This window comes from Lolium perenne, chromosome 3 (assembly GCF_019359855.2).
Source record: "Lolium perenne isolate Kyuss_39 chromosome 3, Kyuss_2.0, whole genome shotgun sequence".
Lineage (NCBI taxonomy): Eukaryota > Viridiplantae > Streptophyta > Magnoliopsida > Poales > Poaceae > Lolium > Lolium perenne.
In genome coordinates, this window is record NC_067246.2 from 68,638,963 (window position 1) to 68,701,152 (window position 62,190).

Here is a 62,190-nt window from a genome sequence, read left to right on the forward strand (position 1 = left end):
GATGGCAGCGGCTCTGGAAGGTTTTCTCTGGTTTCGTCCAACGTGGTAGGGTTTTCGCGACGGAGACCTTAAGTAGGCGGAAGGGCAAGGTCGGTGGAGTCACGAGGGACCCACACAACAGGGCGGCGCGGGCCCTAGCCTGGCCGCGCCGCCTTAGTGTGGCGCCACCTCGTGGCCCCACTTCGTATCTCCTCTAGTCTTCTGGAAGCTTCGTGCAAAAATAGGACCCTGGGCGTTGATTTCGTCCAATTCCGAGAATATTTCCTTTGTAGGATTTCTGAAACCAAAAACAGCAAAAACAGCAACTGGCTCTTCGGCATCTCGTTAATAGGTTAGTGCCGGAAAATGCATAAATACGACATATAAAGTGTATAAAACATGTAGATATCATCAATAATGTGGCATGGAACATAAGAAATTATCGATACGTCGGAGACGTATCAAGGCCAGACATGGCGTGGACATGGCCATGCCGGCCACGTCACCCTTCGACACGCCTCCCCTCTTTTCTCTCCACCATCTGCACGGCCACCGTGTCCAACGCGTCGCCCACGACCTGCTGAGATCGCCCGTGCACGCCGTTGATCGCGAGGACGACGACAGGACCCGGACGACGCGCGCCCAGGTACGCCCAGGTACGCCGCGAGCGGCATGGGTGACGTCACTGGCGCACGGACGCGCGCGACCCGGCCACGCGGCGCTCGCCAAATCTCGCCGTACCCCGACCATATCCGCGCGCCACGGTACTTTCCTCGCCACGCGGAGCTCGCCGGACACGCCGACGTCATGCCGTGGCGACCACGGACGCCGGAGAGGACGAACGCGCCCGCCACGGCCGCGACAGTACACGCACCCGCCCGACCACCGTACGCCACCACTTACCGCGCCGTTGACGCTCCGAGGACCGCGGTGACGTCGTGAACACCATCGTGAACACCACGGCGCCAACGCCTAGCTCGCTAGCCCACTAGAAACGCCGCGCCCTTGTCGCCATTGCCGCAGCACCTCAGCACCCACGCGCGCCTATAAAAGGAGGCATCCATTCGTCGATCCGAGCACACCACAACACTCCCCTCTCCTTCCTCGACCTCCTAAGCACCTCAACATGCTCGATTAGCCACTGCCGCCGCCCAATCGACGCATCACTGCCGCGGAAGCCCTGCAGCAATCGCCGGAGAAGGAGGCCGCCCCTGACGACGCCACTGCTACCAGGAGCCTCGCCGTCGTCTACAACCTCGTCAAGCACATTGCCAACCCTAGCTGGAGCCACCGTAAGCCCTCCGACCCCCTACCTGCACCGCTGGCGAGCTTCTCTCTCGCCGTCGACGACAACACGCGTGAGCCGTTCGATCTAGTTCTAATCCAACGCACCGCGATGCTCCATACCGTTTCGGGTTTAAAGAGCCGCTGACATGTGATACGTCTCCAACGTATCTATAATTTCTGATGTTCCATGCTTGTTTTATGACAATACCGACATGTTTTGTTCACACTTTATGTCATTATTATGCGTTTTCCGGAACTAACCTATTGACGAGATGCCGAAAGGCCAGTTGCTGTTTTTTACTGTTTTTGGTTCCAGAAAGGCTGCTCGGGCAATATTCTCGGAATTGGACGAAATCAACGCCAAACCTCCTATTTTTCCCGGAAGGCTCCAGAACACCGAAGAAGAGTCGGAGAGGGGCCAGGGGGCCACCACACCATAAGGCGGCGCGGGCCAGACCCTGGCCGCGCCCCCCTAGGGTGAGGCCACCCTGTCAGCCCTCCTGCGCCGCCTCTTCGCCTATATAACCCCTTTCGACCTAAAAACGCAGTACCAATTGACGAAACTCCAGAAAGACTCCAGGGGCGCCGCCACCGTCGCGAAACTCCAATTCGGGGGACAGAACTCTCTGTTCCGGCACCCTGCCGGGATGGGGAATTGCCCCCGGAGCCATCTCCACCGCCGTCTCCACCGCCATCTTCACCGCCATTGCTGCCTCCATGATGAGGAGGGAGTAATTCACCCCCGAGGCTGAGGGCTCCGCTGTAGCTATGTGGTTAATCTCTCTCCCATGTACCTCAATACAATAATCTCATGAGCTGCTTTACATGATTGAGATTCATATGAGTTTTGTATCACAATTCATCTATGTGCTACTCTAGTGATGTTATTAAAGTAGTCTATTCCTCCTCCATGATGTAATGTTGGCAGTGTGTGCATCATGAAGTACTTGGTTTATGCTATGATTGTGATCTCTTGTAGATTATGAAGTTAACTATTACTATGATGGTATTGATGCGATCTATTCCTCCTTTCATAGTGTGAAGGTTACGGTGTGCATGCTATGTTAGTACTTGGTTTGGTTGTGTTGATCTATCTTGCACTCTAAGGTTATTTAAATATGAACATTGAATATTGTGGAGCTTGTTAACTCCGGCATTGAGGGTTCGTGTAATCCTACGCAATGGTGTTCATCATCCAACAAGAGAGTGTAGAGTATGCATCTATCTAATCTGTTATGTGATCAATGTTGAGAGTGTCCACTAGTGAAAGTAGGATCCCTAGGCCTTGTTCCTAAATACTGCTATAGCTGCTTGTTTACTGTTTTACTGCGTTTCTACTGTCTGCCATATTACCACCATCAACTATACACCAATCCTGGACAGCAAAGCACTTTTCTGGTGTTGTTGCTACTGCTCATATATATTCATACCACCTGTATTTCACTGTCTCTTCGCCGAACTAGTGCACCTATTAGGTGTGTTGGGGACACAAGAGACTTCTTGCTTTGTGGTTGCAGGGTTGCTTGAGAGGGATATCTTTGACCTCTTCCTCCCTGAGATCGATAAACCTTGGGTGATCCACTTAAGGGAAATTTGCTGCTGTTCTACAAACCTCTGCTCTTGGAGGCCCAACACTGTCTACAAGAATAGAAGCTCCCGTAGACATCAACATGCGGGACCCACGCTGTCAGGCGGCCCACTCGCACTGGATGCGCTTTTGGGCTGAGCAGGCCGTTAGTTTAAAAACCTGGCCCGTTAGCATTTCCTGCTGGCCCTTTTATTTAAATCTTGTTTAAATAAATTTAAACCAATTTCAATACTGAACCCAACTTTGGAAATTCATAGAATCTGTTTGGCTTGGCCAAATTTAACAAACTTTATATATTTGGAAAGCTAGTAAAAAGATCTAAATTATGCCACTGGTCTTACCTCGAGATCTGTTGTGGAAATAAAATGATAAAAAGAAGAAGGCAGGGACTTTTCATATTCAAATAATTATTAAAAATCAACCAAAATAGATATTTAATTAATTCCAACTCCTATAGCTCACATTTGACTTACACTAATTGTTTCTGCAAGAAAATGGTGTGGTCACTTTGCATGATCATGCCCTAGATTAATTAATGGACAAAATGGTTAGTTTAGTTAAGTGATATTGTCCAAATATATTATGTAAGTCTTATGAAGTATTTTACTTCATTAAAATCTTGTCCCAAATGAATTCATGTGATGTTTGCACCTCTGGTCCAAACACTCCTATATGAATATTTGGAGATTTAAATCATTTGGGGAATTATAAAATAGTATGGGGTGATTTACCTCATTTAAATCATTTTCTCAAATAATGATGATGAATGTTTGACTTAGGTCAATATGAATTCATGTATGGTTATTTGAGAAGTTAAATCTTAAGAAGATTTCAATGAGAGGAAACTATTTTTCTCAAAGACTAAATGGAAATTATTAATTACATATATAATGAGAAGAAATTACTTTTCTTTAACAAAGAAAACCGATGCACCTAATTATTTTATGTGTGTGCTTAGCATAGTTTGTGTTAAGTAATGATGTGCTTAGTATGGTCTTTGAGCTTGTTTAGTGATTATCCCTCGTATTCAAATTTAGACGCTAGCACCGGAGATTACCAAGAGGAAGGAGAATTCTACCCAGAAGAGGAAGAAGAAAACCGATACGTCCAATTTGCATCACTATTTTATATCATAATTTGCTGTTATTCATTGATATATTTCATATTTGGATACAATACTTATGTTATTTCATCTATTTTGCATGTTTCATCATTATTGGAGGATCAAGCACCGGAGCCAGGATTCTGCTGGAAAAAGCACCGTCAGAACGCAATATTTCGGAAGATCAACTGTGGAAGGAAATTATACCAAAAATCCTATTTTTCAAGATGACGAAGGAAGCCAGAAGGAGGAGCCAACTGGACCCAGGGTGGGCCCAAACCATAGGGCGGCGCGGCCCATGGCCTGGCCGCGCCACCATGTGGTGTGGGGGCCCCACAGCCCCTTTTGCCTCCTTTTCTTCGCGAAACCCTTCGTCCCGGAAACCTAAGCCACAGAGGGTACCTCGCGAAGAGTTACAGCCGCCTCTGCGGGGCGGAGAACACCAGAGAGAAAAGAGCTCTCCGGCGGGCAGGAATCCGCCGGGGAAATTCCCTCCCGGAGGGGGAAATCGACGCCATCGTCACCGTCATCGAGCTGGACATCATCTCCATCACCATCATCATCATCTCCACCATCATCACCGCCGTCTTCACCGCTGGACACCGTCACCGCCGTAGCAATTTGGGTTTGATCTTGATTGTTTGATAGGGGAAACTCTCCCGGTATCGATCTCTACTTGTTGTTGATGCTATTGAGTGAAACCATTGAACCAAGTTTATGTTCAGATTGTTATTCATCATCATATCACCTCTGATCATGTTCCATATGATGTCTCGTGAGTAGTTCGTTTAGTTCTTGAGGACATGGGTGAAGTCTAAATGTTAGTAGTGAATTATGGTTGAGTAATATTCAATGGTATGATATTTAAGTTGTGGTGTTATTCTTCTAGTGGTGTCATGTGAACGTCGACTACATGACACTTCACCATTTATGGGCCTAGGGGAATGCATCTTGTACTCGTTTGCCAATTGCGGGGTTGCCGGAGTGACAGAAACCTAAACCCTCGTTGGTACATCGATGCTGGAGGGATCGCGAGGATCTCGAGTTTAAGCTTTGTGGTTAGATTTATCTTAATTACTTTCTTGTAGTTGCGGATGCTTGCAAGGGGTATAATCACAAGTATGTATTAGTCCTAGGAAGGGCGGTACATTAGCATAGGTTCACCCACACAACACTTATCATAACAATGAAGATTATTTAGCCGTATGTAGCGAAAGCACTAGACTAAAATCCCGTGTGTCCTCGAGAACGTTTGGTCATTATAAGTAAACAAACCGGCTTGTCCTTTGTGCTAAAAAGGATTGGGCCACTCGCTGCAATTGTTACTCTCGCACTTTACTTACTCGTACTTTATTCAACTGTTACATCAAAACCCCCTGAATACTTGTCTGTGAGCATTTACAGTGAATCCTTCATCGAAACTGCTTGTCAACACCTTCTGCTCCTCGTTGGGATCGACATTCTTACTTATCGAAAATACTACGATACACCCCTATACTTGTGGGTCATCAAGACTATTTTCTGGCGCCGTTGCCGGGGAGTGAAGCGCTATTGGTAAGTGGAATTGGTAAGGAAAATCTTTCTTGTTTGTGCTGATTTTATTTCTCGCCGCTGCTATAAGACATTATGGAGAGATCTTCTCTTCAATTTCTATTTGGGAAATCTACTACTACTGCAACGGTAGTGGATGAGGCGCCAGGTGAGGAAGTGATACCATATAAAATACCTATGAAAATTATTGAACGTGTTATGGATAACCGCTATGAAGGGGATGGAACTGTCCACCCTGGAGATCATTTATTGTTCTTGCATGAATTATGCGGTTTATTCAAGTGTGCAGGTATTGCTATGGATGAAGTGAGGAAGAAACTATTTTCTTTATCGTTGTCTGGTAAGGCGGCGCATTGGTATAAATTACTGGATAATGGGGATTCTCTTGAATGGAATGATATTGTGCCCCGGTTTTATTCTAAGTTCTATCCTCCAAGTGAAATTCACAAGGATCTAATCGCATATATAATTTTTGGCCTCATGATGGAGAGAGTATTGCCCAAGCTTGGGGGAGATTGAAGTCTTTAATGCTCAAATGCCCCATTCATGAGCTTCCTGGTAATGTTATTATTGATAATTTCTATGCAAGACTTTCTTTTCAAGACAAGACCTTGCTGGATACTTCTTGTTCTGGATCATTTACACGCAACAAAGAAGAGTTTAAGAGGGACCTTCTTGATCGGATCCAAGAAAATACTGAAGGTTGGGAGAACGACAAGGATAGAGAATCAGGTATAATTTATGATTATAAATGCATTGAAGCTTTTATGGATACTGATAAATTTCGTAATATGAGTGCTACATATGGTCTTGATTCTCAAGTTGCTGCAAATCTTTATAAAGCTTTTGCCTCTCATTATGAATTGCCTAAGAAGAATTTTGATAAGTATCATGAACCGTATAAAGATAAAATTGATTCATCTATTAATAAATGCGTTGTAGTTGAAACCGCTGATCATGTTATTTCTGAAGCTTATATTGAAAAAACTCCTTTCCCTGCTAAAATGAAGGAGTACTTTGTTATAAATAGTGCGGTTCATAAAAGTGAAAAGAAACCTGTAGAACCTGAAGAACAAATAAAAGTTGAACCTGCTGTTGCAATAGTTAAAGATCTTGTGACTGAAAATGTGGAGGATGGTCATATTATTTTTTGTGAAGATGCTTCTAATATTGTTTCACATCCTAATAAACCCAAACAAGTTAGTGTTCCTATGCTATCTGTTAGAATTGGTGATCATTGCTACTATGGATTATGTGATATTGGTGCAAGTGTTAGTGCTATTCCTTATGAGCTTTACACGGAGATTATGCACGAAATTGATTCTTGTGAACTTGAAGATATTGATATGGTTATTCAGCTGGCTAATAGAGAAACTATTTCTCCAATTGGTATTGTTCGAGATGTGGAAGTTTTATGCGGTAAGATTAAATATCCTGCTGACTTTTTGGTACTTGGTTCTGCTGCTAGTGATTATTGTCCTATTATTTTTGGTAGACCTTTTCTAAATACTTGTGGAGCTATTATAGATTGCAAGAAAGAGAAAATTTTTACTAAATTTGCTGGTGAATCTTATGAGTTTAACTTCTCTAAATTTACCAAAACTCCTTATAAAGCTGATTTGCCTAGTAATGATTTTAAAATGGAACAGTGTGCATCTATTGTTCTTGTTCCTAATAATCCTTTGCAGCAACATTTGGAGGATAGCGAGAGTGAAGTTTTTAGGAAAGAAAGAGATGAGCTTGAGGAAATTTTCCTCCGCCAACCTATTCTCAAGCATGATTTACCGGTGGAAGATTTGGGTATAACACCGCCACCAAAGGAAGATCCTGTTTTTGAATTAAAGCCTTTGCATGATAATCTTAAATATGCTCATATTGATGATAAGAAAATATATCCTGTTATTATTAGTTCTAAGCTTTCAGAGATTGAAGAAGAAAGGTTATTGGAAATATTGAAGAAACATTGAGGAGCTATTGGCTATACTCTTGATGATTTGAAAGGGATTTCTCCTTCTATTTGCCAACATGCTATTAATATGGAAGATGATGCAAAGCCTGTTGTTGAACATCAGCGTCGTCTAATTCCGAAGATGAAGGAAGTGGTAAGGAATGAGGTATTAAGACTTCTCGAAGCTGGTATTATATATCCTATTGCTGATAGTAGATGGGTTAGTCCTGTGCATTGCGTTCCCAAGAAAGGAGGAATGACTGTTGTGCCTAATGATAATGATGAGCTCATCCCTCAAAGAGTAGTTGTAGGGTATAGAATGTGCATTGATTTTCGAAAAGTTAATAAAGTTACTAAGAAAGATCATTACCCTTTACCATTTATTGATCAAATGCTAGAAAGATTGTCTAAAAATACTCATTTTTGCTTTTTTGATGGTTATTCTGGGTTTTCACAAATTGCTGTTAAAACTAAAGATCAAGAGAAAACCACTTTTACTTGTCCCTATGGAACTTATGCTTATAGACGCATGCCTTTTGGTTTATGTAATGCTCCTGCTACTTTTCAAAGATGCATGTCTGCTATTTTTCATGGTTTTTGTGAGAGTATTGTAGAGGTATTCATGGATGATTTTTCCGTCTATGGGAATTCTTTTGATAGTTGCTTGCGAAACCTTGATAAAGTTTTGCAGAGATGTGAAGAAACTAACCTTGTTCTTAATTGGGAGAAATGCCACTTTATGGTTAATGAAGGAATTGTATTGGGACATAAAATTTCTGAGAGAGGTATTGAAGTTGATAGAGCCAAAGTTGAAGCAATTGAGAAGATGCCCTACCCGAGGGATGTTAAAGGTATTCGTAGTGTTCTTGGTCATCTTTGGGTTTTATAGGAGATTTATTAAAGATTTCTCCAAGATTTCAAAGCCTCTTACTAATCTTCTTCAAAAAGATGTACCTTTTGTTTTTGATGATGATTGTAAGGAAGCTTTTGAAACTCTAAAGAAAGCCTTAACAACTGCTCCTATAGTTGAACCTCCTGATTGGAACTTACCATTTGAGATTATGTGTGATGCTAGTGATTTTGCTGTAGGCGCTGTTCTTGGACAGCGAGTAGATAAAAAACTGAATGTTATTCATTATGCTAGTAAAACTCTTGATGCTGCTCAAAGAAATTATGCTACTACTGAAAAGGAACTATTAGCTGTAGTCTTTGCTTGTGATAAGTTTAGATCTTATATTGTTGATTCAAAAGTTACGATTCATACTGATCATGCTGCAATTAGATACCTTATGACAAAGAAAGATGCTAAGCCGAGGCTTATTAGATGGGTACTTCTTTTGCAAGAATTTGATTTACATATTGTAGATAGGAAGGGTGCTGATAATCCTGTTGCCGATAATTTGTCTAGATTGGAAAATATTGCTTATGATCCTGTTCCTGTTAATGATAGTTTTCCAAATGAACAATTGGCTGTAATAAAGGTGAGCTCGCGAGACAGTCCTTGGTATGCTGATTATGCTAACTTTATTGTTTCCAAGTACTTGCCTCCAACCTTTTCAGCTCAGCAAAGGAGGAAATTCTTTTATGACTTGAGGCATTATTTCTGGGATGACCCACACTTATATAAAGAAGGAGTGGATGGTATTATGCGAAGATGTGTTCCCGAATATGAACAACAAGAGATATTGAGTAAATGTCATGGTAGTGCTTATGGAGGACATCACGCCGGAGAAAGAACCGCGCAAAAGGTTCTACAATCAGGTTTTTATTGGCCAACTCTCTTCAAAGATGCGAGAAAGTTTATTTTATCTTGTGATGAATGCCAAAGGGTTGGTAATATCTCCAGACGTAATGAAATGCCTATGAATTATACTCTTGTTATTGAACCATTTGATTGTTGGGGATTTGACTTCATGGGACCTTTTCCGTCTTCAGAAGGTAACACTCATATACTTGTTGCTGTTGATTATGTTACTAAATGGGTGGAAGCCATACCTACAAAAAGTGCTGATGGTGAGACCTCTTTAAGAATGCTTTTAGACATTATTTTTCCTAGATTTGGAGTGCCTAGATATATTATGACTGATGGAGGTTCTCATTTTATTCATGGAGGTTTTAGAAAAACTCTTGGTAAGTATGGTATTAATCATAGAATTGCTTCCGCTTATCATCCTCAAACTAGTGGTCAAGTAGAATTATCAAATAGAGAGATTAAATCTATTTTGGGAAAGACTATTAATAAAACAAGAAAGAATTGGGCTAGTAAATTGAAGGATGCACTATGGGCTTATAGAACTGCTTATAAAAATCCCATGGGAATGTCACCTTATAAAATGGTTTATGGGAAGGCTTGTCATTTACCTTTAGAACTAGAACACAAAGCTTATTGGGCAGTTAGAGAATTAAATAAAGATCCTAAACTTGCCGGTGATAAGAGGTTGTTGCAATTAAGTTCTCTAGATGAATGGAGAAGTGAAGCTTATGAAAATGCTAAACTCTTTAAAGAGCAAGTTAAAAAATGGCATGATAGAAGGATTATTAAAAGAGAATTTAATATTGGGGATAAAGTCCTATTGTATCGGTCTCGTCTCAGATTCTTTGCAGGGAAATTACTCTCGAAATGGGAAGGACCGTATGTTGTTGAGGAGGTGTATCGTTCAGGAGCAATTAAAATTAGCTCTCTCCAAGGCAATGCCACGCAAGTGGTGAATGGACAAAGACTCAAGCATTATATCTCGGGTGATTCTTATAATGTTGATGTTGATATTATTCAAGTGGAAACACCGGAGGCTTTCATCAAAGGGCAAATTGACAGTCCGCCAGAACTCGACTTTGAATAGGTAACAGTACTGGTAATGAAAAGTACGCAATTTACTTTCCGAACAATATTTTTGCTGTTTTTGGAAAATATGAAAAATTACGAGATCGAAACGGAGTGGAAAGGACGCACGAGGGCGTGCCACCATAGGGCGGCGCGGCCTGACCTGGGCCCGCGCCGACCTATGGTCTGGCCGCCTCGTCGCCCCTTTCCGACTCTAGTTCGATCTGGTACTTTCCTTGTGTCGTGAAATTTTTTGCTATATAATCCCCCGGACCCCTGGAGGTCCGTATATCGTTTTCTCGACGTGTTTTGTTTCGAGCTATTTCTGCCAGGATCTGTTTTCGGTCTAGAAGCCCCATGGTCTCCAAGAACAAGGGTAAGGAGCTTCCGGATGAAGATAATCAAGATCTTGAGTGGAAAGAGGAGGACAAGGACGTCAAGGAAGAGGATGAAGAAGAGATGGAGGAAGATTCGCGCGCACACCCGCGTGCTACCATCGCAAGCATCAAGGTGGTGGACAACCCTTTTAGTGCAAACAAGAGCGCAAGAATTCGCACTGGAGGAGCGGTTCCACGTCATTACCTAGCTCCGAAGACATCCTTATCAGGCACTCATCACCCCTTCCACAATCTAATTTTCAATAATCAAATTGAAGGGACTCCCAAGGCAGCATTGCCTAGCCAGTGGGATATAGATCGCTCTAACACTGCAGGAAGGAGGGAGCCTGAGGCTGAAGAGTGGGGAAATAACTCCAAGAGTTGGGACTCACCGTCGGACAGACTCCTTAACCGCGTCGAGCACAATTCGGAGATGATTCGCAATCTCACATACAGGATTGATGAGCTTCAGGAGCTTATTGAGAAGCTTGTCAGGAATTCATCACCACCATCGCCAAAGGAGTAATTCATCATCGGTATTGGCATCCCCTTGGTTTGTTCCAAGCTTGGGGGAGTGCCGCGGTATCACATCATCACTATCTTTTACTTTTTATTGTCAAGTAGTGTCATATCATGAGTAGGGAAATTATCATATAAGATTGGGTTGCAGTTTGGAAGTATCTCTCCTTTAATTGGTTATCTATGTATCCCTTGGTGTGAGTTATCGTTATGGAATATTAATGAGAAGTCTTATCATTTACATATTGCACATCTTATTTTAGTTTGCAATCTCTATTATATGATTTACCTTGTTGTTAGTATTGGTATCACTTTGGGAGCATTAAATAAATCTATTTGGTTTTGGCAAACTTAGCATTGGTCAATAGCAACAACACTTTGAGGTTTAAGTAGAAAAGAGAAATACATGTAGATGTTTCCTTGTTTTTTTTTCTTGTTAGCTCATAGCTTATTATTCTGAAGTTAAAATTGTTTGTGCTTACAAGGAAGATGCATGATTGTTTCTATCACATGTATATTTGTTTGTTTCCCTCGAATCTTATGCTTGCTAATTAACCTTGCTAGCCAAAGACCTGTACTGAGAGGGAATGCCTCTCGTGCATCCAAACCTTAACCCAAACCTATGCCATTTGTGTCCACCATACCTACCTACTACATGGTATTTTCTGCCATTCCAAGTAAATACTTCATGTGCTACCTTTAAACAATTCAAAACTTAGTATCTCTTATTTGTGTCAATGTTTTATAGCTCATGAGGAAATATGTGGTGTTTTATCTTTCAATCTTGTTGGGCAACTTTCACCAATGGACTAGTGGCTTCATCCGCTTATCCAATAATTTTGCAAAAAGAGCTGGCAATGGGATTCCCAGTCCCAAATTAATTAAACTAAATAGACACTCCTCCATGGTATGTGATTGATGGACGGCACCCGAAGGATTCGGTTAGCCATGGCTTGTGTAAGCAAAGGTTGGGGGGAGTGTCATCATCATAATAAAACTAAAATAAAAAGGCACTCCTTCATGGTATGAGATTGTTGGCAGGCACCCGAGGATTCGGTTAGCCATGGTTTGTGAAAGAAAGGTTGGAAGGAGTGCCACATAAAATGAAAATAATATGGGAGCCGCTCTTTAAAGGTTGTCTGGCAAGGGGGTTAGAGTACCCGCTACCAGTCGTTGACAACAACAAACACCTCTCAAAATGTTACTTTTATTCTCTTTATATGATTGCAAAAATGAAAAAGCTCTAGCACATGATTTAATCCCTGCTTCCCTCTGCGAAGGGCCTGTCTTTTACTTTATGTTGAGTCAGTAAACCTATTTCCCTCCATCTCAAGCAAGCATTTGAGTAGTTGTGATCAAACCATTATATTGTGATTTGCTTCATCATGTCTTTTATTCTTCTTTGTTTAGTACAAGTTTTATCTGAATGAATATAACTTTGCAAGTTATCAATGATTATGAGGAGACCATTATGATTGAGTATGCAAGTTGTGCCATATAAACTTTAACATGAGAGCGCTGCTCAATGAGATAAATATAATCTGTTAATTGTTCTCTGACCAAGAACGAAGTTTGCCATCACCAACTATGATTTCTTATGCACCTTTATTTGTGATTACCTTATACTTGTTTCAAGTTGAGTTATATGAGGAAGTTGTTTACTATAATGTCTTGTGTGAATGAATATGATACTTCTTGTCCGTATTTTATTTATCGACTCTTCACTCCATAAACATGTGGTCCTGTTTACCGAGCTCAGTTTCGCTTGGGGACAAGCGAAGTCTAAGCTTGGGGGGAGTTGATACTTCCAATTTGCATCACTATTTTATATCATAATTTGCTGTTATTCATTGATATATTTCATATTTGGATACAATACTTATGTTATTTCATCTATTTTGCATGTTTCATCATTATTGGAGGATCAAGCAGGAGCCGTGGATTCTCGCCGGAAAAAGCACCGTCGTAACGCAATATTTCGGAAGATCAACTGTGGAAGGAAATTATACCAAAAATCCTATTTTTCAAGATGACGAAGGAAGCCAGAAGGAGGAGCCAACTGGACCCAGGGTGGGCCCACACCATAGGGCGGCGCGGCCCATGGCCTGGCCGCGCCACCATGTGGTGTGGGGGCCCCACAACCCCTTTTGCCTCCTTTTCTTCGCGAAACCCTTCGTCCCGGAAACCTAAGCCACAGAGGGTACCTCGCGAAGAGTTACAGCCGCCTCTGCGGGGCGGAGAACACCAGAGAGAAAAGAGCTCTCCGGCGGGCAGGAATCCGCCGGGGAAATTCCCTCCCGGAGGGGGAAATCGACGCCATCGTCACCGTCATCGAGCTGGACATCATCTCCATCACCATCATCATCATCTCCACCATCATCACCGCCGTCTTCACCGCTGGACACCGTCACCGCCGTAGCAATTTGGGTTTGATCTTGATTGTTTGATAGGGGAAACTCTCCCGGTATCGATCTCTACTTGTTGTTGATGCTATTGAGTGAAACCATTGAACCAAGTTTATGTTCAGATTGTTATTCATCATCATATCACCTCTGATCATGTTCCATATGATGTCTCGTGAGTAGTTCGTTTAGTTCTTGAGGACATGGGTGAAGTCTAAATGTTAGTAGTGAATTATGGTTGAGTAATATTCAATGGTATGATATTTAAGTTGTGGTGTTATTCTTCTAGTGGTGTCATGTGAACGTCGACTACATGACACTTCACCATTTATGGGCCTAGGGGAATGCATCTTGTACTCGTTTGCCAATTGCGGGGTTGCCGGAGTGACAGAAACCTAAACCCCCGTTGGTACATCGATGCAGGAGGGATCGCAGGATCTCAGAGTTTAAGGCTGTGGTTAGATTTATCTTAATTACTTTCTTGTAGTTGCGGATGCTTGCAAGGGGTATAATCACAAGTATGTATTAGTCCTAGGAATGGCGGCACATTAGCATAGGTTCACCCACACAACACTTATCATAACAATGAAGATTATTTAGCCGTATGTAGCGAAAGCACTAGACTAAAATCCCGTGTGTCCTCGAGAACGTTTGGTCATTATAAGTAAACAAACCGGCTTGTCCTTTGTGCTAAAAAGGATTGGGCCACTCGCTGCAATTGTTACTCTCGCACTTTACTTACTCGTACTTTATTCAACTGTTACATCAAAACCCCCTGAATACTTGTCTGTGAGCATTTACAGTGAATCCTTCATCGAAACTGCTTGTCAACACCTTCTGCTCCTCGTTGGGATCAACATTCTTACTTATCGAAAATACTACGATACACCCCCTATACTTGTGGGTCATCAAAAACCTAGAGAACTACCAAGGCAAGCTAATACTCTTGCAAAGTGCAAAGCCCTCCTTGGGCAAGGCACCATGATTCTTATCTTTCTTCATACAATCCTATCCTACATTTATACCATACAAGTCTTACTTGTTGTGTTTTCAAAGATTGATTTCAAATGGTATAGGTGAATCAAACTACTAGAGTAGCAAAGTTAGTCTTATAGATAGCAAAGCAATGTAGCACCCCTCATGATTAGTGCTAGTGCTAAAATACTAAAACTTGACTACTCTAGATGGGAACATATGAATGGTTGAATTTGAAACCTTGGAATGATGAAACATTCCATTGCATGATTTGAGGTTGAATGTGAACAAGAGAAGATAGTGATTTTTGATGAAAACCTGATATTGGTTTGAATGCGATACCTTTCCAATTTTTGAGTACCCCCACAATACCTGATTATGGGTAGGGCTTAACTGGAAGTTTATAGATTTTAGTATGAGTTCCCTCTAAACACACGTCATAGGGGTTATACCGAGGCTGCCTCCGTTGCTGAGAAATAATGTGAATTGAGGTGAAAGTGTACGGCCAATCCCTGTGCAGTTCCCAGGTTAACAGTTGGTTTTCACTGGGAGGCCAAGCTCATGGGGAGAGGTGCTCATACTAGGATGTGTAAGTGAAAGGTTATGGTTGATGATCCGCGTACTGTGTTACGGTGACTCGGAGTTATTCCGACGGATGAAATCAAATGTTGTGGCACAAGTGTGCAACCTCTGCAGAGTGTAAATCTATTCGAATAGCCGTGTCCACGGTTACGGACGGTTGGAAGGGCCATACAGTTTCCAGTGTCAGATTTTTGAAAACTTTAGTAAATGTGAATGGTGACTTGGTGACTTGTTTGGAATTATACCAATGTTGTGGGAATGACACTAATGTTCCCACTTAAGTTAGTTAGCACATGATCCAAGCTTGTGAACTAAAATTTGGCTTATGCAAGTTAAACTAGAGCTTAGTACTTTTAGTTGGCATTTTACATTAGTATTAGTTTGCAAGTACTTAAAGTACTTACGGCTTTGTCCCTGGCTATTCAAATGGCCAGAGTACGATGATGAACAGAACTATCACGAGGATGACCAGCAGGACGCCTACGACAACTAGGGGTTTCTGACGTCAAATGTTGGTCTGTGGACTAGAGAGTCCATTTACTATTACGCTTCCGCTATGTATGAACTTGTGTATGTATGTTGATTGAAAGATCAACTATTTATGTAAGATGAATCATGTGATTCAAGATTGTAAGACATTATGGCTTGTAATAAATAATGACTGTGATATTCGACTATTATGCCTCGCAACAACATTATCCTGGGATTGCGATGAATGACATAATAGGCATCTGGACTTAAAAATCCGGGTGTTGACACATGCCGACCCAAAGCTTTGAATCCATATTCAGAGAGTCCATGATGAGAACTCTCGAGGAGTGAAATTAAATTATTAACAGAATCCAGTGGAACCTGCGGACACGTTACATGCACAGTCATGCATAACTCATCGATTAGACATACCATGCATGGAGTAAACAAAAGAGAATGTGCACAAGACAGAAACACTCACCCAAAATGGTAAGGAAATAAAATTTAACTTTTGAGTTGCTGCTCTTTAAGAAACTTGTACAAGTCTCTCTCCACGTCTTGGGGGTATTTTTCTAACACATATCCATTAACGATATGTGGATCAATGAACCCAACATTATGGATGTTCCTTTTTGCATTCCCCAAGCTTCATTCTACATAATAGTGTACACAACAATATAGTTAGGACAATATATATAGTGCAGGCAATGAACGAGATGAGGTAGAAATAAATCACTTACAGAACATAGCAACTCAGGATAGATTTATCGAGCTCGCGCAGATTGAACAGCTGGAACAATTCACTTATATGAACTTGTACAGATGCTCCTCTCTAAGTTCCGCATAAATATATTGTTTGCCGATCTTATTTTTTATGAAATCCTTGTACCAACGTAGCAGATTTCACATTTGTGTTGGTAGACTCGCTTCCTGCGCGGGCTCGACGAGAGGCCCATTCGGCACATATGTAAATGCTACCTCACTTAGTGGCGCATCCTCAAGGACTAACAATGCACAAAGAGTCATATCGAACTCGATCGCTCTTTCTATGGCACCCGTTACAGTCATTCCCTGTGCTGCAGCAGCTGCTATGATAGCGGGGTCCATTAGTTCAAAGTCCTTATCCATATCGGCTCTAAAGGACAACGTCATAGCATCCGACTTTCACTATGAGCGGTGGATCGATTGTTTATTTTGTTCCCCGAGCTGGGTAACTTGTTTCCCGCATTTTTTAATTTCTTCTTTCTTCTCCTCCAAGGCTTTCTTCTCCTTCTCCGCCAAGGCTTTCTTCTCCGCCTCCGCTTTTTCCAATATTGCTTCTTGCCTACGAAATTCACGTTCATAGTCGTCTGGCAGATTCCGCTCGACTTGGGACGGTGTCGTCAAAAAATCCTTAGCCCACTTCTTTTGATGCTCAGTAAATACCGGCTTGGGCTCAGGCACTTTTTCGCCTTGATATTCGCCTTCCACTTCTCATGGTAAGAAGCCGCGGCCACGTTGGTTTCCTCGTCAGTAAGTTCCCAAGGTCTCGGGAGGAGAGGCTTCAGTGATGGCATTGGTACCTTTGTGGTCTTAGGTACATAAGGCTTCGGGTTAATAGTCCAGGAGGGGTTGCCTTGTTGTCGGCCTTCTTCTACTTCTTCTCCGGAGGCGGACTAGGGGACGGCGGCTGCTTACCCACCGGAGGTGGATTGGGGGGCGGCGGCGGCTGACGTGAAGGAGGTGTAGGTGAACCACCACCACCACCGGAGGGTTGTGGACTTGTTGGCCTTGGCGCCTCGCCTGGAAACTTGATGTACTTCTTTTTTCATAGAACGAACTGGCGCTTGACATCTCGAAGTCTTTTCTCCCCACTGGGTGTAGCATAGTCAATCTCCAGGTCCTCACACCCTTGGACTATGGTGTTCCACCGTGACACGAGCATAGCCATCTGCAATGGGGTTGTTGTGGTGGAGCGCTCCAGGTGTACAAGGTAAAGCGGATCCAATCGCTACCTTCATGGAAATATTCCCCATTGCATAATGCAACTCACATTCTTTCATCTCCTTTACATCGTCCACGGGGTAGCGAGGCTCCGGTGCAGTAATATCGATCGTCGGTGCATTAGCACCAGCCGGGGCCAGCAAGGGTGCATTAGCACCAGCCGGGGCCTCCGTGGAAGCCATGCTGCTTCTCCGCTGCTGGCTTCCGACATCCACTGCATGATCTTCATGCGGCCCTGCCGATGATCTTTCTTTTACTAGTTCATTCACAATCTGCTTCACCTCATAGAGTTCCGATGCCAACTGCCCCACAAGATCTGCATCCCGATCCGTCTTTCTCTTATGGCTTCTGTAACTGTACGGGTCATTGTCCTGGGAAAACCCTACTTTCCACGGAATGGCGCCTTTGCCTCGTACATGTCCTGGGTGTTCACGATTCTCGAGGGCAAATGTCAGCGCGTCGTTCTCTCTGTTGAACTTGATCTTCCCCTCTTGAGCTTGGGTCAGTGCGTAAATAAGGGCTTGGGTGGGTTTAAATGCTTTCTTCCGGTGAACACACATCCCTGTCTCCGGGTCTAGCGATCCCCCATGCACGTACCACCAGCTTTTGGCCCGTGGGTCCCATCCCTCTGTACGTAGAGGGATTCCTCGCTCCCTTAGGTCGTTCTCTATCTTCTCCCACTTAGGCTCCGAAAGGCGGTATCCTCCTGGCCCCACAATATGATTGTACACTTTCTTAGCCGCATTTTCCTTTTTTTTCCGATATGGCCTTGAAATGCTCCGATTGATTTTGCCTCACAAATTCGGGCCAATCATTTTTCAGCTTCTCATATTGTCCATTGAAATCCGGAGTCTTGTTCTGGGAGACATAGTCACGGGATAAATTTTTCTTGAAGTTCCGGAATGCTTCAGCCATCTTCTGAAGAGCGAACTCTTTGACTAGCCTCCTCCTCTCACGTCCACCCGGAATCTCGTTCCCCTCTTCATCGTGTTTGTTGAATTCCCGAGGTACAATGAAATGCTCCATAAGCTTTCTCCAGCAATCTTTTTTCGTTCTCTTGTGGACAGAACTGAAACCAGCACGTGCCTTCTTTGGCTCATTCCATTCCTGGATGGTGATCGGGACGTTGTCTCTAACAACGACTCTGCATTGGTTGATAAACTTTGTATAATGCTTTTTGAGGAATACCAATCGGCTCAAGGTCAGGAACATAGTCAACACAAAACTCAATTACCTCCTCATTTCCGTAGCCCTTGGCGATGCTTCCTTCTGGCCTAGCACGGTTACGAACATATTTTTTTAATACTCCCATGAACCTCTCAAAGGGGAACATATTGTGTATAAATACAGGACCGAGAATGGAAATCTCTTCGACTAGGTGAACCAGGAGGTGCGTCATAATATTGAAGAAGGATGGTGGGAACACCAACTCGAAACTGACAAGACATTGGACCACATCGTTCTGTAACCGTGGTAGATCTTCTGGATTGATTACCTTCTTAGAGATTGCATTGAGGAATGCACATAGCTTCACAATGGCTACTCGAATATTTTCCGGTAGGAGCCCCCTCAAAGCAATCGAAAGCAATTGCGTCGTAATCACGTGGTAGTCGTGAGACTTCAGGTTTTGGAACTTTTTGTACGCCATATTTATTATTCCCTTTATATTCGACGAGAAGCCAGACGGGACCTTCATACTGCTCATGCATTCAAAAAAGATGACCTTCTCTTCTTTGGTAAGAGCGTAGCTGGCACGACCTTGAAACCATTCCGGATGCCGGTCATCTGGGTCTTTCAAACGTTGCTGGTCCTGCCGTGCTTCCTTTGTATCATTTGTCTTCCCATACACGCCCAAGAAGCTTAGTAGGTTCACGCAAATATTCTTCGTAACATGCATCACGTCGATTGCAGAGCGGACATCTAAGACTTTTCAATATTCTAGCTCCCAAAATATAGATTTCCTCTTCCACATGGGTGCGTGCCCGTCAACTCCCTGCAGAACCGATTGTCCGCCAGGACCCTTTCCAAAGATGACTTTCAAATCCTTGACCATGTCAAATACCTCAGCACCAGTACGTTCCGCAGGCTTCGGCCGGTGATCTGCCTTGCCGTTAAAATGCTTGTCTTTCTTTCTTACGTTATGATTTCAGGGAAGAAATCGACGATGCCTCAGGTACACGTTCTTCTTACAATTACCCGAATATATACTTTCAGTCTCATGTAAGCAGTGCGTACATGCATTGTATCCCTTATTTGTCTGTCCCGAAAGGTTACTAAGAGCAGGCCAATCGTTGATGGTTACGAAAAGCAACGCTCGTAGGTCAAATCCTCTTCTTTGTGCTCATCCCACACACGTACACCAGGTCTGCTCCACAACTGTAAAAGTTCATCAACTAATGGCCTTAGGTACACATCAATGTCGTTGCCGGGTTGCTTCGGACCTTGGATGAGCATTGACATCATAATGAACTTCCGCTTCATGCACAACCAAGAAGGAAGGTTGTAGATGCATAGAGTCACGGGCCAGGTGCTATGGCTGGAGCTCTGCTCGCCAAAAGGATTCATGCCATCTATACTTAGACCAAATCTTATGTTCCTTGCGTCAGCTGCAAAATCTTTGAACTCTCTGTCGATCTTTCTCCATTGCGTTCCATCAGCGGGGTGTCTCAACTCCCTGTCCGACTTACGGCCGGTCCTCTTTGTGCCATCGCAACAACTTGGCATGCTGTTTGTTCCTGAACAGACGTTCCAACCGTGGTATTATAGGAGCATACCACATCACCTTGGTGGGAACCCTCTTCCTGGGTTTCTCGCCCTCAACATCGTCACCAGGGTCATCGCCTTTGATCTTATAACGCAATGCAGTGCATACCGGACATTCATTCAAATTCTCGTATTCACCGCGGTAGATGATGCAGTCGTTAATGCATGCATGTATCTTCAGAACTTCTAAACCTAGAGGGCAGACAACCTTCTTTGCTTCGTACGTACTGGCGGGCAACTCGTTATTCTTTGGGAACATATTCTTCAACATTTTCAGCAAATTTTCAAATCCTGAGTCAGCTACACCTTTCTGTGCCTTCCTTTTCAGCAAATCCAGTGTGCAGCCCAGCTTTTTCAGACCATTATCGCATCCTGGGTACAGCGACATTTTGTGATCCTCTAACATGCGATCCAAATTCTCCCTCTCCTTTTTAGTTTCGCAGCGTCTCCGTGCATCAGCAATGGTTCGGCCAAGATCATCAGCGGGCTCATCACGTGCCTCTTCTTCACCTTCCCCACCTTCAGCATCCTCCATGAAAGTATCACCGAAATGATCAGGATAGTTGTCATCGATGATATCATCCCCTTCTTCATCTTCTTCCATTCTAACCCCTCTTTCTCGATGCTTGGTCCAACAATTATAGCTTGGCATGAAACCGTGCCGAAGCAGGTGCACGTGAACGTCTCTTGAGGAAGAGTAACCCTTCTGATTCTTACAACCAACACATGAACAGATAACGAAACCCCCCTGCTTGTTCGCATTAGCCACTACGAAGAAATCTTTCAAACCCGTAACAAACTCGCCGGAGAGTCGGTTACCGTACATCCATTGCCGATTCATCTGCATTATTATTATATAAAGTATATAATTAACCATCATGCATTTGTTAAACTAACTAGCTAGAAATAATAGAAATTAAACAATGAAATACACACATGCATATTTTATCAATGACACATGAAAGGTTCAAGTTGCTAACCGCGATCGAGAAGGAAAAATAAATGAGAAAGTCAAATGTGGCTCGGACACTTCATATCATTTTTGTTTCATGCTCTCGGGCATTTCATCGAACACTTTGTGTGCATAAGAGGATCCAAAAGCAAACCCACCACCCCCTTGTGAATAGAAGTGCCAAATGACTAAGTGAAGTGCGCTGAAGTGCATTTGTAGGGATGGGCCTTTAGTCTCGGTTCGCCTGGCCAACCGCGACTAAAGCCCCTCCCGTCCACCAGCTGTCGACCGAGCCCGCTGGGCCCAGATCTTCGATCGCGGGTCGCCTTCCGAACCGCGACTAAAGACCCCTTTAGCCGCGGTTCGAATATTTTGGGGACTAAAGGGACCGTATGGAAGTCTCTTTTTCTACTAGTGCATACTGAGATTAGATGGTCAAATCTACTTATGCTCTTAGTTACAGATAAGTGTTGAAATTGTTTAAACTTGTGTCCAAATAGAGTTTCTATAAAATTAACTTTTGCAATATAATATATTTGCAACTAGACATATTTGTTTATTCCCTTTTCCAATACAACAGATGTTCGTGTCATGTGCAAAATTTAATTGTGCATTTGAAGTTTAATGGGAGCCGAAATTGAACAAAAAACTCAGTTATTTCCGGTTAGTATTGTACACCGGTGCTCTTTCCGGCATAGTAGTGTATTTCAACACTGAACTTAATTGCGTACATCTTAAGTATATTGAAATTTCTCAAATTCAAATATCATCGGTTATCATTCCAAATCAGCAATAGGGGCGAAGTAACAATTTTATGGTCAACAGTTCCACAAAGAGGTGTCAAAAACACTACAGGTATTATTTTGGATAATATCCATGAACACAATTCCAACAAGAATCCACATTCCGATGAAATGCCTGAATATCCAAGGAGAAATTGTTTAGTTGGCCACATTGTTTTCTTCTTTTCATTGTGTTTTACATCTTGAATGGTTATGCCTCTGTTGTTGTGTCCCCATGTTTCAAGCGTGTGAAAAGACACTTGCAAATGTAGCAAGAACAATTAAAATTCAAAACAATATTACAAAATAAGGGAACGGAATAATGGCTCCATATGCCATTCCATCGGCATATAAGTCAAACCCTCTACTCCGGGGATAGCTCGTGGAGATCCTTCTTCGGCCAATGCCCGTCATCGTTTGCACTAGGATCGCTGCAGCGAGCGGCAAACAAGAAGTAGAACGCAAGGCCCATGGCAATGCCGGTGAGCACCCACAGTGGATTGACGCCACGCTCGCAACTTGCAGCGCAGCGTTGCTTTCCCATGCAAGCGACATTGCCCACGCTGCGAGCCTGATCGATGTCGTCATTGTCTCACCGCATGATCTCGAGCTTCTAGAGGAAGAAGCACAACACCTCGAGGGCGTATGTGGTGGGGAACGCGAACCCGAGGTCGAAGCCCGCGCGGTGCAGCCCCCATGCAAAAGCGTAGATGAGGAGGAAAATGTGTGTTTTCTTGAACGCCTGGCAGGCCCATGTGGATGGCGTTGAGCCCTCACCGAGGTGTGTCGTCTTCGTCGGTGGTGGCACGTCTCGCACGGTGAGAAAGGTGGTCGATGCGGTCTCCATGCACGCTGCTGGCCAGGGCAAGGTCTTCATAAGCCCGGGGCGCGTTTGGTATCCTACCCTTATTTTGGGTTTCCCAGGAACAACATGTTGTTTCGTTGCCCATTTGAAACGAGCCACGGGCCACTTTTGTCACTCTGTTTGGTAGCTCGTGATGTTTTTTGGCCCGGCAGATACGCCAAGACCCAGTTTTTGGTTACATAAGAGCCTAGATTTAGGCTCACCAATTGTGCATATGGTGACCATAATTCTCACCTCTCACCTGTGATAATGAGCCTTAAATTGTCGTTCAAGAAGCTGGACACCACGTCGGCGCGCAGAAACACGACCATAGCTAAGGCGGTTACTCTGCCTATGTACAAGACAAGGCTGAATAAGACACGTTGAAGCTTTCGGCGTGGCACAACAAGGTTGGCGATGACGTTGGCTAAACGTACACGGCGTGCCGCCATGAAGCCAGACACAACCACGACGGCGAGCAGAAATACCACAATGCCACCACCGACGAGGGTACCTACCACCATGGATTACCACCTCTCACCTACCATCACCTTCTCACCGTCCAGGAAGTGGGGCACAAGGCCTACCATGACTGCGTGTGAAAATACCACCATGACGCCGACGATGATGACTACAACCATGGATTTTTACCTCTCACCTACCATGGCCATGGTACCCTTCTGTGTAGCATTTGTGACCTTCTATCGTGATCTGGGCCACAAGGGAAGCCACTGGTCCCTTGTCGACTGCTACATGTGAATCAGCAATGGGTTATGAAGATGTCATTTGTGAGGGGATCTGCGAGTCCTCAAGGTAGACCATAGCATGGCTAAAATCATCACAAAAAGAGTCGTACACGATAAGCGCAAATGAATAAGCAAAGATCAAAACCTATAGCACTAGCGAGCCGCAAAAGTGTTACAGATTTTGAAGAACCACAATTGAGGTGAATCGACCTACGATCAAAGAGTAAAGCTCTTTGATTCGCAAAAAAAGAATCATGGGCAATCATAGCGATGAATAGGGTTTTGCCACATGCTTGGGCCTGTTGTAGCTTCACGAACTGCACCTTGTGGGCTGTAAGCGTGTAGGCCCATTAGATTACGCAGTGGGCCAACGTTTAGCGGTCAGTCCAGCGGGCCGTACCCGCCTAACCTTGGGCAGTCCCGCTCCACCACTATAAAGCCTCCTCCTCGCACCGCTAGGTTTCGGTCCCTTCTCCATCTCCACTTCCTCGGCGGCGGCGCAGCGGCGGCGACAAGACAAGGCAAAATGGTGAGCTAATCGCGCCGCCTCCCGTCGGAATCCCCGTATAGATCCGTGATCCTGACCCCTGCTGTTTCGTGCTGCAGACCAAGGGTACGGGCAGCTTCGGCAAGCGCCGGAACAAGACGCACACGCTCTGCATCCGCTGCGGCCGTCGCAGCTTCCACCTGCAGAAGAGCACCTGCTCCTCCTGCGGCTACCCCGCCGCTCGCATCCGCAAGTGTAAGAACCTGGATTACCTTGGCTCTTCCTCCTTTGAGTGACCTAGTTGTTCTAGATAAATGTGTTGGTTGATTGTGCATGTGCGAGGCCGTGTTTGCCTATGTTCTGCAATTGCTATGAGACGTCGGCTTTTGAATCTTCGGAACCCCGTAGCTATTGTCCTCGGGTTCCTGGTCTGTAGCTCGATGCGAGAAAGGCGTCTCTCTTATTCGTGACTTAGCTTCTGTAACTTGCCCGTGATGCGTTAGGTTTGGATCTTTAGGAGGCCCGCCCTGTAACTCGATGCGAGAAAGAATTAGTTTAAGGATGTCGTTATGGCCCCTGTTAGAGCTGCAAGCAACATGTGGATGATAGGGTGGATGAATTGGTTGAGCTATAGCACCTGCCTCCGTCATTGTATTGTTCATTATATGTTTGAGATGTCGAACCTGTTAATTCATTTGTTGTGGGGCCTTCTTGATTAAGTTTTAGTCATGATAGTCAGTTTTGTTCCCACAATTCTTAAAATGCTATGATGAATCATGAAATCTACAACGCATGTCAGACTTTAGAGATGCCACGGCATTGATGAGAAGATATTTCATATTCTGAGCAATATTGTCTTTGGTTCAATCTTCTGCTTCATGCCTGTTTTCGTTGGGCGCTAGTCTGATAACCATGCCTGCACAATTTGGTCTGTTAATTAAATTTCTTAGATGATGGTCTGCATGATTTGCTTACTTTACTGAAAATTAGAGTGCATTTGTTTCGTAAGAACTTCCTCCTTGTGATTTATCAGAACATTAGCTTAGCTTAAATCTGTACAAACCTTTTTAATCTTGTTCTTTATTTTTATATCCCCATATGTTGATGGAATACATCTTCTGTTATTCATGCTTGATTAAATCTGTGAGGATCTTGTGATGAGGAATAAACTGCAACAATATGATAGAGCTATGCTCCTCTGATTCTTAGTATTTAAGTCTCTGATGATACCTCACAAACTTTGTGGTTCCGTATTTCATGTTCATCTACTGAAGGAAGTCTTAACATTTTTGATTTAATATTCCATTTTTAGTGAAATGTCTTAACCCAAGGGTTTGGTATTCTATTTTCATGGCTTTTGTTTTGTATGGATGTGTGTTGAGGACAGGTCGAGTTGAGATTTATAGATTACATAAGATATACTCTAATTTTTACTATTTCAGTTGTGGCCCCTATGTGTCTTTTGTATTGCCTGATTCTGTTTATGTTTCATGTGATGATGGATAAACTGCAACAATATGACAGGAGTTAAACTCCCGTGATTCGTAGTTTAAGTCTGATGATTCTCTGTTCTTTATGTTTAATTTACCTTTAACTGTTAGAGTGCAATTTTGTTTCACTTGTCTTCATTAACTTTCCAAGTAGCTCTAAAGATTTGTTCCTTTTTAATATTGATATGTATGTTCTGCATTTCCTAATACCTTTTGTTTCAAGTGATGATGGATAAACTGCAACAATATGACAGAAGTTACACTTCCTTGATTCGTAGTTCTTTATCTGATGATTTCTCTTTTATCCGACATGATGTGTGGTTCTAACTTTGTATGGTCACTTCTTGATCACAATCTTGACTGTTCATCTTGCCACCATTAAATGGAACTCATGCACTCCAAGAATGAAAAAAGAAGTTGATTTAATAGTGTTTGTTTGTGTGTTCAATTATATATATGTTATCTGTTTGGATACCACCTTACTCTGCTGTGTGGGATTACTAGACCATGGCTCAACTTTATCAGACGTTTAGTTTCTGCATTTGCTATATCTTCTATGATTTCAAATAAGCTTGTGTTAACGAAGTGATCAATTATTTCAGACAACTGGAGTGTGAAGGCTATCAGGCGCAAGACCACGGGAACTGGAAGGATGAGGTACATGCGCCACGTGCCTCGCAGGTTCAAGAGCAACTTCAGAGAAGGTACCTGACACTCACATGAAATGTCACAAATTGAATCTGTTAAATCATGATTCCCAGATGGTAGAGCAGTCAAAAATATTCTGTTAAATCAGTCCTGTTCTGATGGTTGTTTTGCTTAATCTCAATTCAGGTACCGAAGCTGCCCCCAGGAAGACAGCTGCCGCCAACTAGGTCTGATTTTGCCATCAGGAATCCCGTGAAGTTTGAATTTGAAGACTTTTACTTTGATGATTGTACCGTCGAAGCTATTGTTGCTATAGCATTCAGTATGGATCTGATATGTTTTGTTGCATGATGTTGAAATTTGACCTCTAAATCTTGAGCAAGAGCAAATTTGTGCGAGTTTATGTGGTACCTGTTGCTTGCTCTTTAAATCTCAGGTGTTATTATATTACGCCAACCTAGAAAACATATGTTATAATCTCAGAACCAATAACTTTTGGCCCGTGTGAATTCCAGTTTGATCTTACTCTTAGAGTTCTGTAGATGTTGCAGGGTTCATTCTTGCAAATTAGTCTTGCATGAGAGTTTGTTCTTGTTGATATTTCTCTGCGATGAAAAATGAGTAATTTCCACCTTCCTGAGCAAAATTTTGATCCCACTCAAGTTGTTCCTTGGCCCCGTCGAGCAATCGCTAGCTCCAATAATAACCCTCGATAGATGCCCTCCTCCCACATCGTGATTTTGCCCCTCCATATCTGTTCTCATCCCGCAGACTTCTGCATAACTTCTTGGTCTAGGATGGCGATGGATGGATGGCATTCTTGCTTGTGCTGCCGAAGCAGAGTAGAAGGTCTCTGGTGTCAGTGTGTCACTCTCAACACTTAATCCACGCCCCCGATTTGACTCCTGCGGTTAGCAATATTTCCCCTTTCCTCTGCCGACTCGGGTGTTTGACTGGCTCTGATTTCTAGATTTGCTGCAATTCATGGTTGAGTGAACTCCTTGGTTGGCTGAAACCTAGCTCTGATTTCTGTACTTGAGGATACCGCTCGATCGTCCTTTTCAGGTGCACTTCCCGGGACTGTCTCCCCGGCCGTCCCTCCGCGTATCGCCGAGATCCTCCTCAGAGTTCCAGCATCCTCCATGGAGCCGGGGCTAGAGCTGCCGCATACGGTATACACTGACGAGACTGTCGGTCTAGCCTTCACATGGTCTGCTCCAGGATTAACAGGTGACGCTCTGCTGTTGAACAATGCCTCCTCCTCATTTGATGTTAGATGTGCATTTTTTGTACTGCGAGCGCATGGAGGATTTTGGTCCCCAAGCAAGAATAAGATTGAAACCATCACACGATGCATGTACAGGAGTCCTTTGGTTTAGTTAGGTCTTAGGTGTATATGAGCGGCATCACTGGCATAAGAAATTTATTGGTCCTTAAAGCACATCAGAGTTGCAGGGGTAACGAAACAAGTGATGTACTTTTCTTTTTAAAATGATTTGATCTTTAAGTCTGCCTTGTCCTTCTGCTTTTCCCTCTCATCCATCTATCTGTAAGAAAACCATATGTACTTACTACTTTATTGATTTCTTATATTGCACTTAAAACTGCATTGGTCTGCCAACAAGAAGTAGTAATTTTTATCTGTGTTGGTATTAGTAGCTTCCTTTTTTATATCTGCAAGTAGGTATTGCAAGGTTGATGGAAAAGGATTTTCAGGAGACAACTTAGAATTTTTAAATTAGCTCTTCCCATTATTCTTTCCATGCCTGTAATACTAACCTAGGAGATTCTCTAAAGAGGTGGCGCAAACAAAAAAGGCCTTCACAACAACTTGCTAGACGATATCCATGCTAAAATCGATACGCGATTCAAACCAAACCGACGAATATGTTGGACCACTCCAAGTAAGCAAGTATTCTTAAACAATTCGAGCAAATCCTTACAAACTCATTTTTTCATCGGCAGCGAGCAAGATTCTCATGTATGAGTTTGTCTCCAATGCGTAAAGCGCCTTCATCAAAAAGAGAAGTATCCACGATAATATCTTGTATGTGAGGAATTTGGCGAGACGGTTCCACAAATCGAAGGCTCCCACACTCCTCTTCAAGCTTGACATAAAAAAGGCCTTTGACTCTGTGTGATGGGACTACTCTTGGATATGTTGGAGCACCTCGGTTTCACTCCCATCTTTATAGATTGGGTGTCCGCCCTACTATCCTCGGCCTTCTCACGGATGCTCCTCAATGGCCTTGCCGGTGACCCTATTAAGCATGGGAGGTAATTGCGTCAAGGAGACCCCCTCTCCCCACTCCTCTTCATGCTCGCCATTGACCCTCTCCACTTCATCCTTCACAAAGCTACCCAACAAGGCCACCTCCATCAATTGAGAGGAAGAACCCCTACTATTCGCATATCTCTCTACGCCGACGATGCGGCCATTTTTATGGCCCCGTTCAAAGATGATATCACTTGCTTGGCCTCCATCTTGGATCAGTTTGGGGAGGTACCTGTCTTTTCACCAACTGCGCTAAGAGTCAAGTTGCTCCCATCAAATGTGATGATATTGATTTTGAAGATTTCCTACAACCTTTCCGCGCGAGACTTACCACCTTCCCAATGTGTTACCTTGGCTTGCCTCTCTCTCACGAGATTGAAAAGAGTCCAACCCCAATACCTTGAAGACAAAGTTGCCGGAAAGCTTGTCCCATGGTTCGGAAAGCATGCTTCCATGGCTGGGCGCACCGTGCTTGTCAACGTAGTTCTTACTAGCGTGGTCATCTACTTCATCACCGTTCTAGAAATTCCTTTGGACGTTCTCCGCAATATTGATAGTATTTAGAACCTTTGGGCGGCGAGTGCCAAGGTTAGAGGAGGGAATTCAAGGTGAATTGGGACCTTGTTTGCAAGCCTAAGAACAAGGGTGGACTTTTTTTTTTTTTTTTTTTGAGAAACACAGTACAAACGCAGACGCTCACATATACGCGCTTACACTCACCCCTATGAACGCACACACGCACACCCTACCCCTATGAGCACCTCCGAAAGACTGAGCCGGCGGATTGGATCTTGAAATTGACGAAGTCACCACAGGCGCCTCGCTGTCGACGGGAACGTCGCCTCCCACTGAATGAATATTCCGCCTTTATGAGACACACAGATGTCAAACCTGGGGTTTGAACTCTGGTGGGCTGGGGGTACAACCACCCACCTAACCACCCAACCTCAGGTTAAACCTCAATAATTGACCACGGCGCTTCGCTTGAGGTGGATATGGATGGAGTGGATTGATAATTCTAAGCCTTGGATAGGCCTCTTAACCCCTTGCAATGTTAATTATAGAGAGATTTTTTTCGATGGCCCCAAATTAAGGTTACTGTTGGCGATGGAAAGAAGGCCCTCTTTTGGGAATCTTCTTGGCTTGATGGAGGCTGACCTAGGGACATTGCCCTCCCCCACTCATTTACAAGATCTCCAAAAGAAAGAATTGCAATGTTCGCAAAGTTTTGGAAAACAATTTTTGGGTCTCCCAAATCAACATGCAAGATGGCCCTATCCTTGTAGCACATCACCCAATTTGCCAACCTTTGGGAGAGACTCTCAACCATCCACCTCCATGATGAGTCTTATGACACGATCAATTGGAAGATTACGACTCGATCACAACTCAGACTCCTCGTCCTTGGAGTACAAGATGCAATTTGAGGGACTCACCAACTCCATCATGCTTGCCACGATGTGGAAACCATGGGCCACTCCCAAATGCAAGATCATTACTTGGCTTGTGCTCCAAAATAGAGTGTGGACGACAGATAGGCTTGAGCGTCGTGGATGGCAAAATTGTGGAAATTGTAAGCTTTGCAACCAAACTCAAGAATCCTTCACGCGCCTCCTCTTCACTTGCCGCTTCACAAAAAGATTTCAGTCCAGCAATAAGGAGTGGTTTGGTGTCATTTATGTCAATCAGGAGGTGTGGCATGAAGCGGAAATGGTTGAAGATTGGTGGAGATCTTTCGTGCAAAAGAAAGGTCAATCCAAAAGAGTGATGTCCTCGCTTGCTATGTTTGTTTCTTGGGAAATTTAGAAAGAAAGAAACGCGCGTGTCTTCCGGAACCACTTCTCAGTCGATATGGTTATGAATAGAATCAAAGATAATGTGGCTATGTGGTCCTTGGCCAGAGCCAAAGCGTTGATTATTGTAATTCCATGAGCGTAGACTCGAGGTTTTCGATCTTGGCTTGTGCCTTGATCATGTCCGGTTTGTAACACTCTAAAATTTCTTCTATATCAATGAAAATATCTTTGTCTTGGTTTCAAAAGATATAAAAAGCATTGGCCTCAACATGTTAACTGGAATACTACTCCCCACAAAGTAGTCCTAAAAATAAGGAGTAAAACATAATATTTGTTCTTAAGGATTCTCTTCTTGTTGCTGTGTTGAAAGCTAAATATTTTCCACACACTTCCTTTTGGAGGAAAAATAAAACTTTCACCAAAATCTGCTTTTTGGTCATCTGTTTTGAAAATTCTTCCTCTTATGCAAAATTCTATTCATCTCCAACTACTAGTGCGCCTATACATCTGACAAGTGTATTCGGTGTATTGGGGACACAAGAGACTTCTTGTATCGTGATTGCAGGGTTGCTTGAGAGGGATATCTTTGACCTCTACCTTCCTGAGTTCGATAAACCTTGGGTGATTCACTTAAGGGAAACTTGCTGCTGTTCTACAAACCTCTGCTCTTGGAGGCCCAACACTGTCTACAGGAATAGAAGCGTGCGTAGACATCAAGCTATTTTCTGGCGCCGTTGCCGGGGAGGTAAGGTAAAAGGTATTCACATCCTCCGACTACTAAGCTATTTCCTAGCACTGTTGCCGGTGTGTGAGTGCTCGAAGCTATTTCCTTTAGATCCTGCAATTGCATCTTTTTGTTTCTTGTTTTTGTTTTTCACTAGTGAGGCATAATGGAAAATAACAGTGAGCTTTTTAATCTATTTCCTGAGTTAAGACATGGATTGTCTGATGCGAAAATTAAAAAACCTATGGAACCTTATTTGCATGATAGTAGCAATGTTATTAGCATGAACTCTTTGAACAATATTATTGCTAATGCTATGGAAGAATTTAAGCTTGGGGAAGCTAGTTTTGATGAGCATGATATTTTTAGTCCCCCAAGCATGGAGGAGAAAATTTTCTTTGATGATACTTTGCCTCCCATTTATGATGATTATAATGATAGTGGTATTTTGGTGCCACCTACTATGGAGGATAAAGTTTATTACGATTATACTATGCCTCCTATATTTGATGATGAGAATAATAATGATAGCTACTTTGTTGAATTTTCTCCCACTACAATTAATAAGAATGACTATGCTTATGTTGGGAGTAGTAATTATTTTATGCATGAGACTCATGATAAGAATGCTTTATGTGATAGTTATAGTGTTGAGTTTGTTCATGATGCTACTGGAAATTAATATGAGAGAGGAAAATATGGTTGTAGAAATTTTCATGTTACTAAAACACCTCTCTACATGCTGAAAATTTTGAAGTTACTTGTGTTTTATCTTCCTATGCTTGCCACTTTGTTCTTCATGAATTTGTTTATTTACAAGATTCCTATGCATAGGAAGTGGGTTAGACTTAAATGTGTTTTGAACTTACTTTTTGATGCTCTCTTTTGTTTCAACTCTTATTTCTTGCGAGAACGTCATTAAAATTGCTGAGCTCATCTTAATGGCTATAAAGAAAGCACTTCTTGGGAGATAACCCATGTTTTTTATTTTACTACTGTTTTGTTGTGTCTTGGAAGTTGTTACTACTGTAGCAACCTCTCCTTATCTTTATTTTATTGCATTGTTGTGCCAAGTAAAGTCTTTGATAGTAAGGTTGATACTAGATTTGGATTACTGCGCAGAAACAGATTTCTTGTTGTCACGAATTTGAGTAGCCCCTTCTGTAGGTAACTCAGAAAAATCTGCCAATTTACTTGAATGATCCTCAGATATGTACGCAACTTTCATTCAATTTGAGCGTTTTCATCTGAGCAAGTTAAGTGCCGCTAAAAAATTCGTCTTTACATACTGTTCTGTTTTGAAAGATTCTGTCTTTTATTTCGCATTGCCTGTTTTGCCATGTTGGATGGATTTTTTTGTTCCATTAACTTTCAGTAGCTTTGTGCAATGTCCAGAAGTGTTAAGAATGATTATGTCACCTATGAATATGTGAATTTTTGATTATGCACTAACCCTCTAATGAGTTTGTTTTGAGTTTGGTGTGGAGGAACTTTTCAAGGATCAAGAGAGGAGGATGATACAATATGATCAAGGAGAGTGAAAAGTCTAAGCTTGGGGATGCCCCCATGGTTCATCCCTGCATATTTCAAGAAGACTCAAGCATCTAAGCTTGGGGATGCCCAAGGCATCCCCTTCTTCATCGACAACTTATCAGGTCACCTCTAGTGAAACTATATTTTTATTCCGTCACATCTTATGTGCTTTACTTGGAGCGTCTGTGTGCTTTTATTTTGCTTTTATTTTCGTTTTGTTATTTTCATTCTCTGAATAAATTCATGCTTGTGTGGGAGAGAGACACGCTCCGCTGTTGCATATGAACACTGGTGTTCTTAGCTTTACTTTTAATGTTCATGGCGAAGGTTGAAAACTGCTCCGTTCATTGCTATTTGGTTGGAAACAGAAAATGCTTCATGTGGTAATTGGTATAATGTCTTGAATAATTTGATACTTGGCAATTGTTGTGCTAAAATAGATCATGTCTAAGCTCTTGCATCATGTACTTTGCACCTATTAATGAAGAAATATTGTAGAGCTTGTTGACATTTGGTTTGCATGATTGATCTCTCTAAAGTCTAGATATTTTCTGGTGAGGGTTTGAACAACAAGGAAGACAGTGTAGAGTCTTATAATGCTTGCAATATGTTCTTATGTAAGTTTTGCTGTAGCGGTTCATACTTCTGTTTGCTTCAAACAACCTTGCTAGCCTAAGCCTTGTATTGAGAGGGAATACTTCTCGTGCATCCAAATCCTTGAGCCAAAAACTATGCCATTCATGTCCACCATACCTACCTACTACATGGTATTTTCTGCCATTCCAAGTAAATACTTCGTGTGCTACCTTTAAACAATTCAAAACTTTATCACTCCTTATTTGTGTCAATGTTTTATAGCTCATGAGGAAGTATGTGGTGTTTTATCTTTCATTCTTGTTGGGCAGCTTTCACCAAAGGACTAGTGGCTTCATCCGCTTATCCAATAATTTTGCAAAAAGAGCTGGCAGCGGGGTTCCCAGCCCCCAATTAATTAACTTTCATTAATAATTCTCTTCACATGTTTTGCTCTGATTCATCAGTAAGCAACTTAATTTTGCAAAAAGACACTCCTTCATGGTATGTGAATGTTGGAAGGCACCCGAGGATTCAGTTAGCCATGGCTTGAGAAAGCAAAAGGTTGGGAGGAGTGTCACCCAAAAATAAAAATAAACTACACTAAAGTACATGTGTAAACAAAAGAGAAGAGGGATGATCTACCTTGGTGGTAGAGATAACGTCCTTCGTGGGAGGCGCTCTTTGAAAGTCTGCTTGGCAAGGGAGTTAGAGTGCCCACTACCATTCATTGAAAACAACAAACACCTCTCAAAACTTTACTTTTATGCTCTCTTTATGATTTCAAAACTTGAAAAGCTCTAGCACATGATTTTATCCCTGCTTCCCTCTGCGAAGGGCCATTCTTTTACTTTTATGTTGAGTCTGTTTACCTACTTCCTTCCATCTTAGAAGCAAACACTTGTGTTAACTGTGCATTGATTCTTACATACTTGCTTATTTGCACTCATCATATTACTTTGTGTTGACAATTATCCATGAGATATGCATGTTGAAAGTTGAAAGCAATTGCTGAAACTTAAATCTTCCTTTGTGTTGCTTCAATGCCTTTACTTTGAATTTATTGCTTTATGAGTTAACTCCTATGCAAGACTTTTTGATGCTTGTCTTGAAAGTACTATTCATGAAAAGTTTTGCTATATGTTATCTATTTGTTAGCAACTATAGACCGTTGCCTTGAGTCACTTCATTCATCTCATATGCTTTACAATAGTATGATCAAGATTATGTAAGTAGCATGTCACTACAGAAATTATCCTTGTTATCGTTTACCTACTCGAGGGCGAGTAGGAACTAAGCTTGGGGATGCTTGATACGTCTCCAACGTATCTATAATTTCTTATGTTCCATGCTAGTTTTATGACAATACCTACATGTTTTGTTCACACTTTATATCGTTTTGATGCATTTTCCAGAACTAACCTATTAACAAGATGCCGAAGTGCCAGTTCCTGTTTTCTGCTGTTTTTGGTTTCAGAAATCCTACAAAGGAAATATTCTTGGAATTGGACGAAATCAACGCCTAGTATCTTATTTTTCCCGGAAGCTTCCAGAGCACCGAAAAGGGGCTAGAGGGGAGCCAGGGAGGCCCCACACGACATGGTGGCGCGGCCAGAGGGGGGGCGCGCCCCCCTACTGTGTGGGCCCCCCAGGACCCTTCCGACTCCGCCTCTTCGCCTATTTAAGCCTTGGTGACCTAAAACTTCGATACAAATAAGCCACGATACGAGAAAAGTTACGCAGCCGCAGCCATCGCGAAGCCAAGATTCGGGGGACAGAAGTCTCTGTTCCGGCACGCCGCCGGGACGGGGAAGTGCCCCCGGAAGGCATCTCCATCGACACCACCGCCATCTTCATCGCCGCTGCTGTCTCCCATGATGAGGAGGGAGTAGTTCTCCCCCGAGGCTGAGGGCTCTACCGTAGCTATGTGGTTCATCTCTCTCTTTGTGATCTAGTTGAATATCATCTATGTGCTACTCTAGTGATGTTATTAAAGTAGTCTATTCCTCCTCCATGATGTAATGTTGACAGCGTGTGCATCATGTAGTACTTGGTATAAGCTATGATTGTGATCTCTTGTAGATTATGAAGTTAACTATTACTATGATAGTATTGATGTGATCTATTCCCCCTTTCATAGCCTGACGGTGACGGTGTGCATGCTATGTTAGTACTCGGTCTAAATTGCGTTGGTCTATTATGCACTCTAAGGTTACTTAAATATGAACTCCGGATGTTGTGGAGCTTGTTAACTCCGGCTTGAGGGAGCTCTTATAGCCCTACACAATGAATGGTGTTTGTTATCCAACAAGAGAGTGTAGAGTAGTTTTATTATGTGATCATTGTTGAGAGTGTCCACTAGTGAAAGTAGGATCCCTAGGCCTTGTTTCCGAATATCGAATCTCCGTTTGTTTACTGTTCTGCTACATGTTTGCTTGCTGCCATATTTTATTCAGATTGCTATTACCACTCATATTCATCCATATTACTCCCTCCGTCACAAAAAACTTGTCGTAGTGCCTCCCCCACCCGCGTTCATTTGCACTTTTACAGAAAACCCCCTACTAAATTTTTATTGTGTCAAATCTGGGCTTGAAATTGATTTTCAAATTTGCAATCTTCTCCGTCGATCGTCGTCTTCGTCGACGGCACGTTCCGTCGCGCGCGGACGCCGGCCGAGCGCGGACGCCGGCCGCACTCCATCTTCCTGGAAGCGCGCGAGTTCCCGCACTCCCTCTTCCAGGACACACACGATCTCGAGGACGTACGCTCTTCCATCGCGGATGCGCACGAGCTCGGCCAGACTCGACAGGGCGGGTCGACCTGGCGGCCGGCCATCCGGCTAGACGCGCACTCTCCTACGGCGCCGGTGCTGCTCTCGTATTCGTTCTCGTCCGCCTCCGCAGCTCCATCGCCTTCCGCCTCCGCAGCTCCGTTTGGGCCCTGCCTCGCCGCCGCGCCAGAGGCCTCGCCGCGCGACTCCGAGGAAGGCTGCGCTAGGCCGGCGGCGTCACCGTCCGGCTAGATTCCCGGCCTCGCCGTCGCCACCGCGCCCGGCCCCGACATTGAGCCCTCTTCCTCGTCGAGCATAGCACGTGTCCTCCTCGCTGGGTTCTTTGCAGGGGGCCGTGTACTCTCGACCTGCTCCTCTTGCCGGCGAAACCGCAACGCCAAGCATCACTTCTTGGTCATCGACCTTGTGCGGCGGTGTCCTACGTAACCAACCTCTTCTCGCCCGACGTCCTCCTCTAGGAGCTCAAGGTGAGCTCAACTTTGTGCATCTTGGTACCGTTTAACCGAAACTTGTGCACACCCTCGACCTCGCACTCGCCCTCAAGCACGACGATTCCCCCATCCCGGCATTCTCCTCGACCTTCGCACGGTATCCTACGTAACCAACCCCTTCGCCCGACGTCCTCCTCCAGGAGCTCAAGGTGAGTCGAATCACCGAAACTCGTGCATATTGGTACCGTTTATCCGAAGCGTAATGCGGTTTTGTACAAGATACTCACGAAATGAAATCGGTGAGTATTGTTAACTCGAAATGAAATGGTACTGTAAGGTGCGGAGGGGTAATAGACCAAACACTCATTAGCATATGAAGGTTGCTAATGAATTCGAACGATTACCAGATCGGAGTACAATCAGCCCCAACTTAAAAATAAATGGAACAACCGAAAAATGACTTCAACATTCATGTCCGTACTCAGATTCTTCCATATCGAAAAATGACAAGACCGGAATACATTCAAATGGAACAGAGGGATCTTTCATTTCTGCAGAGTTGCATAGAGCACCGGTTGCTATTATGAACACTTATGCGATTCAGGAATGTGCACCACCGAAGGCTGGTGCTTTCTTTACTAGAGCAAGATATCTTGTTGCCAAAATCTTGCATATTTTAGATGAACTCAAAATTGCATATCAGGTTCTTGCATATTTTAGATGAACTCAAATCGAGTCCGAGAAACTAAAAAAGAATGTGAATAGTAACCAAAATGATTTTGCGCCATGAACATCACTTGAACTTAACTTTAACAAGAACTTTAAGAATAGTTTTGCGCCATACCGGTGTGCTAGTTGAATCTGTGGAGTATTTCTCTTTCTCCATGAGTTATCCTCTTTGAATTTCTCGCAAATAGAAAAGAAATGCTTTGAGTTGTTTTCCTCTTCAAAGTTGTTTCATCATATCCAGGTGGCAAGAGTTGGACAGAAGTACAAATATAACAACAAGATGAGCCTCAAAATTGATAAGGAAATAGTTCTCTCCAACAGCTATGTATTAGGACAAATTGATGGTGTACTTAACCGTCTCCGGTAGGAAGAGACTACCTTGTAATGCAGTGGGTGTGTGGAAGTATAACTTGATACACCAAAAGGACATCTTCTCAAAACCTTTGGTACACGGTAAGCTAGTATGCTCGATTCCCCTAATTCGCACTGTCTTGTGTATTCTTGTTCTCAAAACAAAACGATGTCATTCCCCTAATCTTGCTCTGTTACAGGAATGTGCACTGACCTACTGAAGACTGGGTATCAAAATGAATGCCAAAAGAAATGATTGAACAGACTACTGAAGACTCAAAGAATGAATCTCACCGAGCTCTAACCGCCACCACTACTACTCGACCTCTCTTTCGATTATCACTCTCAGTCCCTGATCATTGTATGGTTCGAATGGCCACAGGCTTTCCCTTTTATACACACAAACCAGCTAGCAGACCATCATCTCCTTCATTCCTTCCTCTCCATCCATCCACCCAGATGACTACAGAGCACAGCTGAACTAAGATTCCCGTACTCCATTACAGTGAGCAGTAAGAGAAGCAGTGAGGAGTACTCCATTACACAGCTACATGGAGTAGGGGAAGGAGGAGATGAGGAGCAGGGGTAGCATACCTGTTCGAGCTGCTGCTCGTAGGTGACGGAGACGACGAACAGGAGCCGCTCTCCGGCGCCAGCAGCCTACTCCATCAGCCGTCAGCAGCCCACTCCATCAACCCACTCCATCCCGCTACCCGGCGCGAGCATGCGCTCCCCAGCGCAGCAGCAGATCCCCGTCGCCAGCATCCGATTCGATTCAAGCAGCGCTGCTGCAAATCCCTCCGCCACCGTGGGGGAAAAATCAAAGCTTGGCGGCGAGGAGAAGAGGGATGCAGCGAGGACGCGCGCGAGGGGGAGGGATGCGTCGCGGTAGAAGAAAGGCGGCGGCTTGGCGCGTTAGAGGAAGAGGGAGGGGGTGGAGCTAGGCGGCCGGCGGCCTGCGGCGTCGGCGGCGGCGGTCGGAATCGACGAGAGCGAGAGGGCGAGGACGAGAGCGGCGGTCGGAAGTGAGATAGGACCGAGGGTTTGGTCGCAGATTACTCAGGGGTGTTTTTGGGAAAATGCCCGTCCGACATGTTTTTCGGGACGGAGGGAGTACTTGTATTTCACTATCTCTTCGCCGAACTAGTACGCCTATACATCTGACAAGTGTATTAGGTGTGTTGGGGACACAAGAGACTTCTTGTATCGTGATTGCAGGGTTGCTTGAGAGGGATATCTTTGACCTCTACCTCCCTGAGTTCGATAAACCTTGGGTGATTCACTTAAGGGAAACTTGCTGCTGTTCTACAAACCTCTGCTCTTGGAGGCCCAACACTGTCTACAGGAATAGAAGCGTGCGTAGACATCAACCGGCCAGCCCGGCGCCGACCGGCCCCAGGACCGGTGCCAACCGGATGGAGTCCAGTAAGGTCGGGCGCTGGTCCGGTCAGGGTCCGGTCGCCAGCCCGGTTTGGACCGGCCGATCCGGTGGCAGAGCCGGTCGGACCGGATCGAGGATCGGGCGCCCCGGCGCCCAACCGGCCTCCACGCTTGTGCCAACCGGGCGTTGTCCAGTACGCCTCATAAGCCCACCCGGCCCGGACTCGGTCCCTGCACCCGATGAACTTGGCGGTCCGGTCTCGGCTCGATCGGCCCTGCGCGCCGGCTGTGCCTGTGCCCCGATTGACCGGGTTTCTCGAGGAATCTGCTAACGTTGCAAGTGAGCAACGGCTAGAATTCAAGTGACACTATATATATACCCCTTCTTCTACCTCTGAAGGGGTAGGCACTATACTACAAGTTGTTCTTGAGCTCTCTCTCTCATACTCCATTGTTAGTAACACCAAAAGCCTTATATTTCCCTCCTCCTCCACCCAAACTCAAATCCCTCCGGGGAAACGATAGAGAAGGACTCGATCTACTGTTCTACCAAGCCAAATCTCATTCCCCCTTGTATTCATTAAGAAGCTTGCTCTCTAGGGTTCCTTGGAAACCCTAGGTGGGCAAGAGTGGTCCGGAAGCATCCGGGCTGTGGATTTGCTCCTGATAAGATTGTGAAGGTTTGGAGGCTACCTCAAAGTCTACCACAAGTGAGAGAGCTATTCCTCCGTGGGATAGGCTCCGGAGAATAGGGTGAGCCTTCGTGGCGTGGGTAATCCTTCGTGGGACATCCACCCTCCAAACGTGACGTACATTCTTGCAAAGGAAGGGAACGCGGGAATAAACCCTCGTCTCCGCGTGCTATCGTTTATCTCTAACCGAACTCCTTACTTGTGATATAACTGCCCGTGAGAGCCTTCGTGTTCAAGTTACTTGTATCCTCATATAGGTTGTCTCACCTAGTTTGCATTAGGCTCACCTTTATATTCCGTAAAGCCTAATATTGCAAAGAAAGAATTAAAATCTGTAGAAACCTATTCACCCCCTCTAGGTTTACCATCTCTGAACTTTCACTTGCTCCCAGGGTTCAAACCTCTGCTTGAAGACTATTTAGAAGGGCACATGCAACGAGAGGCGGGGGCTAGAAATTTTTAATAACACACTGCAAAGGAATGTTCAAGGCGTGGTATGATGAAAACAGACTTTCATTTTTTTTCATTGCACCTCTTCCAAAGTTTTTTAGGTTTTGTACTTCAATTGGACATAGGACCGATGAATTTGATACTACAATCTATCCTTTAAATATTATCCAATTTATGTTACAAGCTGCTCAATCTGAAACATTTATAGATACTATGTTCACCATGCAAGTGTTTTTCTCTAAACTTGCAAGTTTTTTCTCACCCCCATGCCTGCTTTATTTCTTAAAGTAATAAATGGTAATGAGTTACTAATTTTAATTGTTGGAGATAAATCTCTCATCTCCTCTTTTCTTCTCTATAACTCTCACAATCTTTTGTGTCTCTCTGGTTCTCTCAAGAATAGACACACAACAAGGAGGAAGAACAATGGCTTCAACAGAAGAAATTTTCTCGTTGATGTTACCATTGATGCTACATTGTTTCTCCCTGCCCTCAACAAGAAATGGAATCTTTGGTTGGTTATTCTCCAAGAAAGCTAGTTTACTGGATGGATGGTCTCAATATATCATGTGTCCTTTGAGACAAGTAGATGTAATAGATCAAACCATCATCGTATGTCCAACTTCAATCATCTTGTAATAGAGCAAACCATCATCGTATGTGGGTTATCATGGGCCTCCTTATAATTTAATTGTGTAATTACTGAGAGATATTCTTCTGCTCCTACTTATGAGCGCCTTGACCGTTGAATGGTATCCTAATACATCAGTTTATGATATGTATTGTAAGCGATGATGCTCATATTATCAATTACTATCTCTCAACCAACTACTGTTAAAATAAATAAATATTTTAAATAAAAAAATTGGTGGTTAATGGAAAAGGATCAGGAGACAGCTTATAAAGCTTGAATTAGTTCTACCCATTATGTTTTCCACGCCCATACTAATAACCTGGAAGGTTCTCTGAAGATGTGGTGCAAACCCAACTGATGCATATGTAGTACCACTCCAAGTAAGCAAGTATTACTAAATAATTCGAGAAAACCCTTACCAAACTCACTTCTTTTTTTAGCAAAAAATCATTAGGCTAACCATGGTGACTGGAACACTATGTTTTTCCACAATGCAATCCTAAAAACAAGAAGGAAAAACATAATAGTTGTTGTTAAGGATTCTCTTCTACTTGTTATGTTGAAAGCTAAATATTTTCCATAAACTTCCATTTGGAGGAAAATAACAATTTACCAGAATCTTCTTTTGGTCCTCGGTTTCAAAAGTTCTTGCTCTTATGCAAAAATCTATTCATATTCAATTTGCCAAAGGAAATTCACGCATTTGGTCCTCACCTTGGTATCCAAATTGGAAGAATATTTATGACCATCTTTTATTCCAATTGGAATGCTACCGTTGAAGATCTTTGGCATCATGAACGAGTTAATGGGGTGAACCAAAGATTGCTTCCCAGTTTGATAATGATTTAAAAAAAGTCTTAATAATTTCCATTATAAAGGCCGACTTTGAGGATGAATATTGCTGGATACACACACCTCATACTCAATGTAAAACAAAGAGTGCATACAAGTGCGTTTTCAGGTTGGTGGAGCCAACTCGAGGGAATCGATTACTGCCTAGGAGAAGAAAATCTGCTGGTAGTGTGGAGTTTTTTTTTGCTCCGAGGGTCAAAACCTTTGCTTTAAGACTAACTAGAAGGGCACATGAAACGAGAGCTAGAGCTACAAAAATTGCATAACACATTCCAAAGGAATGTTCAAGTTGTGTTATGATGAAAATAGACTTTCACTAATTTCATTGCACCTTTTTAGACGGAAGGCTCAAACGAAGCTCAACTTAAACTTAATGAAGTCAACATTGGCGAACCAAAGTGATAGATCTCGTTACAATTTTGAATACACGTTAATTAAGGAGAGATGTTCCAAAATACCTAGAAGATCACCTAACAACAGTACAACAGAATGACCCAAAAAGAAACAAACTACCAGTCTCGCCATGAAGAATGAAGCGTCATGGTCCTTTCGATGATTAGCTCCAGCTTGTCCTATCTTTTAGCCACACTTTTCCAGGCTTGCAGATAAGTGATCATTTTGTACAAACAATCATTTGGTGGTTTGGGAGAGTGTCCCAAGAATTTATTCCTAACATTCCACTACGTCCAACAAAGAGCCGCATAATAAACCAAAAGGATCCGTCTAGTTTGCTCGACCGATTTGGTGTTCAAGCGGTACACGTCCGCAAAGCAAGAGAGATTCCAATCTTGATAGAGGAGCTCCCTAGATGCACTCCACAAGAATTTGGCAAGCGAACAATCAAAGAAGACGTTTTTGTGTCTTCGTGATCACCGCATAAAGCACATCTACCATTGGAAGGGTTACAATGTCTCTTAATGATTTGATTAAACGACATAAGAAGTTGTGACAATAAGAAGATGCTGATCTTCAAGGGAACTAAGATCCCCCAAATATTCTGGAAGTGTTTTTTTGGGCTTCCTTGGCAAAGATTTTGGTAAAGAGATTTAACCGCGAACCTCCCAGAAGGTTCAAGAGCCTAGTTCAAGGAGTCAGGTTAGGTCAAAAGCTGCAGCACACCAAGCTCGCGGTGCAAAGCGCCTCGTTTTGCCTAGAGCTCAACAAAAAGGAATGTGGTACTCGCCATCCTGAATTGCCCTAGCCACCGAATCTTTAGCCGCTCGGCAATGGCAAACAAGGAGGAGAATCTATCCCTTAGTGGCCTAGACCCTTGCCACCAATCAAGCCAAAGGTGGATGGAGGTCACATTCTCCACTTAGTCTTTGGCTCCAAGGCTAAACACTAGTTTTAATTTTTGTATGGTGTTTCAAAGATGGGAGCCAGGGCGGTGTGAGTCCATCAACAGATCTTTATTGCCAAGGTATTTTTTGCGGATGATATCGGCCCACAAACCTTTTTCCCCCGATCTAAAACCAAATCCATTTTAGTATAGGGCAAATGTACATAATTTTGGTATCAATGATGCACAAGCCTCCCAAATCCTTAGGCTTGCAGATCGCCACCCAAAGCACCCAGTGGTACTTGTGTTTTGGGCCATTGGCCTCCCAGAAGAATCTCAAGCGGTATTTATCGAAGCTACGATGGACCCCATCCCCTAACAGGCAAATACCCATAGCATGCATGGAGATGTGCGAGAGATATGCATTGCTGAGAGTGCGCCTGGCCGCTGAGGATATAAATTGGCCATCCATGGTCGATGTGCTTAGCAACCTTTGTGGTCACCAGCTCCCAATCCAAGGCATAGAGGGTTCGATCACTATTAGGGAACCGTAAGTGAAGGGGAAGTTCTCTGCTCACAGTTGAGCATATTGGCAATCCTTTGTTCCTCAAGTGCGTTGGGCTCCAAAACCATAACCGCACTTTTGTGGAAGTTGATAGGAAGTCCCGACATCTTCTCAAAACAGATAAGGAGTAACTTCAGGTTTGCAATGTGTATGTCCTCGGGATGTATCATATGATTGTGACATCCCCATATTGGAGGTGAGAAACTCCTCCCTGAATCAAGTGTGGGACCATACACTCAATTTGTCCTGCACGCTTAGCGTTACAAGGATAGCCGCTAGAGCCTCCACGGCATAGTCGAAGAGTAACGGGGAAAGAGGGTCCCCTTGTCGCACCCCTCGGCGATTGCGGAACAAGTTCCCTACTTCTTCGTTAATGTTGATTGCAGTTTGGGTCCCCGGGACCAAACAGAGGGCTTTATGGACCCATCCCGGTCAAAACCTTTTCGGAGTAGCACATCCCTAAGGAGCTGCTAGTTAACTCTATCATATGCTTTTTTGAAATCCATTTTCAAGAAAACTCCCCTAACTTTCTTGACACATCCAGTGGGTCTCATGCACAATCTCCTGAAGCAAAAGGACCCTCTCGAGATGTGTCTACCTTTAATAAAGGCAGCTTAGGTAATGTTGATTGTCTAATAAGTGACCGAGGAAAGTCTAAGGGAGACCGCTTTAGCGACAAATTTAAGGATGACTTTAATGGCCTGAATTGGCGGATGTCCTGAGCTCCGTAACCTTGGGAATACGAGTGACGATCCCGAAGTTAAGACGGATGATATCTATTCGACCAAGCATCAAACCATTGCGAATGGCTTGGATGTGAGGTTTATTGAAATCCCAGAATTCCTTGAGCAAGGAAAGGCCACCAGGCCCTGAAGTCGTGTCCACTTTCATCCTAGCCAGCACCCATCCAACTCTTAAGAAGTATAGGTGATCATGAGAGTGTAGTTCTCTGTCTCTAAGACACATCCAGTGGGTCCCTAATTGTGGGAGTCAAATTGACCATTGCCCTTCCCTAGAAGGGTACGGTAGAGGTCGTAGATATGTTCCTGAAAACCTCTATTTTCGGTGATGATCCCCTGATCTGCGACCAAGCGAGAGATAGAGCATTTACTCCGCCGACCATTTGCCATGGAGCGGAAATATGCCGAATTAGCATCACCATCCAGGAGCCAAGTCTGGCGGTTGCGCTTCCTCCAATAGTCTTCTTCCACTTTCGCGATGTGGATGAATTGGCTTTTATTGCACCTTTTCCAAAGCTGTTTGGTTTTCTACTTCAGTTGAACTTAGGAATGATGCTTTTGATACTACAATTTACCCTTTAAATATTATCCAATTTTTGTTACAAGATGCTCAATCTGAAACATCTATAGATAATATGTTCATCATCAGTTCATCACCATGCTTTGGTGCATTTGGAAAACACACAATGATTAATTGTTCAACCAAAAAACTTGGTTAGCATTACAGGTTCATCTGGCATGGAAGACCAGGCAATGCTCCAGCAAACATCCTACCTACCTACTCATACAATGCAGATATTCCTGCAGCTCTTGTTACTTATTTCCCTGCAGGTCCTAAAGCAGATTTGCAGGTACAACTTGTTCCTCGGCAGCAGATGGCGCCTCTTTCAGGAACTACAATCATGGACACGTGCAACATTCCACGACCGATTATATTCACATATGATCCATGGTCACATATGCTGCATGGTCTCCAAGGCACACGATGGCCAACCGGTATCTGTTGCCTACATGAAGTTTGGTGATGAGAGGCCCTGCTCCCAGATTTATATCTTGGATATCTCTCCACCAGTCGCTACACCAGACTCTAACGACCTAATGACTTAAGTAAACCACATCCAACTAATTAACCGAACGTGCATGCATGCTAACTACTTCTCTTGGACTTATTGGTGCATCCTCACAATGCGTGTTGCTCCTCTAATCAACTTGGTCGAACACATGCACTAATCATGCTAGTCGGCCATGCAAACATGCATTGATCGACTACTATTCAGTACTGCCACTGTGCACACATACATGTTTACAAGGTTCATGTTCCCAACATTTGTTGTAAACATTCAAGAAATTAAGTAAGGTTGTAGGTGTTGACAGATTGAATGCTAGTCGCCGCCATTTCCTCACCATTCGAACAAGCTATCTTAATTTATCTAAACCGTGTTTCCATCCTCCCTTGCTGATTGTTTAAAAATGTTCAAATAGCTGCAGAGTTGATGATTCTTTGGTGACCCCTGTTGTACTATGGCCACCAGAGTAAAAAAAAACTGAGTAGCAACAGAGCCTGACGATGATCTGGGGCATACAAGATAAAAGCAAGATTCAACCTATAGCTAGAAGATCATTGTGCTTTCGAATGAAACGAATTTCCGTGAAGGCAATAAACGGTAATAGGCTATGAGATATTAAAACTCGAATGAATTCTGTATGATGGTGTATGATGGTGTTGATTTGCTAGTTTCTCAGAAAAGATTGAGTGCTAACAATTTTGGTTGTACTTATGCTTCCAATGCATTGGTAAATATAGAGCTAGATCACCGTTGCCAGGTTTATACACTAAACTGATCAACATACTCCATCTTCTGACTTGTCATCAATCATATATCCAAACTTTTCAAATACACAAAGAAGATAAGATAATGGTCTGCAATTCTGCATCATCATAACAAGATTTTACAATAAACAAAGAACAAAGAAAATTGAGAACATAAGGAAACCACCGAATAATCAGATAACTGCTTGGTAAAACGAAATACTCCCTCAGTTCCTCTTGGTCCTGAATGAGATGTCACATATTTGTCTAGATTCACATGTATCTATGCACTTAAAGGCATCTACATACATGCATATCTAGACAAATCTGCGACATGTAATTCGAGACAGAGGGAGTATGAGATTAAACAAAATCAATGATGATATTACAAGCTGATTAAGCAAGTGGAAACCTCGGGAAAACATGAAACCACGATGACCCCAGACCTAAAAGGAACAATTTGTTCTGAAATTGTGGGAAATAAATGCATAAGGAAACCAGGAATAATCTGATAACCTGCATCATCATAACATGATAATTCTGGGAAGCAATTTGTTATGATGATGACCTGCGCCATCATAACATGATTTCGTAATAAACGAAGAACAACGAAAAAAATGGGAAAGGAAATCAGGGATAATCTGATAATGGGTTAGCCAAACGAAATACTTTCCCCGAATTAGATGTCACATACTCCATATGTTTCATACTACCCTGCATATAAGATTTGGTCAAAGTAAAACTCTGCCAAGATTAACCAATTATATGTAAAAATATTTTATTATTTAGAAAATAAAAATATTATTATTAGTATCGTAATGTAATGTACTATCATAACATTTACATTAGATTGTGTATATATTAATATTTTATCTTGGATAGTGAGTCAAAGATCACAAAATTTGACTCTGACTAAATCTTATATGCGGAGTAATATGGAAGGGATGGAGTATTTGTCTAGATTCATATGTATCTATAAACTAAAGCATATCCTTATCTAGATAAATCTGCCACAAGTAATTTGGGACACAGATGTAGTATGAGATTTAAACAAAATTGATGATGATATTACAAGCAGATTACGAGGTGAAACCTCAGGAAAACATGAAACCACCATGACCTACAATCCAAACCCCATATACCTAAAAGAAACAATTTGTTCTGAAATTCTGCGAAGCAAATGCATAACTCGCACGAAAAAATGCTCGCTATTCTCCCCAATCCGACAAAACAACAAGTATGATATTGCTGCTGCTCAACTCTTTGAAGCTTATTCCGCTGGTCAGGCCATGAAGCCGATCGATCGACACTACAGGAATCTGCCAAGATGCCGACGGCCTCCAGCCCTCGGCGTATCACCGCCTCGCCCTCGGCGTACACTACGCCGACGGGGCCCCTCGGCGTAGCTCCTCGGGGAAGGTGGGCCTCGGCGCATGCCACTTGGCCCTCGGCGTAGCTCCGCCCGTCGGCGTAGACGAAGTGGCCCGACGGCTGGCTCCACCCCTCGGCGTAGTGGCCGTCGGCGCAGGTCGCTAACCGGCACCGTCAAGGTGACGGCCGTTACGGCTACGCCGAGCGCCGCACCGTCGGCGTACGGTGACGCGTGGCGAGCCCTGGTCGACCTTGGCGGTCGATACGCCGAGGGCCTCCCCGTCGGCGTAGATGGACGCGTGGCGCCGCCTGGTCGCTCCTACCTCCCGATACGCCGAGGGCCTCCCCGTCGGCGTACTTCCACACGTGGCGCAGCCTGGGCGATCCTGGCGCCGGTACGCCGAGCGCCTCCCCGTCGGCGTACTTGGACGCGTGGCGCGGCCTGGGCGTCCCTGGGCGACGGCCGCTACCCCGAGGGCCTCCCCGTCGGCGTAGGCTCGACCATTTGGTCCATTACTGGACGCGTGGCGCGCCCTGGGTGATCCTGGGAGCTACCCCGAGGGCCTCCCCGTCGGCGTAGAGGGTACCATTTGGTACATTTTTTTCGTTTTTTGCTGTTTCGCGCGTTTTCCAGATTTGGCAGGATACACAAGCACATATAATTCACATGAAATTCATAGGCATGAAGTGCAAATACATATAACATCAAGTGCATACATAGTGTCATAGTGTCATAGTGACATAGGATGCATACATAGTGCCATAGTGTGCATACATGCATGGTGCCATAGTGTGCATAAGATACATGGGACTACTAGAGGAGCTCGTCGCCGCTAAACACCGGCCGATTCCTTCCGGTAGAAGCTGCGGAAGAACCACCGGGAGAAGGACCGGGAGAAGTACCGGGTGTAGCACCGGGAGAAGGACCACCATGATGAACCGGTGTGATCTCCCTCCCACCACCCTGGTTTCCGGAACATCCCGTTCCCTACACACATGTTCCCGATATGTTAGCAATTTGCGAGGCAAAGGAAAGCCGTAGTATTCGGTTTGGCGAAGAACTTACCGTTGTTCTCCCATAGTACTCCGCAGCGAAATTTTCCTTCGATGGCATGTTTGGCGCCGGCCCCGGAAAGGGAGGCATCGGCCCTAAATCCACTGTCTGTCCAGTTTGATTGGCCACCATCGACGCCTGCAAGATAGTTTACATGTCAGTCTTTGAAGAAATGAAGCATCAAACTAGGGGAAAGTGGGACTTGTCATCATTTGCGAAAACAAAGGTTGGAACTTACATGTATATATGCCATGTACTCCATGAAGTGCTGCTGGTGCTGGTTGAAGGCCACCTGATATTCTTGATGAGCGACCACGTAGGCCGCCTCGAAGTCAGGCTACAATTTCACAAATTCATGTCTCGTTAGCACTTAGCAATGTATGAACGAAAGTCGGAAAGAGGATGGAAATGAGGAAACTTACGTCGTATGCGGGTTGTTGCCGAGCCCGGCGACGAGGCGGGAGAGGGGGGCTGTCCTTGGTGAGTCCCGCCTTGAGACGCGTGAAGGTCGTGGTGAGGGTATGCTTGACGGCCTTGTTCAGCATGGCGAGACGGCCATGCGGCAACCCTCCGGACGACAGGACCAACGACTCCTCGTCGACCTCCGCGCTCATGGGGTCATCCACCTCCGGGTGACGATGCCTCACCATCTCGCAGTAGTTCTCGACGTCCTCGGCGTAGGTGCCGAAGTACTCGGGGAGCGAGGGCTGAGGCTGCGAGAGATCGGGCTTCTTAAGCCGCATCTTGTTGTATATCTCGAGGTCGACATCTCCTCCTCGGGTCCTAACGCGACCCTCTCGCATCGCGAAAGGAAATGTTGTGAGTACCAACTTTGAACCTGAAGGAAAATAAAATGTATACATACCGTCTTCCCCTTGTAGCGCTCGTAGCTGAGGTTTCCCCCACAGTGTGTGCCACCGTCGCCTCGGTTCTCCGCGTTCCGCCTCGCCACGGCTGCAAAGTCCTCGTCCATCTTGAGCCACCTCGTCCTAACCATCTCCTCCCATGCCTCGGCATGCGGCTCGGCCCAATCGGGGATAACCTGAAAATGCAATACTCAACTCAATCTAATGCAATCGCAACTTAGTAGCAATGTAGAATCTCATTGACATTTTACTCACCGACATGTAGTCCTCCACCGTCATCTCGTACTCGGCCTTAGCATTCTTACCGACAATGTCCGGCTTATGGACCCTCTCGCCTCTCTCTGCGCCGAAGTGACCCGCGGACGTGATCCTTTGGTTGTACCACACCTGCGGTGTCAACCTCTCACAAGTCGCCCGCAAAGTCCTGTTCGCGGCCGCCTCCTCAACCTCGGGCGCCACACGATAAAAACACTTCAATCATGCAAAAAACAATTGTGAGATTCATGAGTTAGAACATTGGGGTCATCAAATATGAACGAAGCTCGAGAAAATATGTCTTACCCAAAACTTTCTCATCACGGCCTCGGCAGCCGTCGGGAAGCCTACGCCGGGGGAACTGTCGTAGTCCGTCCTAGTTGTGGATTGCTTCATCTCGCCACTGGGACGGTGCCGAGGGGATAGTACTTGCCCGGCCGAACTTCCTAAGCAAAGCTCCAATCATGCTTTGCTAGGCGGGCGCCCCTTGACCCCGGAGGAAATATCCAATTGCTGCACATGAAAATCAAACATTAGCACATGAAAATCAAACATTAGTACTTGAAAATCGAAATTGCCAAATTAGTACACTTACTCGGTGCCGGCAGGAATAATACGGGTCTTCGCCTCATGGGTCTTAGGCTCCTTCCTCTCGTCGGGGACTCTCGCTTCCCCACGAATCTTCAGTGCCTTCGGCCGCCCATCCTCCTCCGGAGTCTCAAACCCGCGGCTAGAGTCCTCCTCGGCTCTAGACTCCGTCTCCGCCTCCTCTCTAGACGTCCCCTCCAAAAAGAACCGGAAGCAACGTCGCCCGAGCCGAGGGTGGTGGCTCAAAGTCCGGTCCTCCCCAGCCACCTCCACCTCCACCTCCACCTCCACCTCCACCTCCTCCCAAGCCACCTCCAGCTCCACCACCTCGTCCCCGTCCTCGTCCTCGTCCTCGTCCTCCTCCTCCTACCGCAAAGTCCTCGTAACGCGGATTGCGACGCGGTTCCCTCTCACTCCTTCTAACATTGTTCTTGCGTTGTTGCATCTTCTTAAGCAAGCTCGACGAGTCCTCCTTGCCGCCGCTCATATTGTTCAATCACCCGCATTGAGAAAGAGAAAACAATTAAGAAGCATGTTGAAAAATATATAAATAGTAAGCATAAAGACACTAAACAATTAAGAAGCATGTTCAAGAATATATAAATACTAAGCATAAAGATACTAAACAATAAAGAAGCATGTTGAAAAAAATATAAATACTAAGCATAAAGACACTAAACAATTAAGAAGCATGTTCAAGAATATATAAATACTAAGCATAAAGATACTAAACAATAAAGAAGCATGTTGAAAAAAATATAAATACTAAGCATAAAGATACTAAACAAATAAGAAGCATGTTGAAATATAAACTCATAAAAGACCCTCACCAGCCGTCATCAATCTCATCGTCAATCTCATTTTGTTTCTCCTTGCCACTATCACTATCACTATCTTTTGAGTAGTAAGTTGGATTTTGATAGACGGGTGGAGGCTCATCATCGCTATCATCTTCCACTTGTAACTTCTCGAGCATATCTATGTCCTTTAGATCCACCACTGACTCACCACGAGTTTCTGCATCGTTCCTGAGGTCCTCTTCAAGAACACATTCTAACTCAAAGTGCCCGAAGTCCTCTTCCTCTTGATAGAAAATTCCCTCGTATGTTACAGGGTCAATGTTGTTGTAATCGTCCTCGGAGGGAATCGGTAGGTTACCATGTGGCGATACCTGGAACACGACTTCCCAGCCGTTGAGGGCCGCTTTCTGGCATGGGTACGGCAAATAATAAACTTGCTTGGCTTGGTGAGCAACAATATAGACATCGGCTCCGGTATAGGTGGTGGAAGGCTTAACTTCAACTAACCCAATGGACTTGGTAATTCTCTGTCCACCTCTTGGGTCGAACCAATGACACTTGAACACAACGAGATTGAGTTGTTTGTTTGTACGGTTGAAGGTCAGCTCGTATACATTCTCTAACCTCCCGTAGTAATCAAAGGTATCGGATCCTTTAGTGAAGACACCAGTATTTATCGTTTTTGGATTCGCCCGGCCCTTCTGGTGTGTCTCTGTATGGAATCGAAACCCATTCACGTCATACTTCTCATACTTCATGACGTCACGGTTACAACCTTGGGAAACACATCTCAACTCATCTGTCATCTCAACGTTTGCATCAGCTCCCTACAAGCACGGTTCAAATTTGTTGTGTGCCATGAGTTGCCTCGTCTCGTGCAGGCTTTTAGGCAGACAATGCCCTTTGGGCAACATGTTACCAGTTGTTTTCAGACTTGCTTCGAAGCCGTCACGGGTGGTGTTGTACCGGGTCTTGTCGGCTAGACATTGGGAGATGGCATCGAGCTGAGAAATCTCGGCGCCATCGTACAGAGGCGTCTTAGCAGCGGCTATCATATCATAGAAGGCCTTCGCGGCTGGCTCTGGTTCCTCCGGTTCTGGAGGTTCCTCCGGTTACGCGGTTCCTCCCGTGAAGGTGGCGACTCTGGCATGTGGGCATCGACAAGATCATCTAGAAAGTCTCTAACCCCATCGTACTCATTGCCATTGAGCCGCTGCCGCATCACCTCACCTCTGTCACGTTCGTGCTCATCAAAGTCGATCTGCGTGACGTAACGAGGCATATACCCATATTGCAGAAGGTGTTTAAACATGTCATCCTTTCCACGACGGTGATGCTTCAAGCAACGATTGCACGGGCAAAGTGGCTGAACCTTCTGTTTTGTACCACGCGCCAACTCCTTCACTAAATGCCAAGTCTTCCTTATCCACTCATCTGTTTTATTAGTCGCACTAACACGGCCGGTGTACATCCATCCATTATCAGCCATCCTCTGCTCTATTGGAAGCCAAACGACAAGCATAGCATTTATATCAAATAGGAAAATGCATCATATTTTAATTTTTTTAACAGGCAAAACGAATGCATCAACCTACATCTCTACTAGGTGGGCTCCTAGCAGCCGCCGGATCCGTAGATTGAGTACGTTCTCCATGCTCTACCCCGGTCCGAGTCAGGATTTCGGCAGCACCTCCCCGCTGCTCTCCCGATACACGTCTCGCCAAAAAGACAAGAGGATGTGCATCCGGAGAACAACGGTGAGGCGCTGCCGAAATCCTGACTCGGACCGGAGCAGAGCATGGAGAACGTACCCAACTACGGATCCGCCGACTGTCCCGTAAATGCCGCAAGCGTTACGGTTGAAAATATGCCGACCACTAATGCATATTTATCCGCGTAACGCTTGAGGACGGGAAGTGACACCTAGGTGACGCAACTTGACTTGGAAAATGAATCTAGTGACATAAATAAAATGCGGAGAAGAAGTTGGAAATTTTGCTCACCCTCGGCTGTAGAGGAAGTAGTCGAACAATCGAGTGTCGATGTCGGCGGCCGTCGAGAAGCGCGTCAAGATCCGGGATCGTCACGCCGGGTGCTCAAGACGAGGCGGTCACGGCCTGGCCTATTACAAATACATATTATTAGAAGAAATTCACATTTGCATTTCTATTTACATTATTAAACATAGCATTTCAATTTCAACTACACGTTTCTATTTCTTTCCAAATGTCCCTGTTACAACAATTTGCAGTTCTATTTTCCCGCAGAGTTTGCTCTCGCAGGTTATCGGAAAAGGGAAAGCTTGTCGGGCCTTTCTACCGAGTTTTTTTTCTCATCGATATATATTCCATTTGAGTTCAAAGGTGTTCCGAGATCTACCGCCTCCAGCATTTTCGTGGCAGGTGAAAAGTACAGACATGAAAACTACAGCTCATGAGCTAACTCGTCAAAACATTCCTGCAGAAAATACTACTGCTTGCTGCTGCTTATACAAAACAAAAACAAAAACAGTAAAATGCTACTCCATCTCCAACTCGTCAACAACTAACTAAAACAGAGCAATGCGAAATCGTCCGAGCCGGAGAGGGGCGGGACTCACCGCGGAGCCGGCGCGCGCGACGGGGGCTCGGACGCTCGTCGCTCTGCCCCGGCGGCGGTGAAGTCTTCGCGGGGCCGCGTCGCCGCTGCGGGTCGGCCGGGGAGGACGGGGACGGGAGGAGGAGGCGCAGGGAGGAGCGGCAGGTGGCGGCTGCAGGAGGAGGGCGGTGGGGCGAGGAGGGCGGCGTCGGGAGGAGGGCGGCGTCGGGCAGAGGCGGCGGCGCGCGTCGGCTGCGGTGGCGGGCACGAGGTGGCGACGCGAGGAGGCGGGGGCCGAGGAGGCGGGCTGGAGGCGGCGACGGGAGGAGGGTCCGGGGGACAGAGGAAGCGGCGGCGGAGGAGGAGGCGGCGCGGGGCTCGACGGCGGCGGCGCAGGCTCGACGCGCGCGGCTCGGGCGGGAGAAAAATTAGAAGTGGGCGCGGTGGAGGAAATGTGCAGCCGACCAGGTGAAAATGAGAAGTGGGGATCTACGCCGAGGGCCACCCTCGGCTTAGCCGGGCCGACCAGGTGGACCCTGGGGTTAATGCTAGGGTTTGGCTACGCCGAGGGCCACCCTCGGCATAGTTTATTTTTTTTTTTAATTTTTTTTTTCATTCTATTTTCTAACTATAATATACTAGTATATATTATATTAGGTCTACCCTTTGACCTAATATGCTAGGATTACCTTTTTTACCACGTCGACATTGAATTGAATGCGCGGTCTACCCTTTGACCGACCTCCATAGGCGGTGCCCCGTTACTTTACTCTGCCTTTTTAGGACACATAAAATGACGCCACGCGGCTCCGCTCGATTTTTGGCTCCGTTTGCTTTGCCAGGCGCAAAACGGGGGCCGGGACATGCGGTATGGCCGTACCGGGCGCGCGCGTGCACCCGTCCGCCAACGCGCGAAACGGAAAACATTTAGCACATAAAATGACGCGTCCTAGACCTAAAAACATTTTTCCCTCCATTTATTGAGCGAAGGAAAGTGTCGCCCGATTCAAATCCGGACGGTTTCCGGCGGATTCGCGGGGCACCGCAGAAGCGGGTGGGATTCCCGAGATGGCTTCCGCGCGCATATGGCATGTGATAGGTGGTGCGTAGGAGGTATCCTACCGCGCGCGGAGGTCCCGCGCGATACGAAATGCGCACCATGTAGCCGCTTCACAAAAAAAGCCCTTCCGCACCCGAAAATGGAAAAACCGTCGCCGTGGTTCGGATTGGAAATCCGCGACCGGGGCCTTGCTTCCCATCCTAAGGCCCACGCACGTGCCAAATATGGCCTCGTTCCGACAAACTATGTGGTGAAACGGGCCGTTTCCTACTCATTTCCCCTAAAAGCCATAGAACTCCGGACGAGATAGCCCTGTTCGTGAAGGGTCCACCAAGATAATTGGCGTATCCAAGTTCCGTCTTTTGCGGTGGTTACTAGGACACATAAAATGACGCCACGCGGCTCCGCTCGATTTTTGGCTCCGTTTGCTTTGCCAACTGCGCAAAAACGGGCGCCGGGACATGCGGTATGGCCGTACCGGCGCGCGCGTGCGCCCGTCCGCCAACGCGCGAAACGGAAAACATTTAGCACATAAAATGACGCGTCCTCGACCTAAAAACATTTTTCCCTCCATTTATTGAGCGAAGGAAAGTGTCGCGGTTCAAATCCGGACGGTTTCAGCGGATTCGGCGGAGCACCGCAGAAGCGGGTGGGATTCCCGAGATGGCTTCCGCGCGCATAGGGCATGTTCTAGGTGGGGCGGAGGAGGTATCCTACCGCCGCGCGAGGTCCCGCGCGATCTTGAAATGCGCACCATGTAGCTGCTTCACAAAAAAAGCCCTTCCGCACCCGAAAATGGAAAAACCGTCGCCCGTGGTTCGGATTGGAAATCCGCGACCGGGCCTTGCTTCCCATCCTAAGGCCCACGCACGTGCCAAATATGGCCTCGTTCCGACAAAGTATGTGGTGCACTGGGCCGTTTGCTCCTCATTTCCCCTCAAAGCCATAGAACTCGGACGAGATAGCCCTGTTCGTGAAGGGTTCTCCAAGATAATTGCCGTATCCCAGTTCCGTCTTTTGCGGTGGTTACTAGGACACATAAAATGACGCCACGCAGCTCCGCTCGATTTTTGGCTCCGTTTGCTTTGCCAAGCTGCGCAAAACGGGGCCGCGGACATGCTTGGTATGGCCGTACCGGCGCGCGTGCACCCGTCCGCCAACGCGCGAAACGGAAAACATTTAGCACATAAAATGACGCGTCCTAGACCTAAAAACATTTTTCCCTCCATTTATTGAGCGAAGGAAAGTGTCGCCCCGGTTCAAATCCGGACGGTTTCCGGCGGATTCGGCGGGCACCGCAGAAGCGGGTGGGATTCCCGGATGGCTTCCGCGCGCATATGGCATGTGATAGGTGGTGCGTAGGAGGTATCCTACCGCCGCGCGGAGGTCCCGCGAGATCGAAATGCGCACCATGTAGCTGCTTCACAAAAAAAGCCCTTCCGGCACCCGAAAATGGAAAAACCGTCGCCTCGTGGTTCGGATTGGAAATCCGCGACCGGGGCCTTGCTTCCCATCCTAAGGCCCACGCACGTGCCAAATATGGCCTCGTTCCGACAAACTATGTGGTGAAACGGGCCGTTTCCTACTCATTTCCCCTAAAAGCCATAGAACTACCGACCAGATGGCCCTCATCCTGTAGGGTTCTCCAAGATAATTGCCGTATCCCAGTTCCGTCTTTTGCAGTGTTTACTAGGACACATAAAATGACGCCACGCGGCTCCGCTCGATTTTTGGCTCCGTTTGCTTTGCAAGCTGCGCAAAACGGGGCCGCCGGGACATGCGGTATGGCCGTACCGGGCGCGCGCGTGCACCCGTCCGCCAACGCGCGAAACGGAAAACATTTAGCACATAAAATGACGCGTCCTAGACCTAAAAACATTTTTCCCTCCATTTATTGAGCGAAGGAAAGTGTCGCCCAGTTCAAATCCGGACGGTTTCCGGCGGATTCGGCGGGGCACCGCAGAAGCGGGTGGGATTCCCGAGATGGCGTCCGCGCGCATATGGCATGTGATAGGTGGTGCGTAGGAGGTATCCTACCGCCGCGCGGAGGTCCCGCGCGATACTGAAATGCGCACCATGTAGCCGCTTCACAAAAAAAGCCCTTCCGGCACCCGAAAATGGAAAAACCGTCGCCCGTGGTTCGGATTGGAAATCCGCGACCGGGCCTTGCTTCCCATCCTAAGGCCCACGCACGTGCAAATATGGCCTCGTTCCGACAAACTATGTGGTGAAACGGGCCGTTTCCTACTCATTTCCCCTAAAAGCCATAGAACTCCTGACGAGATAGCCCTGTTCGTGAAGGGTTCTCCAAGATAATTGCCGTATCCCGATTCCGTCTTTTGCGGTGGTTACTAGGACACATAAAATGACGCCACGCGGCTCCGCTCGATTTTTTGGCTCCGTTTGCTATGCCAACACTGCGCAAAACGGGGCCGCCGGGACATGCGGTATGGCCGTGCACGGGCGCGCGCGTGCACCCGTCCGCCAACGCGCGAAACGGAAAACATTTAGCACATAAAATGACGCGTCCTAGACCTAAAAACATTTTTCCCTCCATTTATTGAGCGAAGGAAAGTGTCGCCCCGTTCAAATCCGGACGGTTTCACGGATTCGGCTGGGCACCGCAGAAGCGGGTGGGATTCCCGGATGGCTTCCGCGCGCATATGGCATGTGATAGGTGGTGCGTAGGAGGTATCCTACCGCCGCGCGGAGGTCCCGCGCGATACTGAAATGCGCACCATGTAGCCGCTTCACAAAAAAGCCCTTAGGCACCCGAAAATGGAAAAACCGTCGCCCGTGGTTCGGATTGGAAATCCGCGACCGGGGCCTTGCTTCCCATCCTAAGGCCCACGCACGTGCCAAATATGGCCTCGTTCCGACAAACTATGTGGTGAAACGGGCCGTTTCCTACTCATTTCCCCTAAAAGCCATAGAACTCCGGACGAGATAGCCCTGTTCGTGAAGGGTTCTCCAAGATAATTGCCGTATCCCAGTTCCGTCTTTTGCAGTGGTTACTAGGACACATAAAATGACGCCACGCGGCTCCGCTCGATTTTTTGGCTCCGTTTGCTTTGCCAACTGCGCAAAACGGGGCCGCCGGGACATGCGGTATGGCCGTACCGGGCGCGCGCGTGCACCCGTCCGCCAACGCGCGAAACGGAAAACATTTAGCACATAAAATGACGCGTCCTAGACCTAAAAACATTTTTCCCTCCATTTATTGAGCGAAGGAAAGTGTCGCCCAAGTTCAAATCCGGACGGTTTCCGGCGGATTCGGCGGGCACCGCAGAAGCGGGTGGGATTCCCAGATGGCTTCCGCGCGCATATGGCATGTGATAGGTGGTGCGTAGGAGGTATCCTACCGCCGCGCGGAGGTCCCGCGCGATACTGAAATGCGCACCATGTAGCTGCTTCACAAAAAAAAGCCCTTCCGGCACCCCGAAAATGGAAAAACCGTCGCCGTGGTTCGGATTGGAAATCCGCGACCGGGGCCTTGCTTCCCATCCTAAGGCCCACGCACGTGCCAAATATGGCCTCGTTCCGACAAACTATGTGGTGAAACGGGCCGTTTCCTACTCATTTCCCCTAAAAGCCATAGAACTCCGGACGAGATAGCCCTGTTCGTGAAGGGTTCTCCAAGATAATTGCCGTATCCCAGTTCCGTCTTTTGCAGTGGTTACTAGGACATATGCACATGGAAACCATAGGTTTGGAATGAAATAGGCCCCGGATGAGCCGTAGCAGGAGTTTCCACATACAAATCCTGGATTTTACCAAGTGTCGGCCCATGTATGCGGAAATCGTCAACGCGGGGTACATGCAAGGTTAGACAAACCTTACATCACACTTGTACACATATGTTAGGGACAAATGCAAGTTTTCAAGCGATTCCGACGCTCCGGTGATCTGTATCTTGGGAAACCCTAGGGCGGGGACCCTGCAGATCTACCCCTATAGCTTTCTCCGTGCGAGGGTTTACCAATGGATTTTTTTATTTGCTTTGCTTTGTTTAGGACATATGCACATGGAAACCATAGGTTTGGAATGAAATAGGCCCCGGATGAGCCGTAGCAGGAGTTTCCACATACAAATCCTGGATTTTACCAAGTGTCGGCCCATGTATGCGGAAATCGTCAACGTGGGGTACATGCAAGGTTAGACAAACCTTACATCACACTTGTACACATATGTTAGGGACAAATGCAAGTTTTCAAGCGATTCCGACGCTCCGTGATCTGTATCTTGGGAAACCCTAGGCCGGGACCTTGCAGATCTACCCCTATAGCTTTTTTCGTGCGAGGGTTTACCAATGGATTTTTTAATTTCTTTGCTTTGTTTAGGACATATGCACATGGAAACCATAGGTTTGGAATGAAATAGGCCCCGGATGAGCCGTAGCAGGAGTTTCCAGCGATTCGGACGCTCCGGTGGTTTGTATCTAGGGAAACCCTAGGGGGCGGGGACCCCGCAAATCTACCCCTAGGGTTAGGGTTAGGGTTAGAGTTAGGGTTAGCAATGGACTTTTTCCTTTGTTTTAGGTCATGTGGTGGCAAGTATGGATCCATGCTATCTAAGGTTTTCCTCCGGTTCACCCCACCGGAGAGTTCTTACCTATACGTCCAGGACATGCCTAAGTGCCGTCAGCGCATGTGCGTGTAGCCGAAAGACCCCGGGGGTACAACATTAGACAAACAACACCACACCATGCTGGTGGTGGTGTTTTGTTGGAGAAGAACACATGGGTATATATAGGGAGGCGAGGGGCTGAAACGGCGAGAAAAGCTGGCGGGAGAAAATGGCGGGAAAAATTGGCGGGAAAGATTGGGCGGGAGAAATGGGCGGGAAAAAGGAAAAAAAAGATGGATGCTAAGCCGACGGTGCCCCTCGGCATAGGCTAGACAGCTGACGTCATTTTGGCGGGAGGGGCGGGAGGATTCGGCGGGAGAAATTTTATGTGCTACGCCGACGGGCCCCCTCGGCGTAGGCTTCACGCCGTCAAGGTCCCGTTAGGGCACGGCCGCGGGGCGACGGGACGGGGTCGCACCCTCAACCTATGCCGAGGGCCGCCGATACGCCGAGGGCCACCCTCGGCATAGCGTGTCATACGCCGAGGGGCGCGATACGCCGAGGGGCGCTTCGAGCAGCTGGGCTGACCGGGCAGTACGCCGACGGCCCCGACATTTGGCCGTCGGCGTACGCCACGGCCGTCGGCGCAGCGCAGCATTCCTGTAGTGCGAAGTGATTGCATGCTGCCTCCGGCGCCGGCATGGTGGTGGAGGTTGTGGGCGATTGCGTCGCGCACCATCGTGGCGGCGAAGGAGCGCTCGGGGTTATCGAGGACGATCTCGTCGTCTTCCAGCTTGTACCCTCTCAGCTCGTGGCCGAGCTCATCGCCGCTGCGCTCGCAGAGGTTGTGGAGCACGCAGCATGCTGTCATCACGGATGAGAAGGCATCCAGATTCCCCTTGACGCGCATCTGCAGGCACGCCCAACGCGCCTTGAGCCTCCGGAATGCGTCGAGGGCCACACCGCGCGCGAGCGCCACCTTCTTGTTGAAGGTTTCCTGCGGCGGCGTGAGGTTACTATGGCTGTAGGGCACCAGCGTCCAGTCAGTGAGCGGGTACCCCGTGCCGCCCACGAGATGCTTGCCCTGGGCAATCATCTTTCCGGCGTGCCTCGTGCTCATCGACGACCGGACAAAGATGTCCTCGTCGGACGTGGCGCCGGGGTAGCCGATGCAGAAGTTGGTGAAGGCGCCGCTGGCATCCACGGCCGCTTGGAGAGCGACGCTGTAGGATGCCTTGCCCTTGTGCCGCTGTGTGAGGCGACGGTTGTAGTAGAATACGGCCTGGTGCTGGGGTTCGTAGATGCGGACGTGGGTGGTGTAGACGGCGCCAATGACGCCCGGGAGGCCCCCCGTCAGGTCATGGAACTTGGCAGCGGCGGCGTCCATGGCGCGGGCACCGTCCGGCCACAGGGCGGACACGGCCTTGGACTGGAAGACGGCGTTGATGGCGGCGGTGACGTCGAGAAAGATCTTCTGGCAGGTGGACATGCCGATGCCGAAGCGATTCCCGAGGTCCAAGAACGTGTCACCCGTGGCGAAGCGGTAGACGCTGACGGCGACGCGCAGGCGGACGGGGATGGCGTCGCGGATGGCCGTGTCCTGCTTGGCCACGGAGGAGCGCAGCATGTGGCAGAGCCTGTCGAAGGTGGAGCGCGATATGTGGAAGTCGCGCTTGAAGTCCGCGTCAGTGTACTCCGGTGTGTCCACCATGTCCCACCACACGCTCTTCCGTTCCTTGACCCACAGCCGCCGCTTCCTCTTGCCAACATTTGCGAACGCCGCAAACTCATCCGAGGCCTCGCTCCCCATGGCCTCGCCATTGCTCCCGCCGCCGGTTTCAATCCAGGCTGACGGCAAGCGCCGCCTTTTGGACCCAACAGCCCCCGGCGGCGCAGCGCCCATCCGATCTCCCAGATTCACCATGCCTTGCGGCACCACCGACTTAAGGATATGAGGTTCGAACTTGCTGCAGTCTACGCCGCTGGGCATCTCCATGGACCCCGACGGCGAGCGCTGCCTCCGTGACCCCGGCGGCGCCCTTCCGGCCTTCCTTTCCGCCCCCCTCTTGTTCCTCTCCTTCGCCGTGCTCCGCGGCACCTGAGCCGCCATACTCCAGTCCCGGACACCAAACTCGAACCCACTGTAATTGCTGAGAGGACCTTGCTCCCTACCCCCGGGCGGCGCGCGCTGGCTACTGGATCCAGCCGCCCCTACCACGAACTCCGCCCCCTTCGTTCCCATGCTCTCCTCCACTACACCATTGTTCCACACGCCCTCCCCGACTGCCCAATTGTTCGACATGCCCTCCACCACTACCCGATTGTTCCACCCCCACATGCCCCCATACACCACCTCATGACTACTCGCCTCCACCAACGGCACAGATGCCGGAAAAGGCACCGACCTAAGATGGTCATTGCTCAGATAAAGACCCTGCTCCCTCAACCCGGACGACGGCGAAATCTGAGCCATCTGGCTATTGGATCCCGCCGCCCCTACCATGAACTCACCCCCCTTATTCCCCATGCCTTCCACAACACCAATCCTCTCCATGCCCTGATCCGCTACCCAATTATTGTTCCACGTGCCCCCATGCACTACCTCACGATCCGCCTCCACCAACGGCACGAACGTCGAAAAGGGTACCGACCTAAGATGGTCGTTCCAATCGAAAGTCCCGCCGCCGGCGTCATCGGCCATGTTATTCATGTTGGACTGGAGGAGGGCTAGTGCTTGGAACCGACGCAGGTCAGGTTATTCACCTAACTAGAGCTAGCTCTGTGGAATGGAATCTATGGTGGTTGACTGGGAGAAATGAGATCGGGGAGGCTAGGATGAGATCGGTGGTCGGAGCAGAAATGGAAAGAGAGAAGAGGGGCGAGGGTTGGTGAGGAAGAGGAAGGCAGGAGGGGCCTTATATACAGGTCCTGGGGTCCTGGGGGTGGGCGCGTACGAGGAATTTTTCGGGAGATTGAAAGCGGGTAGTGGCGGCGCGGATCGCGCGGCGGCCGGCCGGGAGAGTGTCAGAAACCCTAGTGGAGTGGTACCTCCGTGGTGGGCCGGGAATTCACGACGGAAACAAGGGCACGTGGCGACCGGTCACCCGGCGTCGCGCAAACGAGCAGCTGTACACTTGGACTGATCTAC

The 62,190-nt window shown here is 46.2% G+C and overlaps 2 protein-coding genes, 1 long non-coding RNA gene and 4 other non-coding genes across 7 annotated transcripts; 6 read left to right on the plus strand and 1 right to left on the minus strand.

Moving 5' to 3' along the window:
* The first annotated feature begins 24,090 nt into the window (after positions 1-24,090).
* LOC127341586 (large ribosomal subunit protein eL37y) lies at positions 24,091-26,700 on the plus strand. Its single transcript, XM_071827986.1, has 4 exons — positions 24,091-24,201; positions 24,279-24,414; positions 26,252-26,353; positions 26,484-26,700. Exons 1-4 carry the CDS (start codon positions 24,199-24,201, stop codon positions 26,522-26,524), a joined length of 282 nt encoding a protein of 93 aa, XP_071684087.1. The 5' UTR covers positions 24,091-24,198; the 3' UTR covers positions 26,525-26,700.
* LOC127346276 (small nucleolar RNA R64/Z200 family) lies at positions 24,918-25,012 on the plus strand. The gene has a single exon (XR_007879444.1). It is a non-coding gene; the product is annotated as a small nucleolar RNA R64/Z200 family (small nucleolar RNA).
* LOC127346268 (small nucleolar RNA Z199) lies at positions 25,307-25,390 on the plus strand. The gene has a single exon (XR_007879437.1). It is a non-coding gene; the product is annotated as a small nucleolar RNA Z199 (small nucleolar RNA).
* Positions 25,645-25,723, plus strand: LOC127346271 (small nucleolar RNA Z199). Its single transcript, XR_007879439.1, has one exon. It is a non-coding gene; the product is annotated as a small nucleolar RNA Z199 (small nucleolar RNA).
* On the plus strand, positions 25,865-25,944 carry LOC127346270 (small nucleolar RNA Z199). The gene has a single exon (XR_007879438.1). It is a non-coding gene; the product is annotated as a small nucleolar RNA Z199 (small nucleolar RNA).
* A 10,719-nt stretch (positions 26,701-37,419) lies between the features above and the next one.
* On the plus strand, positions 37,420-38,401 carry LOC127341585 (uncharacterized). Its single transcript, XR_007875643.2, has 2 exons — positions 37,420-37,605; positions 37,704-38,401. It is a non-coding gene; the product is annotated as an uncharacterized lncRNA (long non-coding RNA).
* Positions 38,402-48,026: 9,625 nt separating this feature from the next.
* Positions 48,027-48,992, minus strand: LOC127338223 (uncharacterized). Its single transcript, XM_051364431.2, has 4 exons — positions 48,753-48,992; positions 48,569-48,667; positions 48,343-48,468; positions 48,027-48,264 (listed from the first exon to the last, which is right to left on the minus strand). Exons 1-4 carry the CDS (start codon positions 48,978-48,980, stop codon positions 48,091-48,093), a joined length of 627 nt encoding a protein of 208 aa, XP_051220391.2. The 5' UTR covers positions 48,981-48,992; the 3' UTR covers positions 48,027-48,090.
* Between the last annotated feature and the right edge of the window lie 13,198 nt (positions 48,993-62,190).

Bases quoted from the DNA above. Each gene is read 5' to 3' on its own strand.
- LOC127341586 (XM_071827986.1), top strand. The intron at 24,415-26,251 runs GTAAGAACCTGG...CAATTATTTCAG, and splicing joins CGCCGCTCGCATCCGCAAGT to ACAACTGGAGTGTGAAGGCT. The intron at 26,354-26,483 runs GTACCTGACACT...ATCTCAATTCAG, and splicing joins CAAGAGCAACTTCAGAGAAG to GTACCGAAGCTGCCCCCAGG.
- LOC127338223 (XM_051364431.2), bottom strand. From the start codon at position 48,980: ATGGTGAGGCATCGTCACCCGGAGGTGGATGACCCCATGAGCGCGGAG. The intron at 48,668-48,752 runs GTAAGTTTCCTC...GTGAAATTGTAG, and splicing joins GGCAACAACCCGCATACGAC to CCTGACTTCGAGGCGGCCTA. The intron at 48,469-48,568 runs GTAAGTTCCAAC...ACTATCTTGCAG, and splicing joins AGTACATGGCATATATACAT to GCGTCGATGGTGGCCAATCA.